General features: G+C 38.0%; 1 protein-coding gene, 2 long non-coding RNA genes and 1 other non-coding gene across 7 annotated transcripts; 2 read left to right on the top strand and 2 right to left on the bottom strand.

Annotated features, from left to right (window-relative positions):
• Positions 1-9,634: 9,634 nt before the first annotated feature.
• LOC119863914 (zinc finger protein 300) lies at positions 9,635-20,669 on the top strand. Of its 2 annotated transcripts, none has more exons than XM_038535004.1 (6): positions 9,635-9,792; positions 10,509-10,635; positions 11,328-11,566; positions 16,704-16,830; positions 17,069-17,191; positions 18,341-20,669. In XM_038535004.1, exons 3-6 carry the CDS (start codon positions 11,555-11,557, stop codon positions 19,897-19,899), a joined length of 1,821 nt encoding a protein of 606 aa, XP_038390932.1. In that variant the 5' UTR covers positions 9,635-9,792; positions 10,509-10,635; positions 11,328-11,554; the 3' UTR covers positions 19,900-20,669. The 2 variants fall into 2 exon arrangements, with proteins under 2 accessions (XP_038390932.1, XP_038390933.1); XM_038535005.1 differs by having other exon boundaries at positions 11,523-11,566.
• Positions 10,414-53,265, bottom strand: LOC106558730. 3 transcript variants are annotated; one of them, XR_005358407.1, is made up of 5 exons: positions 52,979-53,265; positions 46,872-47,148; positions 29,962-30,045; positions 23,205-23,353; positions 10,414-10,617 (listed from the first exon to the last, which is right to left on the bottom strand). It is a non-coding gene; the product is annotated as an uncharacterized LOC106558730 (long non-coding RNA). The 3 variants fall into 3 exon arrangements; XR_005358405.1 differs by lacking the exon at positions 10,414-10,617 and adding an exon at positions 20,306-21,729 and having other exon boundaries at positions 52,979-53,247; XR_005358406.1 differs by lacking the exons at positions 10,414-10,617; positions 29,962-30,045 and adding an exon at positions 20,315-21,729 and having other exon boundaries at positions 52,979-53,134.
• LOC119871529 lies at positions 26,559-49,207 on the top strand. Its single transcript, XR_005358410.1, has 3 exons — positions 26,559-26,733; positions 44,876-44,907; positions 48,075-49,207. It is a non-coding gene; the product is annotated as an uncharacterized LOC119871529 (long non-coding RNA).
• LOC119871748 lies at positions 47,520-47,622 on the bottom strand. Its single transcript, XR_005358727.1, has one exon. It is a non-coding gene; the product is annotated as a U6 spliceosomal RNA (small nuclear RNA).
• Positions 53,266-71,543: the final 18,278 nt, after the last annotated feature.

Here is a 71,543-nt window from a genome sequence, read left to right on the forward strand (position 1 = left end):
CCTGGTAAGTGTTACCAAATAAAATTTAATAGAAAACTAAAAAATAAAATGGGCAGTAGAACACAATGACCTGTTAAAACAAAGGGGCACACAGAAACGAATCAGGCTTATGTGGTTAGTTAACATTTGACAAAGGAGTCAAGAATATACAATGGGGGAAAAGTCTTCTATGAATGGTTTTGGGAAACCTAGGCAGCAACATGTAGAAGAATGAAACAGGACCCCTCTCTTAAACTATACACAGAAATACACTCTAAGTGAACTAAAGACTTAAGTATGAGATCTGAAGCCATATAACTTCTAAAAGAAAACATAGGCAATAGTCTGTTAATCATCAGCCTCAGCAGTATTTTCCTAGATATATTCTCAGGCAAGGGAAACAAACAAAAATAAACTGTTAGGACTATAGCAGAATAAGCATTTGCACAGGAAAGGAAACCATCAGCAAAGCAAAAAGGAAACACGCTGAATAGAAGACATTTCAAACAATATATCTAGAAGGGTTACTATCCAAAACATATAAAGAATTTCCACAACTTAACACCAAAAATAATAACAACATAATCTGATTAAAATGGGAAGAGGACTTGAATAGACATTTTTCCAAAGAAGACATCCAGATGGCCAACAGACACATGGAAAGATGTTCACCATCACTAATCTTGAGGAAAATGCAAATCAAAACTACAATGAGGGATCACCTCACACCAGACAGAATGGGTAGTGTTAAAGACAAAAAAAAAAAAAAAAAAAAAGACAAAATCACAAGCAATGGTGAGGATGTTGAGAAAAAGGAAGCCTCATGCACTATTGGTGGGATTGTAAACTGGTTCAACCACTGTGGAAAACAGTATGGAGGTTCCTCATAAAATTAGCAACACCATGTGGTCTAGTAATTCTGTTACTGGGTATTTACTCAAAAACAGAAGCACTAATTAAGAAAATATATATACACCTTATCTCTATTGCAGCATTATTTATAATAAGATATGGAAAGATCTATTGATAAGCAAATGGATAAAGATATTACATATATGGAATGGAATATTATTCCACCATAAAAAATGAGGTCTTGCCATTTGTGACAGTATGGATGGACCTAGAGGATATTATGCTAAATGAAATAAGTCAGAGAAAGACAAATACCATATGGTTTTACCTATATGTGGAATCTAAAAGACAGAATAGACAAAATAGAAGCAGAATCATAAGTAGAACAAACTGGTGGTTGCCAGATATGAGTGGGTTGGAAGGATGGGTGAAATAGATGAAGATTAAGAGATACAAACTTCCAGTTATAAAGTTAGTCACAGGGATGAAAAGTACAGCATAAGGAATATAGTCAATAATATAATAACATAGTGAGATATGGTAACTACACTTATTGTGGTGAGCACAGTGTAATATGTAGAACTGTCAAATCACTACGTTGTATAACTGATACTAATATAACATTGTATGTCTACTGTATTTCAACCAAAAAATTATTTAAAAAATAAAATGGGGTTACCTGGGTGGCTCAATCAATTAAGCATCCAACTTGATTTTGGCTTAGGTTGTGATCTCAGGGTTGTGGGATCAAGCCCTGCATTGAGCTTCATGCTCAGCATATAGTCTGCTTGGGATTCTCTTTCTCCCTCTCACCACCCACCACACACACACATACTATCTCTCTAAATGAATAAATAAAATCCTTAAAATAAAATGAAGGAGCATACTCACATTTAATATGTAAATCAGTAATACAAGTAGATGCTATAAGCTTTATATAAACTATATATATATAGTTTATTCAAATGGCTAAACTGTTTAGTGGGTAAGGAGACAGTTATTTGTTTGAAAGGTATATTTTTTCCATGGTTTAATGGAAATAGAAAAGCTGCTTGTCCAAATAAAAGCTATCTCCATTATATACTTGGTTTTCCTCTTTTTAAAAAAATGATTTTAAAAAATTATTTATGAGGGAGGGGCAGAGGGAGAGACAGAATATCAAGCAGAATCCTCACACTGAGTGTGGAGCACAATGCAGAGCTCCATCCCACAATGCTGAGATCATGACCTGAGCCAAAATCAAGAGTTGGACACTTAACCAAATGAACATTGCAGGCACCCCTAGTTTTGCTCTTTTTTTTTAAAGAAAATGCCACTAAAATGTATAAAGTAGTTCAAACATGATGGCAATATCAAAATTAATGTCCCTTTACATGGCATTAAGTCACAGGTTAAGTCTGCAAATGATGTCATAGCATTACTTTGGCTGTGTAAAATCCTGGCTACACACAGGATTTTAGACAGTAGTCAGATTTAGGTAAGTGAAGTGTGAAGAGTTACCTTATGTGACTTTAACGGAGGTTGAACACTATGAAGTGAAAACTGAAAATAAAAGTAAACGCACTTTAAAGTAGAAAAATGTAGAGACAGAGCTCCACTTATAGGTCTTTTAAAGCCTTTATTCACATTGTTAGCAAATTTTGTTTTTAACACAATTATGGAATAGCCTACTTTGCATTAACAAATATGTGAAATAAGAAAATAGTCAAGCATGACATTTGGTGGTCTTAAAGTCAAAACACACTTGGTTTTATATATATATATGTGTGTATATATATATATATGTATATATATGCATATATGCTATATATACATACATAGCATCATTCAGGATCTACTAAAATGTGAAGATTACAGCATCCAACATCTTATAGTACAATAATAAAAACAAACTGACCAATGAAGGAAAAAATAGGGGTTGAAACAGTCTAATCTCAGTAGACTTTAAAACATTTGCACAAGAGGGGATCCCTGGATGGCTCAGCGGTTTAGTGCCTGCCTTCGGCCCAGGGCGTAGTCCTGGAGTCCTGGGATCAAGTCCCACATCAGGCTCCCTGCATGGAGCCTGCTTCTCCCTCTGCCTGTGTCTCTGCCTCTTTCTCTGTGTGGGTCTCTGCCTCTCTCTCTCTCTGTGTCTCTCATGAATAAATAAATAAAATCTTTAAAAAAAAAACATTTGCACAAGAAATAAACACATATTGCACAAACAGTGAAAGCAAATATTCCACCAAGAAATTTGGTGAGAGGGGCACCCAGGTGGCTCAGTGGTTGAGCACCTGCCTTTGGCTAAGGTCATGATCCCGGAGTCTTGGGATTGAGTCCCACATCAGGCTCCTTGCAGAGAGCCTGCTTCTCCCTCTGCTTATGTCTCTGCCTCTCTGTGTGTCTCTCATGAATATTTTTTTTAAAAGAAATTTAAGTGAGAGACAACACAGCATTAGTCTAATACATAACAATGATCTCAGAAGTACAAGTGTTTCTATAATTGAAAAATCTGTGAAAACATGGAAGAGTCTGGCAAATGGAGAGTTAGAAAGGAAAAACAGACATATAGATATAAAGCAAAAAAAAAAAAAAAGTAAATATTGAACAACCCAAAACTGGCTCATCAAAAATGTTGAATATTTGTCTTCTGCGAGAGCTCAAAGTTTTGTTTTAAATTTTTATTTATTTATTTATTTATTTATTTATTTATTTATTTATGTATGTATGTATGTATGTATGTATGTATGTATGTATGTATTTATTCATGAGAGACACACAGAGAGAGGCAGAGACACAGGCAGAGGGAGAAGCAGGGTCCATGCATGGAGCCTGACATGGGACTCAATTCTTGGTCTCCAGGATCACGCCTCAGGCTGAAGATGGCGTTAAACCGCTGAGCCACCTGGGCTGCCCTCAAAGTTTTTATTGACATGAAAATGTTTACAATTAAGGCTTCTGGTTAAATATTTGAGGAATATCTGTCCTTGAGCACTTTCTTTTTTTTTTTTTTTTTTTTTGAGCATTTTCTTTATATCCTAGACTTGTAACGAAGTTTGCTTTAATCACTGAGAAAACTTGTTTAAAGCAAACTTCTCAGCAGCTAAATTAATATGAAACAATGGTCTCAATATAAGAAAAGAAAAAATGAAACTGAAAACCTAGATAAGTGGGCATTTGGCAGGATACCTGAAAATGATAGTCTCCAAAGACTGTTCCCAGGTTTCAAGTAACTGTTGATTATGAGCCACTGGGTTGCTAATATGTGCAATTCCATTACTTGCTGCTTCTCTTTTTAATTTGGAAAGTTTGCTTATCACTGACCAGTGCCCTATTTTCATCCTTTAGCTTTTATTTGTCTTCTTTTAGTACTGGTAGCATTTGAGCTCTACTTCTACTTCAGGTATTCATTCTTTCTAAAGCTTGCTTTTCTTTCTTTCTTTCTTTCTTTCTTTCTTTCTTTCTTTCTTTCTTTCTTTCTTTCTTTCTTTCTTTCCTTCCTTCCTTCCTTCCTTCCTTCCTTCCTTCCTTCCTTCCTTCCTTCCTTCCTTCCCTCTTTCCTTTTCTTTTCTTTTCTTTTCTTTTTTTCTATTTCCAATAGTGACCTCACAGCAAACCTTTTTGTCTCTGGGTGGCCTTTTCCCCCTACAATTTAAGATCTGTCAGTTCCATATTTGTTTCATGTAGCTATGTTTTAAGCTTTTTATTTTCAGCTAGAATTTTATTATAAGGGTTCTTAAAGTTTGAAATCATCCTTTTTTAGCCTGCTACTCTAAGGTTTTCTTTCTTTTAAGAAACTGTATGATCCAAAGCACCCTAGTAAGGCATCATACTGATCACCTAGCTGATGAAGGATGGGTTTCTTATCTAGCAATGGAATCTTGTTTTTTTTCTTATTGGATCCCTCTTTTCTATGATTGTTGCTTTTGTTCATTTTCATTGCTATCTCATTTCCAGTATGAAACTTCTGGAATCTCTGGAGTTCTCTTTTTGGTGCAGCTTTCTCCTCTTTAGTCCTCTTCTCTGTGATTCTAGCTTCCTTGGTCTGCCTGTACTCTCGGTTCTGTCTCCTCAACTCTGGGTGTCTGTTGGACTTTGCCTGTGCTTCCCTTCCCTGTGTTGTGTCCTGGAAATTTTCTCAAGGCAGTAAGCTGAGCAATCAAAGGAGTTACCTCATTTGTTTCCCATCTTTAAGGATCACTGTCCTTAAATGCCTGATGTCCAATGTCTTGAAAACTACTGTTTCATACATTTCTGTTTTTTCCCATTATTTCAGGTGAACGTGTAATCCAATCCTTGTAACTTCATTTTGATCAGAAGTATACATTTGGGATTGTTTTATAAAATTGAATTTTGTTTCATAATGTAATTTTTTTGAGGTTCTACAGTCAAAGCAATGGAACACGTGCATTTAAAGAAAATTAGGTACCATCTCTGTCTCCTCTTATTTCCTTCTTCCCTGTGGTAGGAAGTGTCTATAATGGGCAGTGATTCCCACCTCCTGGTATTCATGGTCTTTGTACAAATACCCTCAGTATAAGTAAATAGCTTTGAACCAATGGAATATGGCAACATTGAGTATTACTTCTGTGATTAGGTTATAAAAACTGTGACTTCATCTTGCTCATACTTTCTCTTGCCTCATTAAATATATAGAATTCACAAGCTGGAGAGTCCTGCATGGCAAGGTAGCTCCCATCCAACAACCAGCAAGGATGTGAATGCCCTTCATTCAACAATCCTTCCAACAGTGAATTCTGCCAATAATCGTGTAATTGAGCTTGGACGTAGATCTTTTTTCATTTGAACCTTCAGATAAGACCCCAGTCTAGGCCAATACCTTGATTATAGGTTTGTGGGAGACCCTGAAGCAGAGGACCCAGATAATCCATGTCCAGATTCCTGACACACAGAGACAATAAAGTGTGTTGTTTTAAGCCACTAAGTTTTGGGTTAAGTTGCTACATTTCAGTGGGTAGCTAACAGCACTCTTTATAGATCATATTTTGATGATTTATTCTTCCATTATTTACTTTTTATTTTTAGGCAAATTATATACAATTGATCTTCATTATTCACAGATTCCACATCTGTGGTGCTTTTGTAGTCATTAGCAGACATGCACAGAATAGTGAAAAATTTGAGTTATGCACACATCTCCATGTGAGGTTGAACTGAAGGGATGTTCTTCCTGTTGTTCCAGCTTTCAAGAGGATGGAGACAGAAGGGGTAGTGTAATGTAGTGTAAGAAACTCCAGCTCTGGGGCCACTCTGGTGGAATCTGAATCCAACTCTGGCACCTCTTAGTGGAGTGACCTAAGGTAAATCGCCAGGATGAGTTGATTTTAAGATTATAATCTTAATTATACAAGTTGTAAAATTCACAAAGTTGCAATTTAAGATTATAATCCCTGTAATACATCTGTATTGTGTATGTCTTATGTATATGTGTGTTTATAAGTATATATATTTGTATATTTCCTCTAGGAGCAGTGGTTCAGTATTCACTAATTCTGTCTGGCAACCTTATATAGAACATAACTATCATGAAGAATGAGATTCAACTCTATATGTATTCATTCATTTTCACATTTTATAAAACTAAGTGGTAATAAACCATTTTCATTTTTCCTTATAACATTATATCCTGAATTTCACTCCATAAAAGTACATAGAGATTTTTCTGGATCTCTTACTGATAAACAGTACTGTACTATGTGTATGCCATAATTTATAAAACCAGGCCTTTGTTAGTAGGTGTTTGTTTTTGTTTTTTGCCAAGGCATCTTTGAAATATGTTCTTGGAAGTGGACTTTCTGAATCAAAGGGTAAAAGTTATGTAGTGTTGTGGTTTTGTTTTATTTTTTAAGATTTTATCTATTTATTTATGAGAGACAGAGAGCGAGAGAGAGAGAGAGGCAGAGACACAGGCAGAGGGAGAAGCAGGCTCCATGCAGGGAGCCTGATGTGGGACTTGATCCCGGGTCTCTAGGATCACGGCCCAGGCCGAAGGTGGCACCAAACCGCTGAGCCACCCAGGTATCCCCAGTGTTGTGGTTTTAGAGATATATCCATATGCTCTTTGACATCCTCTCCTTAAGAGGTGGAGCTCAATTCCCATACCATTGTTGGTGGGCAGGCCTTAGTCAATCACTTTTAGCAAACAGAATACAGAAGTAATGAGCTATCACTTCCAATTTAAGTTATAAAAAGACTGTAGCTTCTGTTTTGTGTGCCTTTGCTGGCTTTCTCTCTCTCCCCCTTGACTCACTTGGTCTTGGTAGAGCCAGCTGTCACATTGAGGCAGACATGAGGAGAGGGAAGTCCACTACCATGTCAGGATAATCAAGTAGCCTATAGAAAGGCCCACATGGTAAGAAACTGAACTTGGAAATTGATATTCTGAGACTTATCAGCCATTTGACTGAATTTGAAAGCATGTCCTCCTCCATTTGAGCTTTGAAATAACTGCAGCCCTGACCACCAGCTTGACTACAACCCCATGAGACTAAGCCTGAACCATCCAGCTAAGCCATTCCCAAACTGACTCACAGAAATGTGACAACAAACATTTATAGTTTCAAACTGCTAAGTTTCAGATAATTACATAGCAATAGATAATTAATACATGCATTTTTGCTAGCTATTGTTAAACCACCCATTTAGGGGCTGTATCATTTTTCTGTGCTACCAGTAATACACAAAAATTCCTAATTCCCATGGCCTTACCAATACCATATGTTTCCAAAATTAGAATATTTTTTTAACAAGCTGATAAAAATAGTATCTTACAGCAGCTTTAATTTTTATTTCATTATGAAGGAGGTCTCCTCCAGCTTCCTGTTTAATGAGACACTACATTAGGGACAGTTTCTCCTTACTCTTTGGATCAAGAGCTGTGGTTTTTACAATTCTTACAAGGCTCTCCATGGTTTCCCCTTTTCCCATATCTATAACTTCTACTGGCATTACTCCTGGAGGATTCTGAATTAATCATTACTGTTCCTTTAGTGCCTAACACAGTGGCTACATTGTCTTAAGCCCAAGGCATGCAATAAATATTAATGAAACTGGGAGTTTAAATTGAAGTGAATGTGGGCACCCCGAGTAGCTCAGTGGTTTAGCGCCGCCTTCAGCCCAGGGCCTGATCCTGGAGACCTGGATCGAGTTCCACGTTGCGCTCCCTGCATGGAGCCTGCTTCTCCCTCTGCCTGTGTCTCTGCCTCTCTCTCTCTCTTTGTGTGTGTCTCTCATGAATAAATAAAGTCTTAAAAATTGAAAAAAAAAATAAATTGAAGTGAATGATCCAATTGCACCCTTCTTACCCTCTTCCTTGTCTTGACCAAAAATTAGGCTTCTCTCTTCCCACAGGCCCCTAAGTTTTGGCTTGTCCCTAAGTTTAAACACAGACTAAAGCAATATGTATATGCAGAACATCCTCCCCTAACAGCTTTTTCTCAGAATCTGAGGACCCCAGAAACATTTTTAAATGCCCTGCTTTGGCCACATGCACACTCCCATCTCAACAAAGTTCCTACTAACCCTTCTCAACCCTATGTGTGTGTGTGTGTTGTTTTTTTTTAAGGCCGGAGTGGGGAGCAGGGCCGCTTTGATTTTTGAGATGCCTTCAGATTTCTGAGAATGAAGTGTTCTCCCTATTGTAATCATCTTTCTGAATAAAACCTCTCTTCATCTAAGTCCAGGTTTGTTTTTACTTGACAAGAGAAATGGAAACGCTCGATGTAAAACCGCTACTTAATTACATGAGCCAAAAACCATGACTTCTTTGAAAACCATGATTCAAAATAGGATGTATTTAAGCACATGAAACATGTTAACGTGAATTTATATATAATGCATATAGATACTTATAGATAATTATAGATATATACTGTATATATACTGTATTTTATATGTATATAAATATATATATATATGCCTGACATAAGACCTAAAGGTTACGGTAAGTACTTCGCTGGTTTATTATTTTTTCAACTCATGTTTTCCTGAAATCTAACCGCGTCGCTGGCTTCCTCTCTATTGTTTTTGGTTTCCTGTTTCTCAGTCTCCCTCTGAGCTCCTCCGCTGTGCCTAAGCGCCCGCTCGTCTGCCCTTCAGGCTCCCATCGCTGTCCACACTGGCCTCTCCTTTGCCGCATTATCGCGGCCCCTGCTTCCTCCGGGTTCTCCACGGCACCGCTCTGTGCCTCAGTCTCCCTCCTGTCTCTCAGTTTTCCTTTCTTCTTCAGTCGGCCCCTGCAACTTAACTCCTGCAAGGAGTTTCCCCTGGAGAATTCCTCATGCTAGTTTTTAGTTTGAAGCTCACTTCTACAGGGCATCCCCTGCCTCGGCACGCCCCGCCCCCGTGACCCCTTCCACCTCTTTGGCCCCTCTTTCCCACAGCGGCATCTCCGCGAAGGGGACGGTACTATTCCACTTTTCACCCCTCTCAGCAAGTAGGACCTCCAGGTGCAGGGCTGTGCCATTTACGAACATGTTTAAGTAGCGTCGTCAAGGACAGTATCTTAACATTCCAAACTCTTTCCCTTTCGCCAAATGCAGTCTCTTAATAGAGGTCGTTGTCACTCACACTTCTTCCCCAATCCTCCTATAAAATAGCTTCCGGCAAAAGGTCGCACCTCATTGGTTCGTGTATTCCCCCTTTCCATCATCTCGGGCCCCCGCGGTGGCCCTGCCAGAAACAACCCGAATTCCTCCGCGTGTACGGAACTGACCAGACTCTCAAGATGGCGCCTCACACGGCGAAACTCGGGGCCTGGGGGCCGCCATCTTGCCTCCTGAACAAAGCCGCCGACGACGCGGAGTGGGCAAAGCCGCCCCGTACCGCACGGCGCAGGCTCGGGAGCCCCGCGCTGTTCTCTTCCACACCGGAAGCGGGAGAGTTCGCCAGTATGGCTGTGACAGCCGTCCCGGGGAAAGCGGTGATGGGCGTTTCGGAGACCTGATAACGGAGCCGCAGGTCAGAAGGCGGGGACGTGCCTCCAGTCCGTGGGATTGGTAACGGGGGGGGGGGGGGGGGGTGTCTGTGGGCGTCAGTGCTTGGAGGCGTGTGAAGTCACGGGGCGGGAGGTATGTGGGGTTAGGGTTGGGTTTATTTGGGAGTCAGGGTTGGAGTGAGGTATGGGATTAGTAATTGGGGAATGATGTGTCAGTGATGGGGTTGTCTGTGGGATCAGAAATGGCGTGTAGGGGAACTAGCCGGGGCCAGTGATTTAGGGGACTCTGGAGAATCAGTGATTGGGGACTAGACCGGGACATCCATGTGATGCTCAGTGATGTGACGGTCATGGGGCAGTTCTGTTGAATGTGTCATTGGAAGGCCTGAGGATTCAGAAATTTGGAGAGAGCAATAATGGGATGAGGGAGTCATGATGATCAGCCTCAGTTTACTGGGAAAGACTTTTACATACATTAAAATTTCCACAGGTTTATGCGACTATCGAATTCTTAAAGGTCAGACCCCTTTTCAGTCCACCATTGCACCCTTAGCCTGCCCTCCCTCCCCCCGCAACAATGATGGACCAAACAAATAAAAAAGGATGGATTATTACTAAAAGTATGATTTTCGGCCTTTTTCTAAGCTTATTGCAATCATTTTATATTTTATTCAGGAAACACTGAACACCTGCTGGGTACTCAGACATAAGCATCACTATTTTGATTGTTTCCTTTCAGATCAGTTTTGACAACGCCTGGAATACTCCACATAAAACAGTTTCCCTGTCATGGGAGCTTTCAGTTCCTCTGAATCACTTCAGTCTTGTCTGTATGATTCCTCCTGGGACTGAGAAAAATTGACCAGGTATATACCTTTCTGCATTGTATCATATTCTCTTGTATGAGTGGTTCCAAGCTATCACCATTTTTTTTTTTGCTATCACCATTTTTATATGCAGATGACTACTCTTTTGAAAATCTGCCATAATAGTTGTTTTTTTTTTTTTTTAAGATTTTATTTATTTATTCATGGGAGACACAGAGAGAGAGACAGAGAGAGAGAGGCAGAGACACAGGCAGAGGGAGAAGCAGGCTCCATGCAGGGAGCCTGTTGTGAGACTTGATCCCCGGACTCCAGGATCATGCCCCAATCCGAAGGCAGGCACTCAACTGCTGAGCCACCCAGAAATAATAGTTTAAACAGAAAATATCTTAAATTTTAAGATTTTGGTCCATGAATATTGGTTGGCAGGGGAATTTGCTGAGTGAAGGGAAATATAAAAGACCTCTTGGGAGATTATTGGAATCAACTGCAGGTTCTTTCTGGGGGGATAAGGGAATACATTTCTCAGTTTTGGTCATGGGCATTCTTGCCAGGGAAGTCCATCTGCCGTTAATGATTATATAGATCTATTAATGTTTATTGCCTTGTGAAAATTTTCTACGAATAGAATTACTGGTTCATAGGGGAACTATAAGCTGTTAGTAAGTCAATATGAAACATATCTTCTCATCTTTACAATTAAATGACCTTGACCAAGTTCTGTATCATTATAGTGTAGTCACAAGAGGACTTCCTTCACCTAATGCTTCCTGACCCTTCTGCAAGGACCAAACAGCCTTATCCCATTGGTCATCGTATTATCCACCTGACTTCTAGTGGTGAACGTTTCTAAAGTGATGAATATGGAAGCTGCAGACAGAGTCTGGTCTATGAAAATGTCCTTCTGATCACCAGTTTTGCTTTTTCAGACATCTGCCCTTTTAGAAGAGAGCAGAAAATCATGAAGTCCCAGGTGAGTTGCTTGTATTTTTAATTTTTAAAATTTCCTCCTTTATTTTCTGTTCAATCAAATGGGAAAGAACAGATAGATAAAATTTGGATTAGGAAAAATGTAGCCAAACTAAAAATCAAGACCTAGAAAGAGTTTCTAGGTAACATGTGGATAACCTGGCCTGAAAACTTTTTAAAAATGGACATGGTAATTTCTTTGATCTTCTTGTAGACTTCATGAGTTACATGATTTGCAATCCTCTAAAGAGAAAACATAAATTTCTCATGGGAAGAAATTATTTTTTGCCATGTGAGACTAAAATTTCCATTTTGGGTCTTTCAAAAGACCAAAATGTAATGGAGTATATAGTGTTTTCATCAGCAGCCCTGTGGAAAAAGCAATAATAGGTTGCATATAGCTATGTCATAGAATGATCTCTTTTAGAGGGAAGGTATCATAGTGTCATAGCCAAATGCCTTGAACTTGATCCTTCAGAGCTGGGCTCACCAGACTACTACCTGTTGGTCAAATCCAGTTCTCTGTTTTTATGAATAGTTTTACTGGCAGCACAGCCATACTGTTTGTTCATGTATCATCTATGGCTGTTTTCCTGCAACAATGGCAGGGTTGGGTAAGTACAACAGAGACCAAATGGCCTGCAATGTTTAATATACAAACTTTATGGAAAATGTTTGTTAGATTTCTGGTTTAGAGAACCTAATTGATTACAGAGGCTTCCTATTGTCCAGTTCTATCTACTGGTAAAATCCAGATAACACAGGATTGGTACATTTTAAATGTTCTTCCAGAATATGTTTTCCTCCAAAAGGGCAATTCTTAAATTATAATTATCTGGCAAAGCTTGGTAGAGCACGGGCCCCTGATGCTCCTTACCCTTTGCTGTGGTTTCTGATTATGTAGGATCACTGTACAACTCAAGGCCAGTTCCTTCTCTGCACTTCCATTTTTAGCAGTCTGTGATACTTTTTCTCCCTGCCAACATTGGCTATATACACAGTATATAACTTTAAACTGTATAAATAATAAAAAATTTAAAACTGAGAGACCTTTTTTTTTTTTACTGAGAGACCTTTTAACTTCAGCTCTCCTCCTCCTGAGATTATCAGTGTTTACCATTTGTTTGTAATACTCCAAACCTTTTCAATATGAATATAACTGTGATTAAATGTGTATGTGTGAAAATACAAATGTATAAGAGTGCCTCTCTTTTTTAAAAATTTTATTTATTCATGAGAGAGACAGAGACAGAGGCAGAGACACAAGCAGAGGGAGAAGCAGGCTCCATGCAGGGAGCCCGACGTGGGACTCAATCCCAGGTCTCCAGGATCAGGCCCTGGGCTGAAGGCGGCGCTAAACTGCTGAGCCACCTGGGCTGCCCAACAGTGTCTCTTTATTATGTTTTTCTTTGGAAAAATAATGTTATAGTAAACATTCCGTGCTGCAACTTTTAAAATTTTACTGTCCCATGTTAAGATTTTTGAATGTCTTTCCCATGCCAGTACTTAGATTTCTTTATTATCTTAGCAGATGCACTGGGATTGTTTTCTTTTCCTTTCTTTTTTTTTAATATTTTATTTAAATTGGGACTGTTTTCTTAAATTTAAAATGGAGGTTAGAATCCTCACAGGGTTGTTGTGAGAATTAAGTGAATAAAAACCATGCCTGGAACTGTATCTGGGGATAGTTTGTTCTGTATTGTTAGTTGTTATTGTTAGTATTACTATTATATCATCATCACTGTTACTGTCCAATCTAGAATTCTCGTGTATATTTTACAGTACAGCTTATTAAGTGAGTTCTATAGAGAAAAGATGGAGTTGTTTTCTTCTGGATATCAGTAGCTGTAGAGTTGTGGCCACCAGCCACATGTGGTTAACTAAACATTTGAAATTGGCTAGTGTGAATTGAAATGTGCCATATATGTAAAATACATACTGAGTTTAGAAGATATAGTTCCAAAAAGCTCACTAATAATTTTTAAGGATTGGTTACACTTTGAAACAATATTTGGATGTATTGGGATACATATATATATTTGAAATAATTTTTTGAATGTGGCTACTGGAAAGTTTAAAATTACTTATCAGGTCAGTCTTAAATTTCTGTTAGAGCAGCTCTAGAGAACTTTTATTAGCTTTTATTATGGACTTTTTATTAGCTTAATAAATCTAACTACCAGGACTAATTAACTGATTATATGCCTCTTCCTTTAGGAAGAGGGATTTATATCTTTTGCATATTGTCCAGGAGTGAAGTCATTTGTACACATATCTGTTCTCCTCCACCTCTTCCATTCTCCCAGTCACCCAAGTCATAAGAGTGTTTGTAGATGATAAAAGTAAAATTTCCCAATGCTTATGTACTATACTTTTCTCAAAGTTAACAAAATTTATACGTATATAGTATATTGAAGCATTTGAGTATAATTAAAAAAGCAAAATCAGAATGTTAGAATTACACCTATTAAACTTCCTGTCAGAATGGATTTTCTCTACATTCTACATTTATTTTCTTTCTCATGTCGCTGTTATTCAGAAGAATACAACTGAGTAATACACAAAACTGTTTTTAACTAAACGTGAACTTTATAATCGTCATTCATTTGTTTTTACCAAATGTTTGTTGAGTACCTAATGTGTATCATATGCACTGGCTGGCTGTGGAGTATCTCAAGAAGATTTAGGTATGGTTTTATTTCTGGGAGGAATGCAGAGAAAAATTAGGTAAATGGATTTGTAAACCAGCATTGACAGATAAAAGCTCTGTAATAGACATGGGAACAAGGAACTGTTAAAGCAGAAACAGGAGAACAACCAGCTTTTTAAGAAAGTAAAAAATAGGCTCAAAAGATTATTGAACTTTGAATCATGAGGGAAGTAGGATAAGGATGGGAAGCAACAGTTACAAAAGTAGAAAGGGCAGAGTAGTTTTAGGAAGGCTGAGAATTTGAGGGAAACTAAGATTTAGGGTGTTTCATGGGGAGTTTGACTAAAGATGTTATTAAAAGAATAAGATACAGGGGCACCTGGATGGCTCAATGGTTGAGCGTCTGCCTTTGGCTCATGTGATAATCTCGGGGTTTTGGGATCAAGTCCTGCATCAGGCTCCCTATGGGAACCCTTCTTCTCCCTCTGCCTATGTCTCTGTCTCTGTCTCTGTCTCTCTGTGTCTCTCATGAGTAAATAAATAAAATCTTTAAAAAAATAAAACAGTAAGATACAAAAGATCTTGTTCACAGTATCCAGGAAGTAGTGTGGAGTGCAGTGGTCAAGAACTCAAGCTATTGATTCAGAATTCCTGCTTTTAAATCTGCGAGTTAATCATATATTCAGTGTATAACCTCTGGCAAGTAGTTACTTAACCACTGTAATCCTCATTTTTCTCATATGTAAAATGAGAAAATTAATAAGGCTGTCTAAAGGACAAACTAAATGTCTGGCAGTTTGATGGTGTGAATATGGGACTTGGCATGGGGTGAGAGGCATCTTGAAATCGAGATGACTGAGATGAGGCTGATTGTGTATGCAAGGATGGAACCAAAGGATGCTTTTAAGCAGGAAAATGTCATTTGAAACAGTGTTTATTTTTTTTAATCTCAAAGAAATATTTGATAATAATGAAAGATTAGGGGGAAAACCTGAAAAACATTTTAAAATAATACAGATAGGGATCCCTGGGTGGCTCAGCAGTTTAGCGCCTGCCTTCAGCCCAGGGTGTGATCCTGGAATCCTGGGATCGAGTACCATGGAGTGTGCTTCTCCCTCTGCCTGTGTCTCTGCCTCTTTCTCTGTGTCTCTCATGAATAAGTAAATAAAATCTTAAAAAATAAAATAAAATAAATAAAATAAAATAAAATAGATAACTGAGATTCCTCTATTGGGTGATAACTATTGTGAACATAATTAAAATAGTCACTTTTCCCTCCAGAAATACCTTATGCCTCTACACTTACCCAAGTCTTATTTTAATGTCACATCAATAATCTTTTTTTTTTCTTGGGTGTTTCCTGATATTTCTCGTTACATCTGTTTTCAGTATTGCTATTGTAATTGGTGTACTTCGTTATATTATTAGGTCTAGCATATATATATGAGACTGTTCATTGAGGAGAAGCTATGATTATTTTCTTATAAATTGAGGGGATTAAATTATGATCTTTAAGAACTCTGACATTCTGTGTTTCTCCATATGTGTGTTTTCTCTTTTTAATGTTTTCTTTTTAAAAGGCTTTTTCTGCTCTATAATTATTACTAAAAGTTTTCCCATGTTTTGTTTTGTTACTTTAATGCTCTTGGCTATCTTTTTAGAGTTTAAATTTTTGCTCCATCCAGAAGGTATGTTTTCTATTATCTAAGACATAGGTTACAGTCTATTCATTTGCTACTTTACTGTAGCAAAGTACCACAAACTGAGTAGATCAAACAGCAGAAATTTATTGTCTCATAGTTCTGGAGGCTAGAAGTCAAAACTCAAGGTGTCAGCAGCTTTGATATTCTTTCTGAAGGCTATAAGGGAACAGTCTATTCCAGGCCTCTCTCCTTGGCATGTACATGACCATCTTTTCCCCTATCACTTCATATCATGTTTCTTCTAGATATGTCTGTCTCTCTGCAAATTTCTCCTTTAGATACAGACATCGGTCATATTGGATTAGGGTCCACCCTAATGATGTCAGAGAATTAATTATATCTGAAATGACTCTGTTTCTAAATAAGGTCACATTCTGAGAAACTGGTAGTTAGAACTTTAACATACAGATTTTAAGGGGATACAATTCTACCTTTAACATAGGGATTCAACATTATTCTTCTGTTGATTATCAAGTTGTTTCAGTATTATTCTTTGATAATCTGTCTTCCTTTCAGTTATTGAATGCTGCCCTTATCATTTATTAAATTACCATTTGTATCAAATTGGCATTTTGATCTATCTCTTCTGTTCTCCTTTTTTTTTTTTTTTCTCTTCTCTTCTGTTCTCCTGATCTGTGACTGGCTCTTCTTGTAAAGACAAGATTTTGTATTGTTTTTCCCAAATACTGTGATACAAAACTAGGCATAGGCATAGTTTTGTATACTGCAGTAGAGATGATGAAAATGAAAATGATCACTTCAGATTGAACAGGAATATACTGTTACAGGGCTTAGTATCATTCAAGGATGTGGCTGTGGATTTTACCCAAGAGGAGTGGCAGCAACTGGACCCTGCTCAGAAGACCCTGTACAAGGATGTGATGCTGGAGAACTTCAGCCACCTAGTCTCAATGGGTAAGGATGGCTTTCCTACATAACTCAGACTTGTCCATCCAAGAGCCTTTTCTCATAAGGTGCTGTGGTTTGTAGTTACTGACATATATAATGACTTTTATGATCTTTAGACCCTCCCAAATGGAGGTCATTTTTTTTTAAGGGCCACCTGGACTGCTTCATTGTAGCTCTCTTGAAACTACACCTTCACTTTTCCTTCAGTGTAGTCAATCCCAGTTCTTCTATTTCCATTTAATAGGATATCCAGTTTCCAAACCAGATGTCATCTCTAAGTTGGAACAAGGAGAAGATCCATGGATCATAAAAAGAGACATACCAAATTGGATGTATCCAGATGAAAATCAGGCAGATGGAAGACAAGGGAAGTGAAATATCAGTTTTTGTTTTCTTGATTGATTGATGCCTGAAGTTTATGTTCTGTCCTTATTGAAATCTCTTATTCTTTGTTCCTGTACTGAGAATTTAGTAGGCATTCAGCAAATAATTGTGAGCCTTTATAAAGGAGAGCTATTTCTTATTTATCCTCTTTCTCTCTCTGCATATATGTATATCTCTAACACCTTTTATGAAAGGCAATAGAAAGGCAAAGTCCTCCCAAGAACATAGGTTGCACTTTAGATGGTAAGACCTCCAGGTACATGGCTATATAAATTATATGTCAAATACAGCTACTGTTTTTAAAAGTTCAGAAAAAATGAGAGTCTAAAGATGTAACAATTTGAGAAGGCATTTTCCAGAGCATATAGCTGTAGCTGCTTTGAGAGATATATAAAGTGTTGATGATGCTGAAGGAGGAGGGTAAAGGCCAACAGGTGGAAAGAGACTATATGAACAAAACTTTGAAGTTAGAGGATTAAGGCTTTTCTGGGAGAATTTAGAGTATATGAACAAAACTTTAAAGTTAGAGAATTAAGGCTTTTCTGGGAGAATTTTGCTAGTTTTACTTGGTACATATAGAAGGTATTTATGGCAAGTAGTGGAATATAAGCTTGGGTTCTTTGTGTGAATCTGATACTGAATCCATAGCAGGATCTTGGATTTTTCTGTTGTTTGTGTTAGTTTTTAATTAGGAAAGTAGACTGAGGAGAGTTAAAAGTATTTTGACTACAGAGGAACCTTGTTTCTGTGGATAGTGGTGGCAGGATAATAATAGTGAAAAAAAAAATATATATATATATAGCAAATGGTTTATAAGATAAATAAATTCAAAAGCTGATAAAGGTTTCAGAAAGCAGAGGAAGTGAAAAGATTCTAGAATAATAATCCAAAATTAGAGTGATAATCAAATACTTTTCTATCTTCTTCAGGTCTAATTTTTCCATGAACTTTTCTCTTTAACATCCTTTCCCATCATTCATCTGATCATACTGTATGCTGTACTGTCTTATGAGATGGCCAGCCCCATCCCTATGGTCTGAGCTTATCAACTACATTGGATTATTTGTTCTGTTCTTTTGCATTCTGTTAATTGTTCTTTACAATCGTTTTATTTTATCTTTCTTTCTTTTAGACAGGAAAAGTAACCTTGACAACCCCAAATCATGTATTTTGGGGTCTGTTTCCTTCCGTAATAATATCCTGAAAGGAGTCACAAAAGATAGTTCATTGTACTCCATCTTAAAAGTCTGTCAAGATGATGGTCAGCTGCAGAGATGTCAGGAGAATCAAGACAAGCTTCTCAGGCAAGTAACAGTCATCAGCAACAAAACAGTGACTATGGAGTCAGGCCATAAATATAATGCATTGGGAAAAATATTTCATGAATGCATAGATCAAGATACTTTAAAGCAAAAATCCCATAACTATGATATATTTAAAAAGAACTTGAAATATAATATTGACCTACGTATTTGTAATAAGAGCAGTTCAAGAAAAAACCTTGATGAAAGTTTTGGATGTGGAAAATCATCTAGCCATGGTGTTTCCTATTCTCATCTTGAGAAAATTCACAATGGAGTAATGCCCAATAATAATAATCAGTGTGGAAACATTTTTAGTAGTAAACAATCCCTTATTCAATATCAGAATATTGAAACTAAGGAGAAAACCTGTGTATGTATTACATGTGGAAAAGCCTTTGCTAAGAAATCACAGCTCATTGTACATCAACGAATTCATACTGGAAAGAAACCATATGATTGTGGTGCATGTGGGAAAGCCTTCAGTGAGAAGTTTCATCTCATTGTACATCAGAGAACTCATACTGGGGAGAAACCTTATGAATGTTCTGAATGTGGAAAAGCTTTCTCTCAGAAATCATCCCTCATTATACATCAGAGAGTTCACACTGGAGAAAAACCATATGAATGTAGTGACTGTGGGAAAGCCTTCTCCCAGAAATCACCCCTCATTATACATCAGAGAATTCACACTGGAGAGAAACCTTATGAATGTAGAGAGTGTGGGAAGGCCTTTTCCCAGAAGTCACAGCTGATTATACATCATAGAGCTCATACTGGAGAGAAGCCATATGAATGTACTGAATGTGGGAAAGCCTTCTGTGAGAAGTCCCACCTCATTATACATAAAAGAATTCACACTGGGGAGAAACCTTACAAATGTGCTCAGTGTGAGGAAGCCTTCAGCAGGAAGACAGAACTCATTACACATCAGTTAATTCATACGGGGGAGAAACCTTATGAATGTACTGAATGTGGGAAGACCTTCTCCCGGAAGTCACAGCTCATCATACATCAGAGAACGCATACTGGAGAGAAACCCTATAAATGCAGTGAATGTGGAAAGGCCTTCTGTCAGAAATCACACCTCATTGGACATCAGAGAATTCACACAGGAGAAAAACCTTATATATGCAGTGAATGTGGAAAAGCCTTCTCTCAGAAGTCCCACCTCCCAGGGCATCAGCGCATTCATACAGGAGAGAAACCATATGTATGTGCTGAATGTGGAAAGGCTTTTTCCCAGAAGTCAGATCTTGTTTTACATCAGAGAATTCATACTGGGGAAAGACCCTATCGGTGTGCTGTATGTGGGAAAGCATTCATTCAGAAGTCACAGCTCACTGTACACCAGAGGATTCATAACAGTGGTAAAATCATAATGAACTGAACACAATAAAGCCTTCTCAGTATGAGTTCAAGCCTTAATGAATACTAGGAACCTGACTGATTTGATATTTATGGGACATCTTTAATAGATAAAATTATGCAAGAGAATTCATGTCTATAGTGTGGTGATACCTAGCTCAGCAAAGATGATGGAAAGTAATCGTAAATGAAGAACATTTTCAACATGGTGTGTAAAGCTTTTTATGGTCAGTGGAACAAATTATGTATATAGAATATTGTCAAGTTATATATTCTTTATTATACCATATAACAATAACCAGATATTGTGAAATTGCTAATAATAGCTTGGCATAATTTTGGCCATACAGGAATTCCCAATAAAGGACATGAAAAAAGCGTGAGTAAAAAAAAAAAAAAAAAAAAAAAAAAAAAATTAAGAAACTACATTATAAGGAAGGGGCTTAGCATAACCCCTAAAGATACATGTAAAATTCTTGTACAAAGATGGAAAGATAGGTGGATCAGATTCAATACAGGTGATGTTTATGCATTTTCCCATCTCAAGCATATACATTGCATTTAAGTTGATCTGTCTCTCTGGAAGGATCCTGGACCTTTAAATTGGTGCACCTTGACCAGGTCTCCCGTTTATTCTTCCTCACTAAGAGTTTGGTATTGTGGAAATGCTTTGGTACTGAGGCAGATGGTCTTGTGTTTTAATCCTGGCTCAGCTACTCACAGATTGTGTGACTTCAAGCAAGCCTACTTCATCCATTTGAATATTTTATCATTAAAAAAATACAATGTAGAGCATGTTTTCAGTTATTATTCGTTCTTTTTATCTTTCCTCTCTATCCTCCTCCAACTGGATGCTAAGACTAATATGCAAAAAGCTACATCTAAATTTGCTTTGCATTCCAGACGCTCTGCTTTTGATATCCCATTCCCATGACAGTTCTCTTTACTGTCTTTGACTCTGGTGGCCTTGATTCTTGGTGTGTTAAAGTGACATTATGGTTTTATTATTTTTTACGTACATTTATATAAACCATAGTGATTACACGTAAAGACCCTGACTAATGTCTCTTCAGGACTTCCATTGTGCAACCCCAACTGTTTTCCCTGGGAACAAATGACACTTGTAGAGCAAAACTCTTGGGATGAGAAATTATGCCTGCCACAGATTTGAGAACTTGATATCTCTAAAATATCTCCTGGTCTCTTTCCTGTGGTTCTGCCTGTTCCTCCATGAACAGCTTTAGATGAGGACCCTTGCTGGAGTTGCCTACAGAAGAGCATACTTGGCAAGAATGAGGGTGTCTGTACATATATTTATGTTCACATAGTTCTTCATGTAGTTCCCACTGGATCCTTCACATTTCTTGCCCACCTGATTCTCTTCCTGAATGGCTGAACTATTTTGAAAAGATGGGGACCTTTAGGGTGAGAACCTCTGCAGAGGAGAGGGCATGCCTAACAGTAATGTAGCCAATTTCTAGTCTGTGTGGACAAATTTTTGGTTTCATTATGAACAGTGAACTGAGAACACTACCATCAGATATTAATTGACCATTCAGACCTGAGAAAGAAGGTCTAGCAGTACATATTTTGGGTTGAGCTACTGTAAGGTTTGGTCATGGAAGATGTCCTAACTGATCCTTATGAGAAGGACCCCCCCAAAAAAAAAATTTTTTTTTAAATTTTTACTTTTATTGGTGAACACAAATTTAGTGAAAAGTGAGTTCTATATAGTGACAGCTATGGAAGTAATGTAGATATAACAAAGATTCATAATTCCTACTTTACAGGCTTCCCATTTGGTTTTCCTCTGTCACAAACCTCCAGGCAACCTTGTTGATCTGATGAACATCTATAAGAATCACAATTTATACTTACTACCTACTGATTTAATGCTTCACCCCTTTTTTTAAACATTTTATTAGAGGAGTTAATCAGTGCAATGAAGCAAGAATAGGAAATAGGCATAAGGATTAGAAAGGAAAACATGGACATTGTGGGTGTTGCAATTGTGTATAAAAAAGCAAAAATGTACTGATTAAGTATTAGAAGTAAAGAAGTTTAGTTGTTTTATAGTTTTAATATTGAAAAATAAGCTGATTCTACATACCACCAGCAGAGTGAAAATTTTAAAAATACCATTTAATTGGCATCAAAAGTATGAAACACCTGAAATCATGTAGTGTAGGACCACTATATAGAAGATTATAAAACATTACTGAATTAGGCTTAAAGATGGATTCATTAAATTTTTTGGCTGAAAGACAATATTAAAGATGCCTATTTTGGGGATGCCTGCATGGCTCAGTGATTGAGCATCTGCCTTTAGCTCAGGGCATGATCCCATGTCCTGGGATCAAGTCCCACATTCGGCTCCCCACAGGGAACCTGCTTCTCCCTCTGCCTATGTCTCTGCCTCTCTATGTTTTATATAAAATCTTAATTTAAAAAAGGATACCTATTTTCCATTAAAGTGATTTATATATAGTTGGGGAGATGAGGAAAGAAATTGAAATCCAGAGGAATAAGCCCACGCATAAATATAGAGTTAGTTTATTTTATTATTAAGAAACAACAAGGGGATCCCTGGCTGGCTCGTCTGTTTGGCTCCTGCCTTCCGCCCGGGTCATGATCCTGGAGTCCCGGGATCAAGTCCCGCATCAGGCTCCTTGCATGGAGCCTACTTCTCCCTCTGCCTATGTCTCTGCCTCTCTCTCTGTCTCTCATGAATAAATAAATAAAACATTTAAAAAAGAAAAGGAACAACAAAATACCACATAGCATGCAGGTAACCAGCAACTGGCTATAAATTTCTGTGAGGATTTTTAGTTCTATTATATGGAATTGGAATTAGAGCTACAGTTGTTATGAATCATCCTACTGTTAGTAAATGGCAGAAACTCTATTTTTATCAGTAGTTAACTGAGCTTGCTCTGATGTTCTGTTACACTTAATTCTGTATCAGGCTTATTATGATAGTCTATTCTTCATAATTTTCACAGTACCTCTTCCTGTGGTTGCCATGGCACTGGATATAGCACATACGATGATTCATATCCTTTAGCATTCCTCAATAAAGATCAATTTCCCACATTATTCAATGCATTTCATGTCAAAATCCCATAAGCGTTCTTTTTTTGGAAATTTTAAAATTTAGTTATAAAATTACATATGGAGATGCTAAAAGGCAAAAATAGCCAAGATACTTTTGAAGAGCAAATTTGGATCATTTACCAGACTAAGACTTCCCATAAACTAGTAAAGACAATGTGGCATTGCATTTGGTAGTCAAATAGACCAATGGTAAGAGAATCCAGAAACAATTACCTGTAGATTCTCGAGTTAGGACAAAGGTGGCAATGTAGGTTGTAGGAGAAAAGTGATACTTCAATAAATGTCTCTGGCTCAGTTGTCCACAGGTAAAACAAAAAATGAAAACTTCAATTACTGCATACTGTTCACAGTTCCACCTAAATCTGTAATAGAAGAAAATGTGTTGCATAAGTACAGATCAGGCAAGAAGAAAGCCTGGAAATACCTAAGCATCCAACTCAATAGATTAGAATAAAAACATTGTGAACTAAAAACCAAGAAAGTAAAAACAGAAGTGATAAAAAAGAAGATGAAAATAGAGGAGAAACAACAAAATAGGAACAACAGAACATTTTTTATGAAAAAGATCATTAATCCCATGGCAATACAAAGAAAAAGAAGGCATAAATATCTATAATAAGCAGTGAAAGGAAACAGCATCATTTCAGAATCTACAGATAATTTAAGAATCTTAAAAATATTTCAGTACAACTAAATAAGTAAAAAATAATGCCAATTCCACAATATCTATTCCAGTAAAGAGAAGATCAAGGATCTCTGATATATTTTATGAGGCTAACATGACTATGATGCTAAAGTGAGACAGAGACATAAGAAAAAAGTAATTGGTGATCAATATTTCTCCTGAACATAGACCATAGCCATCCTTAACAGAATATTTGCAAATCAAATTTAGCAATATTTTAAAAGGAAAGTCCATCCTGGCCACGTAGAGTTTAAGAATGCAAGGTTGGTCCAATATATGAAATCAATTGGTGTACTTCATCATATCCATAGCCTGAAAAAAAATAATAACCATACGATCATTTCAATAGATGCAGGAAAATCATTTGACAGAAATTCCACATCTATTTAGAATAAAAACTCAGCAAGCTAGAAATAAAGGCCAGCTTCCTCATATTGTTACAAGGCATCTGTAAAAAAAAATCTAGTCATCATATTTAATGATGAAAGACTAAATGCTTGACCCCAAGCATTTTTTTTTTTTTTTGGCTAAAAGTCTAAGATGTATGCTTTGTTCTTCCTTTTTTTTTTTTTTTTTTCTTTTTGCTTTGTTCTTCCTAATGACCATTGTGCTGGTGACCTTAGCCACTGCAGTAGGGAATACAAAAAGGGAAGGTTGTGTGTGGAGTGGGAGGAGGCAGGGATGGGAAGTGCATACATTTGGGAAAAGAAGAAATAAAATTGTCTCTATTTGCAGACAACATGGTCTTCTACATAGAAGATCTCAAAAACTATAAAAAACCTAATAGACTTAATAAATGGCCTTTCCTGGGAATTTAAGAAACAAGCAAAGGAGGAAAAAAAAGGCAAACAAAGAAACAGACTCTTAACTGTTAGGGAACAAACTGATGATTACCAAAGGGGAAGAGGAAGAATGGGTTAAATAGGTGGTGGAGATTAAGGAGGGCACTTGTGAGAGCACTGAGTAATGTATGGAAGTGTTTAATCACTATATTGTAAACCCAAAACTAATATTACATTGTATGTTAACTAACTGGAATTAATAAAAACTTTTTAAAAAGTGGCTCTTGCAAGAGATATAAATAAATGAAGAGGTACACTGTGTTTATGGATGGAAAGATTAGGTGTTAAGATATTAATTCCCCTCAAATTGTTATGTATATTATCTAATCACCCACAAAAAATTTCCAGCAGGCTTTTTGTAGAAACTGACAAGCTGATTCAAAAATTTATATGGAAATGCAAACAGGATAGTTATCCAATAAGGAAGTATAGTCATGTATAGTCTATGAAAACTCAAATTCTCTTCTCATTACTCATAAAATTCTCTTTTTATGTCTTTGCAGATGAATCATTGGCATACTTACCCACATTGATTCATAAGTTCATATTTGAGAGGTTATCTTTGTTTTCTCATTACCAGCTCTATATCATATTGACCCACAAGGCACAGCCAACATCAACATAATTTCTATTTGTGTAGTTATAACTAAGAATTTCATCTTCCATTTGTGCCAGTGAAAGACTTGATGTTTAAGTCCTTATCTGCAGTAGCCCCAGAAGAACCCATACAATCATCTTAATGAACCTTAATGAAGTTCATTAAGATGATTGAGGTCCATTTATATTGTGATTGGGGATTCTACATTCTAATGGCTCATGCTTTAAATGGTTTAGGGAGGTTTTGATACATTCCTGCCACAGGGAAATAATGTATTTCTGAGTTGAGACTGAAAGATCACAGAATTCTCCAGGAATTTATTCAGTTACTGTCCAGCACTTACTCGTGCAAATCTGGATTTGTGAGAGATCTCAGGTAATCTTCAAGATGATTACCTGGAATCTTCTCCAATTTCCTGTACTTCTCTCACACCACCAGCAATTTCATAATTTTGTTGGTAATAGACTGCACGCCTGTCATGACTTACCTCTTCACTGCATTGATGCGTGCCATGTCACCACACGCTTTTGGAATCTTTTCACCAGACTAAATAAGACAGCATCTTTATACAAAGACTGATGCCAATATTTTAAAGCTGGAAAGCTGTTTTGAAGCACACATTTTTCTATCATCAAAACAAAAGAACTGTTTTAAACTGCTCTCCTATATACCTAAAAGAAAATCAAAATATCCAACAAAATATCCAAAAATCAAATAACTAAACAAAAGAGCTACTTGGCTTTCATTCATCAGAAATTATAACTCAAACCCAGGTATTCTGATTTCAGAGTCTACACTTACAACCACTGTATTGTGCTGCCTCCTCCTGCTTTGCTCTCCCTTCTAAACTATTCTTTGAGCTAGTTCATGATTTGTGATGATTGCACAAAGGCAACATTTAGTCTTCTATTTAACCAAACTTCATTTTTGAAAAAAAAAAAACTGCACTAAAAAAAATGTTTTTAAATCACTATTTTAAACAATTCAAATTTTATCTTAATCCTTAAGTTTGGATGTTCAAAAGGACCTATCCTACATCCTGGCAATGAGAGCTGGTTGGAAACACATAAACATGGAAATCAGGCTGGATTTTTTTTAAAGATTTTATTTATTTATTCATGAGAGACACAGAGAGAGAGGCAGAGACACAGGCAGAGGGGAAGCAGGATCCATGCAGGGAGCCTGATGTAGGACTCGATTCTGGGACTCCAGGATTAGGCCCTGGGCTAAAGGCAAGTGCCAAACTGCTGAGCCACCCAGGGATCCCCAGGCTGGATTTTTAAATAAGCTAAGAGAATCAGTGCATAAAGAACATTAAGGAGGCCATTGATGCTACATATTCAGTGAACCCCCTAAGCTTGGGCTTCTAAGACTAGACCATCTAGAGGTATAGTTCCTTGGGAGGTATGTCTTTATTAATGATACTCTTTTTGTTGCAGGTAGTGCCAAAAAATTACCAGCAGACTCTGGCTATGGATTTTGTTGAGATGACCAAAAGGAAGCCTGATCTAATGTCTCATATTGCTTTGGGGTTCGTTATCTAAGGATATCCTTGGTGAGCTCCTGGATATGGCTCTCTGAAGAAGGTCACACCATCCATAATTATACCTGGGAAAGGTAAGCCAACCCAGTCATTGGAGGGACCATATGGCCATATGATGGCAAAATATGATAATGAATATATTGTAAAGCTCTCATACTATACACGAAGTGGTATATTACTTGCAGGTAGATTAGAACAAACTAAAAGTATATCATAGAAGTGTTAAATAAATCACTAAAAAATTATACCTAATAATTCAAAAAAAGGATAAAAAGAAATCATAACAAATATACAGTTAATGCAACAGAAGCAAAAAAAGAAAAAGATAAAACAAAAGAATAGGAAGGGCAAATAGAAAACAAAATTAAGGTGATAGGCTTAATCTAACAATATAAATGATCACATTAAATATAAATGATCTAAATACTAATTAAAAGAATAGGTTGTCTTATTGGACAAAAAGGCACAGCCCAACTTTATGCTGTCTACAGGAAAAACACTTTAAATATAAAGATACAAATAGGTAAAAAGAACCAAAAAAGGTATACCAGGCTAACACAAATTAAAAATTAAACTGAAGGAACTATGTTAATATTAGATAAAATATACTTCAGAACTAAGAATAATTACAAGGAATAAAGAAAAACATTTTATAATAGTAAAGGGTCAGTTTATTAAGAGGATGTAATCCTAAAAGTTTATACACCCAATAGCTGAACTTCAAAATGCATGAAGCAAAAACTGATAGAATTTCAAGGAAAACTAGACAAATTCACAATTGTAGTTGGAAATTTCTGCCCTCTTTCAATAATTAATTGAACAAGGACTGTACTGTACTGAGTACAGCACATAAGCAATCAAAAGGATACAGTAGATAGACTTGAACATCATCACTACCAATCAACTTGACCTGTTTAGCATTGTAGAACATTCCACCCAATAGACAACAGAATACATTCTTTTTAAGTGTATGCAAAACATTTACCAAGGAAGGTCATATTCAGAGTTGTCATAAAACAACTCTTAATTTAAAAGTTGAAGTATGTTTCTGACCACAACAACATTAATTTAGATATCAATAAAAAAGTATCTGGACAATCCCCCAATAAATACATTCTTCTAAATAATCCACTGGTTGAAAAAAAATCAAAAGGTAAATAAAGTATTATGAACTTAATGAAAATGAAAATGTATCTTAATTTGTGGGATGCCCCTAACGCAGTACTTAGAGGGAAATATAAAGCACTAAATATGTTTATTAGTAAAGATGAAAGGTCATAAATCAATGACTTACTTTCCATCTTCAGAAACTAGAAAAAGGAAAAAATGAAACCAATGGTAAACAGAAGAAAGGAAATAATTGTTCAGAGAAGAAATCAAATGAAAAAAAAATAGAGAAAATACCATTGACCCTTGAACATCATGGGGGTTAGGGGTGCCAACCCCCCATACAATTGAGAATCTGCATATAACTTGACTCCCTAAAAACTTAACTACTGATAGCCTACTGTTGACTTACCGATAACACAAATAGTCAATTAATACATATTTTAACACATATTTTGTATATGTATTATATACTGTATTTTTCTAATAAGTAGATTATGGGAAAAATATTAAGAAAATCATAAGGAACAGAAAATATCATTATAGTGCCATCTGCATTTATTGAAAAAAAAAAAAAGCGCGTATAAGGAGACCCATGCAGTTCAAATCCATATTGTTAAAGAATCACCCATGGGGGCACCTGCGTGGCTCAGTCAGTTAAGTCTACCTTTGTTACAGGTCATGATCTAAGGGTCCTGGGATCAAGTCCTGCATCAGGCTCACTGCTCAGTGAGGAGCCTGCTTTTTCCTTTCCCTCTCCCACTCCCCCTGTTTGTGCGTACTCTCTCTGTGTCAAATAAATAAAATCTTTAAAAGAAAAAAGATCACCCGTAAAGGAAAGCAAAAGCTGGCTTTTTCAGAAGATTGATGTGAGTCACAGTCTCATCAGGATAAAAGAAAGAAGACAAGTCAGAATCAGAAATGAGAGAAATGACATAACTACAGATTTTGCAGACATCTAAATAATAATTAAATATTATGAACATCTCAATGCCAGGAAACTTGATAACTTCTATGAAATGGACAATTGCCATGAAAGATCAAAATACAAAAATCAACTGCACATCTACATGCTAACAACAATCAGAAACTGAAATTAAAAGAACAGCACTAATATTAAAATATGAAATATAGATAATGTCTAATAAAATACATGGAAAACCTATACACCAAACACTGTAGAACATTGCTGAGAGAAAGAAAAAGAACCAAAATACATGGAAAAATGTATCTGGTTGGTTGGGCAGAAAATTCAAGATACCGGTTCTCCCCAAATTGGTCTATACATTTGACATAATCTCTGTCAACTTCTTAGTAGGCATTTTTTGTTTGTTTTTATTGAATTTGACAGGCTGATTCCAAAATTCATGGAAATATGAGAAAACCAAAATAGCCAAAAAAATATTTAAAAGGAAATATAAATTTGGAGAGCTTACTACACAATTTCAATACTTCCTGTAAAGTTAACCATGGTACTAGTTTAAAGTTAGTAAGATATATATGACCCCATTTATACGAGTCCTGAAATAGCCTAAATTTATCTATAGTATAAGAAATCAGAATTGTACACCTGAAACTTACATAGTACTGTATGTTAACTATACCAGAATTAAAAAAAAAAAAAGACACAATAGTGGTTGCCTCAGTGAGTGGATTAACTGGGAAAGAAACATGGAGGAAATTTTTCATCTGATGAAAATGTTCTATATGCTAATGTGTATATGCATTTCTTAAAACTCATCAAACAACACGCTTAATTTTTTGCACTTCACTATGTTGCTTATACCACAATGAAACAAACAAGACAACAAAATATCACATTGTAATTTTATTTTAAATGTAGCATTAGAAATGAAAAGTATTTCAGTCAGTAAGAGAACAGAATATGAAGGTGCAACCTACTTTGTATTTTTTAGTAGTAGTTAATAGTGTACTGAGGTTCTGGTCTCTTGCAAAAGGATCTTCATATTATTAATTACAGTTACGAATCAATGACAGTATTTAAAAACCTGCTTTAATATCTGTTTTTGTTGGATATTCCCATATTCCTCCTTTTTAGCATTTCCACTTACATAGGTAAACTTACAATCTCCTTTCCATTGGTTTCTATCAGAGGTTTCTTGGATTATATAAGATTACAAAACAAACAAACAAAAAAGGCTATGGTTGTGTTCTCTCCAGAATTTCAGACCTACCTGAGTTGGCTAGACTGGACCAGCACTCTCCACAGTGAAACCCACAAGATTGAAACCCATGACCAGTGGGTCTAAGTGTCTGTTCTGGGTGGAAGAAGAGGAAAATGATGAGGAGGACAAGAAACTCTTATTATTCTCAACACAAGTAATTTTATGCTGGAAACCATCTGTGACCAACCATCTGTGACCACCAACTGACATCTAGGAAGAGTGCTTCTATCTTCAACCAGGCCTTCGAGGAAGGGGAATCTAATGATGGGTTTGACACAGAGGAGTATCTACCTTGCAAGCTGAGCAGGTTGAAAATGAATGTGGCTTCTCTGGGTGCAATTCACAAATGTTATAACTGGAGAATTCAGGGGCAGGGCTCCAGATGCAGTAGTCTGGAGGCCAGAGATGATGCCACTTGATAAAGGTGGGCAGGTTTGCCTATTCCCGGCATCACTCAGGAGGCAGCAAGGGGCTCCCTGGGGGCAAGAGGGGCAGTGGGGCCAGAACAGACCCAATAGCAGCAGCAGAGGGGCAAGGCCAGTCAAAAAAGAACACTGCCACCAGTATGTAGACCATGGGCCTTTGTGCAGCCCTGCAACTCAACTTAGGGAGAACCTCAAACTCATGAGCCTTTCTCTTGGCCCCCAGCTTTATGGGAGCACCAAATACATTACTGATCCCAGAGAATGGCTTGTCATTTTCCAGTGTGAAAGTACACGAGAAATACGCAGGAAAATGTACATCAGCCCCCCACAGAAAGTGGAGGCAGGCCCTTGGAGTGGATGGCATAAAGTTTTTCTCCTTCTGCTTCCACTGACAATGAATGAAGAACAAGATCTTGAAAAATAACATGCTTCAGCCATGTCTGTGTACAAAGGCCATCTCTTCCCACCAACAAAGGGGCTGCAGCCATGTCATTCGACTGTGGTCAAGCCTGACCACTGGTTCAGTTGGTAGTCAGAGAGGGGAAGAACAGCTCATTTCACTCTTCCCTTTTTGTTTAACAGTTTTGAAGTGGGCATTGTGAAGTTATTACTGTCGATATGACAACACAGTCATTGTGCATGCTGCTAGACATTCTTACCAGGTCAAAGTCTGTTGCATAATTGGTCACATTTATGATTTTAATGTGCTGATCACATTAAGGATCAAGTTTAAATGTATATTTGGAACCTAATGAAATGGAGCAATTGGAAATATGATGTTCTGCACTTAACCTGGAGAGAGAAAATGTTTGTTTCCTTGTGAAATTTCTACATTCCTGACCTTCCTGTGACACCTTAACGACATGCTCTCAGGCACACTTACTGGTATGTGAGACACTCACAAATAGATCAGGGTGTGTGTGTGTTGTTTGGTGAGGTTAGGTGTGTTATGATAATTAGTGATGACGAAAACATTCCTATTCCTTCCTACCAGCTGGGTTATTTTTCCCTCTCTCTGCTGATTTTTTTCCTTTCCTACTCATTCCCCAGCCTTTCCCCATTCTTGCCCTTATTTTTCTGTAGGTGCTGTATGACTGACCTATGAGCCACCCCATCACTGAAGGCTGTGGGATCCCTTTGCCTTGGAATGATATCAAGTCAAGCATGAAAAAGTAGGGCCTCCTTTCCCTAGATATCCACCCAGCAGGGAGAATTCATTTTTGAGTTCAAAGCCTGTTTTGAGACCAGTGAGTCCCCCAGACTCAGCAGATCCATAAACAGCACTTACTTTGTTCCTTGGGGCTGTCATATCCATCCTATGGTCCACCTCGGCATAACCCCCAAACATCTGTCACGTTCAAGCTCACCCAGTTCTGTATACACTGGACAAGGGGGTCAGTTTCTCTAACATTCAAAATGCCACTGTTTTCTGGAAAAGTGATTCTTGGGGCACCTCGTGGTCAGTTAGGCGTCTGCCTTCAGATCAGGTCATGATCCCGGGGTCCTGGGATCCAGCCGCATGTTGGGCTCCCTGCTCAGCGGGGAGCCTGGTTCTCCCTCTCCCTCTGCCTGACACTCTACTTGTGCCTTCTCTCTCTCTGCCAAAAAAAAAAAAAAAAATCTTAAAAAAGTCATTCTCACACACTTTCCGAGTGGGGCTGTCTTCTGCTGGTTGGGACATGATGGGAGAAGGTGACCCAGAACATGCATCAGTTTTTATCTCTCACTTTGAATCCAGCTATCATCCACTGGCTGGAGAGTGAACTGGTGCTACTTAAAGATGATATGGAGGTTTCTTTCCCAAGCCTGATAAAAATAGATGCTCTCAGGTTTGCTAAGGCTTTAACCCTGCTCTGGCTTCCTCCTATCTCCCACTCATTAAAGCACAGTTGGTGGTTCTGTGTTTCTATTGCTTTAGAGCTTGTATGGGGAGAGGAAAGGGAAGTGGTGGCCTGCTGTATATTTTCTTTAAGGGCCTGCTATGCGGGGAGCAGTGCTCATTGTCCCAGCCCCCATCAGGAATGTAAGAGGGACTTGGGGATAGGTAGAAGTGATTGTCTATCAAAGTAGTCAGGGTCATAGAGAATTCTTGCTCTTCAAAACTCAGAACCCCAAGGTTACCAAACTCCAATTCCATATTTATGATATGTGAAGTTTCTTGTCTCTTGCTATAATCATGGAGGCTCAGTAGGAAATTCTGGCCCTATGATGCCTGTGTAAGCTCAACCATTCTAACCCACAGTGGTATAAGGTTCCAAATAATGGGATCAAGCCCCATGTCAGGATCCACGCTCAGCAGGGGATCTGCTTGAAGATTCTTACTCTCTCCCTTTGCTGCTCCCTCCACTTGCACTCTCTCTCTCTCTAATAAATAAATAAATCTAAAAAAAATCCACTTGGTGTCAAGAAGTGGTCCTCAGCCCTTTCATTTTCTCAGGGATGTAGGGAGCATTGTAATCACTGGAAATATACTTTTGAACTAAACTTGGGCCTTCAGTTCCACCTTAGATGGACTTCCTTTCCTTGCATTAATTCTGCATATAATTCTGGGTTTTTTTTCCCCCCTTAAGATCTGGCCAATGATTGACTTGTTCTGAGTCTCAATATCTCTCTTACCCAGAGAAGCAGCTCTGATTTCTTCTTCTTTTTTTTTTTTTAAGATTTTATTTATTTATTCATGAGAAACACACACAGAGAGAGGCAGAGACACAGGCAGGGGGAGAAGCAGGCTCCGTGCAGGAAGCCCGATGTGGGACTGATCGGGTCTCCAGGATCACGCCCTGGACTGAAGGCGGTGCTAAACCACTGAGCCACCGGGGCTGCCTGCAGCTCTGATTTCTAGTAGATATGGACTCTGCATAGAAGCTGCAGTGTTTTGGTTTTGTTCCATGGATCTTTTTGTCTCTTCTGTCCAGTGGATGAAGCCACTGGAACACACACTTATTCCTATTTTCTGAGTACTCTTTGGTGGATCCTATGGTGGGTAGTAGGATGAGTTGTTCCTAGGAGTCTAACTGGCTGTCCTGAGCAGAGGAAGGACTCCCTGGAGTGGATGGTCTCCCATCCTACTTCCCTATTTGATCTTCTCAAGCCAAAGATCTCCTAGCATTCTCAGGGTCTTTTAAGTTGGTGAAAGATTCTTGTCTTGTTTCCTCTCTTACTCAGCCTGAGCCCATCAGCCTATTAACAAAATTTTAGGGAGATGACCTCATGGCCATCTGGCCTCTTTATCCACAGGTAAGCATGTAGGAAAGGAGCTATTCAGGCCAGGGATTGAATCTTTCTTCTCTTTGATGTGCTTGAGGGTTTCCTCCAAGGGGCTTTTTGTAGCCTCAAAGGAATTAGTTTTTGAAATATGAATGGCTGAAGAGGGGAAAGGTGTATTCATAAGTGTGGAATCAAGGTCAGGAGTAAGGTTTAAAGACAAAGAGGGTCTAGCTGGGAAATAGGGTCTAGTATCTGAGTGTTCTCTAGAGGAAGAAAGGAAAAAGAAGAGGTGGTGTGGAAGAAGGTGGTATGAACAATGTTGCATTCAATGTTAAATGGAGCTCTGATGAAGGGCCCCCAGTGTTGATGATGAAAACAAGGGAAGAGAAAGGGTGGTCCAATCCAGTGAGAAACAGGAGGCCAGAGTGAGTGACAACTCAGTGAATCCCAAACTCTTTATCATATCTAGGTAGAGTCTATAACTTTGGATAGAAACCCTAGTCTCTGGGCATCTGGATGGCTCAGCGGTTGAGCATCTGCCTTTGGCTTAAGTCGTGATCCTGGGGTCCTGGGATCAAGTCTCGCATCAGCCTCCCTGTGGGGAGCTTGCTTCTCCCTCTGCCTGTGTCTCAGCCTCTCTGTGTGTTTCTCATGAATAAATAAATAAAATCTTTCTTTAAAAGTAGAAAGAGGGCAGCCCGGGATGCTTGAGGCATCCCTCAAGCATATTCTTTTTTTTAAAAGAAAATGTATTTATTTGAGAGAGAGAAAGGAGCAGCAGGGAGAGGCAGAGCGAGAGAGAGAAAATCTCCAGCAGACTCCCTTAGCGGTTTAGCGCCACCTTCAGCCCAGGGCCTGATTCTGGAGACCTGGGATCGAGTCCCACGTTGTGCTCCCTGCATGGAGCCTGCTTCTCCCTCTGCCTGTGTCTCTGCCTCTGTGTGTGTGTGTGTGTGTCTCTCATGAATAAATAAAATCTTTAAAAAAATATATAGAAAGAAAAGAAACCCTAGTCTCCACTATACTACTTGCCCACCCAGTCTCTTCTCCTAGACAGATGATGGGCTAATCTCTCCTGACAATTCCCCATCCTGTTATCTTTCCATTCCAATAATTGATTCAGAATAGTGGGAGTAGGAAAAGAAAAAAAAAATAGGAATCAAGGTGATCTCACTTGTGGGCTCAGCCTAGAGTTTCCTTACTGGACTAATGTCCCTGTTTTGTTTTGTTTTTTCAAATGTTTCCTTCAGACATAAATATACATACCACTAAATTCAATAATGAGACAGAAAGGTGCTGCCAACTGTGTACAAAAAATGAAAGATGGAACCAATGCTTAAGGGCTCACTGAAATGCAGAAGCAACCAAAGCTCTCCCTCACTTAAAGCGTACTACTCCCTCAGGCTGCTGAAAACAGACAGTAGAACTCCAGCCTAGAGTTTTAGGCCTGGATCACAGAACTATGGAACAGTGACAAAGTGTTCTGGAATGTGAGGGGGCCATAAATGGGGAAGGTGAACCTGATCCCTATGCCCCAAGATCCAATCCAGCAGATCCTATCACCCTTCATGGCCACTAGATCCCTCCTGATTCTTTCCATTTTCTACCTACAATGTATAATTTTATTTTCTACCGAGATTTTGGCATATCATGTATATGTATATATACACCTTAGTGCAAGTTTGTCTTTACTCTCCTCTGTAACTCAGATATTAGCTGTTTCTGTTTCCTCCTTGGACATGCAGGCTTAGACTCTACCAATTCTACAGACTTTTTTTTTTTTTTTTTTTTTTTTTTTTTACTAATTTCCAGGCTCTATTTTTAAGAAGTAAAATGCACAGACAGAAACTGCAAATATCCTCAGCAGGCAGTATGATGAATTTTCACATACTAAATGTATTGTGAAACTAGCACCTGTGTTAAAAGGCAGATTTTTTTTAGGACTGAAAACCTTCCCTGGTGCTCCCTTCCAGCCACTACTTATGATCACTTCTGTTGTGCACCGAGGGTAACTCTCCTCATGCATTCTAGCAGAACCACTTACTTTTGCCAGGCACACTTTCATGCCTTTCATGTATCTTTACTCATCTAATCCTTAGAATAATCCTATGATTTCAATGCTATTGTTCTCATAATATATATGAAGAAATTAGGGAACATCGGATTTAAGTTATTTGCCAAGATTACACAGATAGTAAATAGCAGAGCCAGGATCCAATCTTGGAACTCTGGCTACAAAGTCGCATTTCTTTTTACCACCAAGTTGTTGTGTAACCTGTTGTGGCAGGCTGGATAAACAGTCCAAATCAATGCAGTTGAGTGTATTGAAGAATTACCGCTTACCTCCATTTAGAACTTAGCACATGATTTTAAGCATACTTTTTTAAAGATTTTTATTTATTTATTCATGAGAGACACAGAGAGGCAGAGACATAGGCAGAGGGAGAAGCAGGCTCCCTGCAAGGAGCCTGATGCAGGACTCAATCCCGGACCCCGGGATCACGCCCTGAGCTAAAGGCAGATGCTCAACCACTAAGCCACCCAGGCATCCCTCAAGCATATTCTTTTTTTAAAAAGAAAATTTATTTATTTGAGAGAGAGAAAGGAGCAGCAGGGAGAGGCAGAGGGAGAGAGAGAAAATCTCCAGCAGACTCCTCAGTGCAGGGCTTCATGACCCTGAGATCATGACCTGACCTGAAATGAAGAGTGAGTAGAGTGTTTAATTGACTGAGCCACCCAGGTACCCCTCAAACATACTCTTTTTTTAAAAGATTTTATTTATTTATTCATGAAAGACAGAGAGAGAGAGAGAGAGAGGCAGAGACACAGGCAGAGGAAGAAGCATGTTCCATGCAGGGAGCCTGAAATGGGACTTGATCCCAGATCTCCAGGATCAGGCCCTCGGCTGAAGGCAGCAAAAACCACTGAGCCACCTGGGCTGCCATACTCTTTTAATTGACATAGTTTCACTTGTAGCTCAAAACACTGTGGGAAGCATGAGACTCTGAGAAAGGGACTTGCCCAAGGGTCACAACTGTTAAGAAGCAGACAGATTTTAGCCCTCAGTAGATTAAGATACATTATTTTCTTCTCCATTTCTCAGAGGACAGGAGGAAAGTGAGGCCAGGAGAGGTTAAATGAGTGACAATGCCCCATCTCCAACTTGTCCAGCTCAGGACTCTGCATGTGGTTGTTGCTAAACTTGTATAAGTCCTAGTTAGTCCTTGTATCTGTACTGAATATTTAGATATTCAGACACTTTGGGGTAATATGGGTTCTTGACAGCATTTATGCAGGCAATAGGGGATTTTTCTCATAGTCCAGGCAGTGCTGTAGAAAGATGAAAGGAAATTGAGGGATATAAAGAAGGCAGAGGATGAGCAGAGCACAGCATCTCTGTGAATTGGGGATCCAGTAGGGGTGACTTGTGGACACTTGACCTGTCTTTACAGCCACAAAACCTTTGGAAAGGAATGAACAGCACCTACTTAAGGCTGCGGGCACAAGGGTTTCCATCAGTACACCTGGGTTGGTATCATTGCTCTGCAAGTCACTAGTTGTACACCCTGGAATGGATCATTCCATCACTCAGGGTTCTACTTTCTTCATTTGTAAAATAGTGTTGGTAGTATGACTGTTCACCAAAATGACAGTTGGTTAAATAAGGTAATCTATTATAAAAGATGCCATCAATACATTTTGTTTCTCTTCCCTATATCCTGTCTTTGTTTTTTTTTTTAAGGATTTTTTTTTTTGGTGTTCAATTTACCCACATACAGAATAACCCCCAGTGCCCGTCACCCAATCACTCCCACCCCCCGCCCTCCTCCCCTTCTACCACCCCTAGTTCGTTTCCCAGAGTTAGCAGTCTTTACGTTATGTCTCCCTTTCTGATATTTCCCACACATTTCTTCCCCCTTCCCTTATATTCCCTTTCACTATTATTTATATTCCCCAAATGAATGAGAACATATAATGTTTGTCCTTCACCGACTGACTTACTTCACTCAGCATAATACCCTCCAGTTCCATCCACGTTGAAGCAAATGGTGGGTATTTGTCATTTCTAATAGCTGAGTAATATTCCATTGTATTTATGTAAACCACATCTTCTTTATCCACTCATCTTTCGATGGACACCGAGGCTCCTTCCACAGTTTGGCTATTGTGGCCATTGCTGCTATAAACATCGGGGTGCAGGTGTCCCGGCGTTTCATTGCATCTGTATCTTTGGGGTAAATCCCCAACAGTGCAATTGCTGGGTCGTAGGGCAGGTCTATTTTTAACTCTTTGAGGAACCTCCACACAGTTTTCCAGAGTGGCTGCACCAGTTCACATTCCCACCAACAGTGTAAGAGGGTTCCCTTTTCTCCGTATCCTCTCCAACATTTGTGGTTTCCTGCCTTGTTAATTTGCCCCATTCTCACTGGTGTGAGGTGGTATCTCATTGTGGTTTTGATTTGTATTTCCCTGATGGCAAGTGATGCAGAGCATTTTCTCATATGCATGTTGGCCATGTCTATGTCTTCCTCTGTGAGATTTCTGTTCATGTCTTTTGCCCATTTCATGATTGGATATATCCTGTCTTTGTTGAACTCTCTTCCCTTGATACTGATTTAGGGTAAGTATCATTGAGATCTTACTCACTTGCAAAAGAGAAATGAAGTGAAAAATAATTTTTTAAAAGACCGCTTTATTGAGATATGATTGACATACAAAAACTGTATACATTTAATGTATACAACTTAGTAAGTTTGGAGATAATAAGGCTTTCTTTAATGATCTTTTTTTTTTAAAGATTACTTATTAGAGGAAGAGTGTGTGTGAGTGGGGGAGGGGAGACACAGAGGGAGAGAATCTTCAAGCAGACCTCCTTCCCCACCCACCACTGAGTGTGAAGCCCAATGTGGGGCTCAATCTCACAGCCCAAGAGTTCATCACCTGAGTCAAACCAAGAATGGGACACTCAACCCACTGAGCCACCTAGGGACCCCATCATTAATGTCTTCTTAGTATCGAGTGGTTTCATTAATCTTATATGACTGGCAACAAGGCCAAATGTAGATATATTGAGTGGAGAGAAAAGAACATTGGATACACAAGAGAACATTGTGGAAGAGAAAAAAAAGATGTGTAATGTACTGCTGAACAAGGAAAAGAATGATAGGAAACTTGTCAATGGAAATAATGCCAGCCAAGAGACACTGGAGTAACTTCTTCACAGAAATTTGAAAAGAAAAGGAAGGAAGAAAGGAAGGAAAGAAAGAAGGAAGAAAAGGGAGGAACAAAGGAAGGAAGGGAGAGAAAGGAAGAAAAGGAAGAAAGGGGAGAAAGGAAAGAAAGATAGTGTTCATCTAGAATTCTTGGTTCAGCAAAAAATATATTTAAGAAACAAAGTGAGATGAAGATGTCTTCAGACCTACAAAGGCTGAAAAAATTTATTCACCAACAGATGTGCACCATAAGAAAGTTGAAGAAAGTCCTACAATCACAAGGAAAATACAGCAGATTGAAATCTGGATCTATTTGAAGAATGAAAAGCATATAAATATAACACTTTTCCCCCTTTATTTAAAATCTCAAAAGATAATTGCCTAAGGCAAAAATAATAACATATAATGAGGGTATTTTAGTATATGTGTAAGTAATATGCATAACAAGAATAGTACAAAGGCAAGGAAGAGGTAAATGGAATTATATTATTGCATGACTCTTAATCTGTATCTAAAATGGTATTACCTGAACATAGTTTGAAACAAGTTAAAGATGTATGCTATAAATGTTTGGCTAAGCATACATCAAGAAATAAAACAGAATTATAAAACCTACTAAATTATTCCAAAATAAGACACCCTCCCCCCAAAAGGCCAAAAAATATACAGCCGGGTTGGTAGATTTAAATACAGACAAAACATTATTAACAGTCCAAATGACTGAATTAAGAGCCAGAGATTTTCAAATTGAAAGTAAAAGCAATACTCAACGATATGTTGCCCATAATAAAGTCATTATAAAGATTAAAAAGAACAAAATGACTAAAAATAACACAATGAAAAAATATACATTGCAAAAACAAACTAAAAGAATGAAAAGCTATGTTACTATCAGGCATATTAGATTTCAGAGCATAGAATACAACCACAGGTAAAAAGGCTCATTTCATAATGATCATGGGGCCAATTTATCAAGAAATACTCCTAGGAGCCTATGGGAGAAGAGCCCTCTGAATTTTCTGATTCCTGATTCAAATCTCCCTTGAGATGGGAATTGGAAGTTCCAATTGTTGATGAATTTGCATGTCACATGTGGCTCAGCCCTGTTTGAGTGCAGCGTATGGACTCCTGTAGGAAGGTAGACAGGGCCTCAACTCAGCAGAGAATACATAGCTGGGCCATAGGCCAGGCAGGGAACGGTGGCTAAGAGTACCTGCAGCTTTCCACATATCTGTCACCTGTGAATTTCACACAAAAGACCAGTTCCCAGAAGAAATAATCCTCTGGAAATGAATGAAGAAAACTATTAGTGAGGAATATTATTCTTCAGTTTATGATTGTTTAGAGAGAGGATATTACACTGAAGAAGAACAATTTTATATTCTGGTCATTATTACGTTTTATAAAAATGTATTTCTCCAAAGTGACTCAAATGAGTACACTTAAGATTTTTGCGCTTCACTGTGTGTTAATTATATGTCAGTGGAAGAAATAAGAAACAAAAATCATAAATAGACCAAAGCAAAAAATTAAGTGTAATACCAGTAATGGAAATTATTCCAGTGACAAAGGATAATAGGCTCAACTATTTATTTCAAATTTCTAAAAGACAATTCAAAGTGTTTCCCCAAAGATGCTTACCTCTTAGAAAATGATATAAGAATGTGATTGATGATTATTCATATTAACAATTACACTTAAAAGCAACAGAATTATTTGGAGATAATAGCTTATGGGGTTATAATATCTTGCTTTAATATCTTTATGCAGATATTTCTATTTTTTCCTGTGTACAATTTTGACTTATGTTTCCAAATGTATAGTCCCCTCTTCATTATTAGAGGTTCTTTGAATTATATTATCATTGCCAAAAAAGACAGTGGCTTTTCCCCTGTCTTCATAATTTCAGCTTCTGATCCAACTTTAAAGTCATTCTTTATTAATGATATCCTCATTCAAGATAAGATCACTACAGTCATGGGAATAAAAGGTACAGCACTGAGAATGTAATCAGTGGTACAGTAACAGTGATGTATGGGGACAGAGGGGCGCTATACTTGTGGTGAAGATAGCATAATGTATAGAGATGTTGAATAGCTCTGTTGTATACCTGAGACCGATGTAACATTGGGTGTCAACCATACTAAAAAAAAAAAATCAAGCAGCAGTTTTTTTATTTTATTTTATTTATTCATGAGAGACCTAGAGAAAGAGAAGCAGAGACATAGGCAGAGGGAGAAGCAGGCTCTCTGTGGGGGGCCCGATGCAGAACTTGATTCCAGGACCCTGGGATCATGATCTGAACCAAAGGCAGATGCTCAACCATTGAGGCACCCAGGTGCCCCCTAAGGGGTGTCTTAATTCATTTTTAAATTAGGATATGCTGATGCCTGGACTAAACAACTGTGCTGGTTTTTCTTTCTATTCTTCCTAAATTTGGTCACTCTCATACCTTTTAGGTGTGTGGCTTGCTATTTTTAAGTCATATTCTTTTCTTTGCCATGCCACATACCAGTATGAGGCAAATATCTGCTGCAGGATTTTTCAGTCAGAAAAATGAAAATGGCTTTGTCTTCTCCATAAGATAAAATCATGGAAACGCAGAATCATAACCAGAGAATCATGGTACTGAGCACACAAGGGAGCTCACATAATGTAATTTCTTATCTTGAAGTTAAAAAGATACCCTTTTCTGATAATGGAGAATATTTTGCCTTATATATGCACCCTTAGTTTAAAAATGTAGAGTAGTGTACATTTTTACCATTTCACATAGATGATAAACATGCTAATATATCTTGGTTGCTTATATTTAAATTGAAATAATTGTTATATATTCTGGTGAATTTTTCCTCTTTACTACTAGTAACCTTCCCTCCCTGTCAATGAAGTCTATTTTGTCCAGTGTAAATAGAGTGATATAACAGTTTTCTCTTGATTAGTGTTTGAATGATATACATTTCTTCATTCCTATACTTTCAATATTTCTGTATCTTAAAATGTATGTCTAATAGAAGCATGCAGTTTCTTTAAAAATTCACTCTATCGGGATCCCTGGGTGGCGCAGCGGTTTGGCGCCTGCCTTTGGCCTAGGGCGCGATCCTGGAGACGCAGGATCAAATCCCACGTCGCGCTCCCGGTGCATGGAGCCTGCTTCTCCCTCTGCCTGTGTCTCTGCCTCTCTCTCTCTCTCTGTGTGACTATCATAAATAAATGAAAATTAAAAAAAAAAAAAACATTTAAAAAAATTCACTCTATCAATCTTTGCCTTTTTGCATAATATGTAGTCTATTAACAATTACATTTTGATATATATTTGGGCGTACATGTAACATCTTTTACAATATGTTGTCCATTTCTCCTGTTTTTTTATATGCATTTTTATACATTGTAATTTTTATATATATTTGAATAGGTTGAATTTTTTAAATATTTTATTTTTTCCTTTCTCTTAGCTTGTTAGTTATGCAATCCTCTGCTAATCCTTTCCTGGTTACCCTAGACAAAAGAATATGTAATTTATATTTATTCAGCTCTAATATATTCCAAAACACCTACTAGTCAAATGCAGGTACTTAGAACAATTTACTCCCTTTTCAATTTATGTTCTCATGTTTCTGTATATTTACATGTGTATTATTTTATGTGTTTATATGCATTGCAGACACAGAGACAGAGAGACAGTGTGCAGCTGTATTCCTCCTATTCCTTATAGTTCTGGTCCTGGGATTTTTGTGAAGCACAGGATACTCCATACCCAGAATCAATCATTGGTCTCTCATCTACATTTTCCTCACCTCCCAGGCCCTCTGTTTCCTCTGTTCCTTGTTTATCATCAGGTGTTCCACCATACTCACCTGCCTCCTCTAGCAAACAACCATTGAAATTGTATTTATAATAATGGTCTCCACTCTTTTTTTTTTTTTTTTAGAGGGGGCTTGGGGCAGAGGGAGAGGGAGAAAGAGGATTTTTTTTATAAGATTTTATTTATTTATTCATGACAAACACAGATAGAGAGGCAGAGCCAGAGCCAGAGGGAGAAGCAGGCTCCCTACAAGGAGCCTGATGTGGGACTCGACCCCAGAACCTTGGGATCACGACCTGAGCCAAAGGCAGACAGACGCACAACCACTGAGCCACCCAGGTGCCCCAAGAGAGAGAATCTTAAGAGGGCTCCATGCCCAGCACAGAGCTGGATGCAGGGCTCAATCTCATAACCCTCAGATCATGACCTGAGCCAAAATCAAGAGTTGGATTCTCAACCAACTGAGCCATCCAGGGACCCCAGTGGTTTCCAATCTTGAATAGATAGGCCATTATTGGATATAGCCAGTGTATAGAATCAGAATTTGGATGGAAAAGGACAGATCTATGAGCAGGCCCAACTTTGTGATTGGAGAAAAAGCAGACTGGCAGATATTGTAAGTTGTTGTCTGCCATTTGCTCATTCTGAGGACCAGAGGCCTCAGCTTAGCCCCCAGGGTATACGTGGTGGTGTAAAAAGACAGGACCTTCAGATGAGGAGACTGAAGTGTGAAAATATTTGAAAGGGTTAACTAGTAATGAGGTAAGAGTAATGAGTAAGATTCAGAAGTTAGGAAGGAGGCTGGTATTTGTGAAAGGAAAAATAATAAATATAAGGCTTTGGGGAAAGAGTTACAAGAGCTGGAGAGAAGGAAATCCACATGGAAGGACAAGTTGGGAGGCAAATGGGATTCAGGCTGATGAATATCGGGAATATTGTTGGTCTTGGGGGGCAGGGCAGTGAAGGTGGCAGACCACACAATGATTCTTAAAGCCCATATCACTTTTACTCACATTCCGTTGGCTTAAATCAAGTCATATGTTCAGGTCTGAAATGTATGGTGCAAACATCCCCTCAGTGAGGGGCCTGGTGTGGCAGGCAGACTCTAAGATAGACTCTAATTATACCCACATCTGGATATTCACCCCTGGCATAATTCCTTTGTATGTGGACAAGACCTGTGACTTATCTCTAACCTACACACTATGGCAAAGGTGAGGGAGTGCCACTTCTGTTATTATGTGATGAAAGATGAAAATGTCTTACTAGTGAATGTCCTTCCTTGCTAATTTTGATGAAGCGTTCTGTCCATGTTGAGAGCAGTGATATGGAGAGAGCGCCACATGACAGGGTGGCTTAAACTGACAACCAACAAGAAAAAAAAAAAATCCATGGAACAAGGAATTCTGTCAATTAGCTACATGAGCTTGGAAGCATATCCTTTTCCAGGTGAACATTCAAATGAGAGCCCAGCCCTGACTGACAACTCCTTTATAGGCTGTGAGAGACACTGAAGCAAAAGACACAATTAAATTGTTCCTGGAACTGGGTGACAGGCACTGAGGGGGGCACTTGATGGGATGAGCACTGGGTGTTATGCTATATGTTGGCAAATTGAACTCCAATAAAAAAATAAAAAAAATAAATTAAAAAAAATAAATTGTGCCTGGAACCCTGATTTACCAAGTCTATAAAATAATACACAAATATTAAGTTACTAGTTTGTGGTAATTTGCTATGCAGCAATAGTTAACTAATATGCCCATATTTGAGGGGCTTGATAGGAAAGGATAGAAAGATAATTCAATATGCTACAGTAGTCCACTTTTCTAGTCATATATATCCACCCCCTTATACTTAGCATGCAAAATATCCTCACCCCCTCCCAAAAGGAGACAAAAATTTCTATCATTTCATGCCGGGGTTCAAAGTCCAGGATCTCATGTTAGTTTCTATGTAGGTTTCAGATGTACTCTTCTCTTACTTCAGAGTCTTGTGAACTAAAAAATCACAATTTATCTGTCTCCATACCTAAGAGTCAATGAACGAACAGAGACGGGATAATCACAATGAACATTACCATTTGGAAAGGGAAAGATGGGAGACTGTGGTAATGTCTTACATTGATGGTTACTAATGGACAATTCCTCCTGGTGTTCCTCTTACTTAGTCCCCTCGTCTTGATTTAATTGTTTAAAAACTAACTTTTTTATGTACTAGGATACCAAAAACTTCATTTGACTTGCTTTATTGCAGTATTTGTTTTATTGCAGTGGTCTGGAACTAAACCTGCAGTATCTCTGAGGTATGCTTGTACTGCTTTTGGCCTGTAACTCCACTTTTTATTTTCTATAGGATTTAAAAGACAAATGCATAGAAAATAATAAATCTACATTAATAGGTTCATAATATATAAAGTTTCATTTATAGCATCAATTAAAAAGGAGAGGTAGAGTTGTAAAGAAGTAGAATTTTTGGATATGACTGAAAGTAAATTGGTATCAATTAAAAATAGACTGTTATAACTTTAGGATGTTATATGTAATCCCCATGGTAATCACAAAAAGTATTTTTTAAAAGATTTTACTTATTTATTCACGATAGACATAGAGCGAGAGAGAGGCAGAGACATAGGCAGAGGGAGAAGCAGGCTCCATGCCAGGAGCCTGACGCGGGACACGATCCCGGGACTCCAGGATCGCGCCCTGGGCCAAAGGCAGGTGCCAAACCGCTGAGCCACCCAGGGATCCCACAAAAAGTATTTATAAAATATATACCAAAAGGAAATAAGAAGGGAATAAAAATATGTGAGTAGAAAAAATTAACTAAATACAAAGAAAAGTAGTCATGAAGGAAGTGAGGGACAAAAACTATAAGACAAAAAAACCAATGACAAGATGGCAGAAGTAAGTCCTATCTTATCAGCAAAGACTTTAAATGTCAATGGATTAAAATCCACAATCAAAAGGTAGAAATTGACAAAATGGATTAAAAATGATCCAACTAGGGGCACCTGGGTGGTTCAATTGGTTAGGTGGCTGACTTCAGCTCAGGTCATGATCCCAGGGTCTAGGGATCTAGCCCTGAATTGGGCTCTCTGCTTGGTGGAGAGCCTGCTTCTCCCTCTCCTCCTCCCCTCCCCTCTTCTCATGCTCTCTCTCTCACTTGCTTTCTATCACAAATAAATAAAATCTTTAAAAAATAAAGATAAATAAAAATTAAAATAAATGATCCAACTATATACTATCTACAGAGACTCACTTTAGATCTAAGGATACCATAATGTGTAAATGAAAGGATGGGAAAAAGATATCCATGCAAATAGTAGCTAAAAGAGAACAGGGTGTCTATACTAATATCAGATAAAATAGACTTTAAGTTAAAAACTGTTATAAGAGACAAGAAGGACATTATATAATGATAAAAGGATCAATTCACCAAGAAGATAAAACAACTATACATATATAAACATAGCTCTAAACTGTATGAAGTAAATATTTTTAGAATTGGAGACAGAAATAGACAGATCTATAACAACAGTGGGAAACTTCAATACCTCATTTTCAATAATGTACGAAACAACCAGACAAGATATCAATAAGGAAACAGAGGACTTGAACACCACCAAAGTACCAAATACACCTTACAGTCACATACAAACCATTCTTCCCAACAACAGAAAATATTTTTCTTAAGTGCACATGAGCATTCTTCAGGATAGACAATATGTTATTAGACCACAAAACAATCATTAATAAATTTTAAGAGACTAAAATCACACAAAGTACCTTTCCAATCGCAATGGAATGTAAATAAAAAATTAATAGCAGAAAGAAAACCAAAATATTCACACGTATGTGGAAATTAAACACCACACTTTTAAGCAACTAACAGGTCAAAGAAATTGCAAGAGATATTAGAAAATATTTTGAGACAAATGAAAACAAGACACATGCTAAAACTTATAGAATATGATAAAAGCAGTATTAAAGAGACAATTTATAGCTGTAAATGCTTATGTTAAAAAGATTTCAGTTCAACATCTTATATACCTTAAAGAATTAGAAAAAGAACAATGTAAACTCAAAGCTAGCAGAAAGAAGAAAATAATAAAGATCAGAGAAGAGAATGATAATATTTGGTTAGGTTGCCTAAAATGTATAGTACAGGAATTCAGAATCATTTTCCTTTCTGTTAGAAATTCAACAATATGCATTCAGTTTTAAAACACTTCTTCAGGCAATGAGACATAATTATAGACAAACTAACCTGAAACAGAAATAGTTGTCCCCTTTTTCTGGTTGAGCCTGGAGTTGAGGATGGAACAGAGCACAATCTTTTTGAGTTCAGTTTCCAGGACTGAAGATTTATTGGAGAATAGACTTTTCCCATGTGTTCTGTCATTTTCAGAATGTGGCTTTTAATTATGTGCTTAGAGGTTTCCAGATTGCCTTAGGCTCCAGATAACACCTTGCAGCTTTACATACCAGATGGACCGCTTTGGCATTACTGGTCTTGATGAGAACATGTGAGGAACTTTCTATTCCTGTGAAATGAGAAGGGAACAAGCAGCTCAACTAAGAAATCAAGTGTTTTGGTTCTAGTTTGAGCATTTTGAATATGATGAACCAAACAGGAGGACTGTAATCTCCTCTACAACTTGGAAAGAAAACAATGATTTTATGAATAATTTTATCAAAATTAATGATTACTCCAAGCAATCAAATTAGCTGAAAAAAACAAGAACATGAAAATTTAAAAACTTGAAATAATTGAAAATTTTAAGAAAATAATAATGAGAAGCTGAGCATAAGCATAGCAATTTCAGAAACACTAAAATCTGGTTAAATGGCATAGCTCTGATTAAAAGTCCTTTACAGTCTATCCACAGAGCTCAAATTGTCAAAGCAGGGCCCTAGAAATTATGCACTTTACTTAATAGTGTGTCATCCTTGTGCAGAGGCCATGCTAATCTTCTCTGTATTGTTCCAATTTTAGTATATGTGCTGCCAAAGTGAACATTGTACTTTACTTAATAGCAAATTTTACTAATGATTAGTGAAGGATACAAGCAAAATGCAAGCATAAAGAAAGCAACATCTATCTCTGGAAGGGTCCAAACTATCTTCTGTACCTCCAAAAAAAAAGATTTTTGCACTGGGATGTATTTGGTTTTCATGCGAAGAGATGAGTGTTCACTGTGTGTGTTGTACATGTGTTGCATAGGTTGCCCGAAGAAACTACTTAAGTTCAGAGCTTCTTAGTTTTGACATTCTATCAGTTACACAGAGAACCTACATGACTAACTTCTGTTCTCTAAATTATGCTCCCTCATCCATAAGCAATACAAAAATTCTACTGATGAGAACTTCTTTGGTTATCTTCCTACTTGTAAATTCCATCAGTGTTTACATGGAGGAGAGAGTTAGAGCTGTTGTTAATTCTTTTTTTTTTTTTTTTTTTTTTTTGCAGGGACCTGCATGAATTACAGTATAGAGAGCGGCAGGGAGTATTGAGAGTGAATTAGCATATGCCAGATCATCCTGTGCTCCCCAGACACCATACTGTGCATTGTGAAACATGGCTTCTCTCTCTCTCTCTCTCTCTCTCTCTTTTAAGATTTTATTTATTTATTCATGAGAGATACAGAGAAAGAGGCAGAGACAGGGAGAAGCAGGCTCCCTGCGGGAAGCTCTATGAGGAACTTGATCCCAGAATCCTGGGATCCGACCTGAGCTGAAGGCAGATGCTCAACCTCTGAGCCACCCAGGCATCCCAAATATGGCTTCTCTTAAGGTACCTGGTGGAAGACAATGACACATTTCTGAGCATGCATGAAAGGGACATTAGCTTCCATGGGAATATTTCTGACCCTCACCTCTCTTAGCCATCCTCTGGGCCCATAATTCTTCATAGTCTAGAACTTCTTTTTATATACTTTCCAGCTTTCCATCTCTGTCTACAGTGAGGATAGATGGGGCATGGAATGCAAAGCAGGGAGCAAGACTAAATGCAGCAGGCATGATAGATGGAATGAATATATTTAGAGTAAATTAGAAATAGAAATGGTACATTGATCAGTTTGTTTCTGATGAAGTTCAAGAATGTTTCAATATATGCAGCACAATAGACTTCAGAGAGGCAGAAAAGCATGAACAATAGACGTGAGTTAGAGGAAGGATCCACCAGAGATACACAGATGTTCCAATGGCTCTTGAGATTCAAATTTTGAAACTTGGATTTTGTATATTATCTTCTCAAAAGAACAAAACAATAAGCTCATACTAAATTTTATATTATAAAGTTGGTGATTAATATCAGCCTAGAAAAGTTGAAATATTCAATAATTAGACTTAATACTTGAGGCTACTGGACAGCCCTAGGAGGAAAAATAAATTTCCACTTATATTGCATACTTTACTGTAGAATAACTTCAAATGGATCAAAGCTCTAAGTGTTAAGATTAAATTAAAATGTATTTAAGAAGATTAAGGGTTATTTAAAATTTTTTGTGTGAGAAAGGCACTTAAAAGTCTGATGAAGGGGATCCCTGGGTGGTGCAGTGGTTTAGCGCCTGCCTTTGGCTCAGGACGTGATCCTGGAGACCCGGGATTGAGTTCTGCGTCAGGCTCCCAGTGCGTGGAGCCTGCTTCTCCCTCTGCCTGTGTCTCTGCCTCTTCTCTCTCTCTCTCTATGTGACTATCGTAAATAAATAAATTAAAAAAAAAAGTCTGATGAAAAATGTACCCACAATAAAATATAAGTAAGTATCAAAAATTTACAATTAATAATGTTAAAAAATAACCCATAAAACAATAAAAATGGCAACTTAGGTCAAGTGAAAGCTGTATTTCCCTACCATTAAGGAGCTCTTACATATTGATAAAAAGATAAGCATATATGGAACTATTACTTTCCCTCTGTTTCACCAGCAGTTACCCAGACTCTATGAATGGCAATGCCATCACTCCAGTTAGATTGGGCCAAAAACCAAAAAGTAATTATGAGCCTTCTTTTTCTCTTCTGTTTATTTCAGGGAATTCTATTTACCCAACACTCAAAATCTGAACAGCATATGTACATACTATTCTCAGTGTCTGTGTGGTGTTCTAACAGAGCCTGGGAAAGATGGAGTCAAAACTCTTGGTACTTGCTGAATCCAGTATAACTGGAAAGAGTATCAACTTGATATTTCCAGAAAACATTTCCATATTACCATATGTCAAGCTTCTTTTCCAGTAGCTAGAGTTAGAAAACGTTATTTTTTAAGATTTATTTTTTAGAGGGAGCACATGCACACACATGAGCATGGCAGAGGAGTAGAGGGAGAGGGAAAGACAGTCCTAAGCAGACTCCACGCTAAGGAGGGGTGCAGAGCCCCAGGCCTGGCCTCATCTCAGGACCACGAGACCATGACCTGAGCCAAAACCAAGAGTCGGAGACTCAACTGACTGTGCCATTCAGGTGCCCCCATTTTGGGGTTTTGAATCCATGTTTACACAGCTCTAAACATTCAGCTGAACTGGAGTAAAACCTAGTAATTATAATGAACACTAAACCTTGAACACTAAACTATATGTCTGATGAATAACCTCAACTTCACAATAAATAGAAAACAAAAATTACTCCATATTATGATTAATTTGGTTCTTTTTTATGAACTAGATATTTTATCATGGAGCCCATGATACTTGGCTTAATTTTACATGGGGATCTAACTTACGTATCAGATATCCTGTGATATTGTTCCGATTTTGAATTTAGAGTCTAAGGGGATTCAGCATTAGAAAGAAAAATATTTGGGATAAAGAGAATAATTCAATTAGAATGAATCATCTATATCTATATATATAGTATACATAATTATAGTGAGTTTGTCAGCATTTTAGATAAATGCATTTTAAATTTCTATCCTATGTAAATTGTTTAAAAATAACATGAAGCAACTAATATCCAAAAAATTAACTCAAATGTAGAAGGGTTGTCAAGTAGGTCACCTATACTATTATTTAAATTTTTCCTGCCAGTCTTTAACCTTTAGCCACATGGTTTAAGGGAAGATTTTGAGAGCTTCGACGTTTCTTTGTTTTTCAAAACATTCAGCCCAATGTCTTAATTATGGCAATGTCAACTTAAGAACTTATCTGGATTTTTTTCTACAGACTCTGTCACTTGAATCAGATGCCAAAAAAATATTGCTGCCAATGTCGTAAGAGCTACCACACTCAGGCCAGAAACAGTAGGCCTAATTCATGGACCTTTCTGGTCAGTAAGGGGTGTAGGTACCATGAACACAAAGAAGTCATACTACATACGAAGTAACCGGTCATAACTACTGGGTGACTTAGTCCTTATCCAATTGCTGCTAGCTTATCATAGACTCTACCTCCTTTCTCCCAATCTCAACTGATGTTCACTGACTCTTACATTATCATCTCTAAACTCCCAGGCCTGCCCTTCCTCCAACAATCGTGTTTTCAGCTGACGGCAATCCTAGGTCATACATTCTCTATCCCTACAAAATATATATTAAATAACACTTAAAGTTGAAGAGCTGCAGTTACTTAAACCTCTATTTTCCCATGCACAGAATCAAGAAATTTTTTATTCATTTGGCAGATATTTACTGGATACCTACTCTGTAACAGGCATTGTTCTAAACTTTAGGGACATTTCCAGGAAGAGCAATGAGGCCAGAGTACCTGGAGCTGTGAAATCAAAACTAGGGTGTAGTTGGTACTCCTGTTACTTTTCCTTCAAATAATACAAACCACTATTTGTGTTCTTTCAAATACAGATGAAATACAACTGCAGTGCCCTCTGAGCATCATGCTAAATATTAAAATATTCTTAAAGGTATTATAATTTTTTAAATGTATCAACATATAAACTAACTGAAAGAATATTAAAGCAAATTGTATATGGCCTGCAAATGAAAAATCCTAATCATAAAGCAAAAATAATTGAGTAAATAGGAGTGTGTGTGACCTATTGTATTATGTTAGGGCCCACTGCAAAATGAATATATGGGGACACTTGTTCAAAAATTCAAAAGAAAGGACTACTAAGAATACTAAAATATTAAGATTTTACCTCTAAAAATATTTTGTTACTTATAAAATATAATAGAGGTAATAGTGATATATAAGAATATAAATTTTTAAATTGTGAAAAAATATTATTTTGGTGTCAAAATTTATATAAAATAATGAACAAAGTACTATATTATTGTAGTATCTTGATTTAGATATTTTTGGCTTGCCTTTATGCTAATTTATTATGTCTTCAAAATTTATGCCTTTAGTAACTTTATTTTCAAATTGATATAATTGAAAGTAAAGTGAGTTGCTCTTGGCAAAACCAAGATTGCAACTAATTTTTCATAATTTTCAATTTTGAGAAGACTATTTCCACTGATGCAACCATTCCTGGAACTGTTAAGAGTATTTTTATAGACTGTAACAACACTGGGAAATATTTCTGATAAATTATCTTGAAGTATAAATTACAGTACATTTACAATTGATGAGTTTCACAACACTTTTTCTGAAATGATTTAGATTTTCATACAGCTGAGTTTCCTGTCTGAATTTAACTTTAAAGGTTATGCAAAAAAAAAATAAAATAAAATAAAAAAATAAATAAATAAAGGTTATGCAATGGCAATTTAATGTTTCCTATAACATTTCCTGTAACTTGTGGAGGTCATGCAAGGAACCAAAAGTGCCTTCATGAAATAACACACACCACCTGTTTATGCATTGTCTATATGTTCAATTAAAAGGAAAAAATAATTTTCAAATTGTCTTGTTAATAATTGGTTTATGCAAAGCTTTATGTACAAAAATGGAGTTTTTTTCTGTTGAATTAGGTGACCTTGAAATGTAATTTGTATTTCTAAGCCTGTGGGTATTTACATTGACCCAGCAATTTTCAAATTTTTGGAGACTCTGAACTCTTTGAAGAATTCTAATAGCTTCTTGATATGCTTTATTGCAATGTCCATGGATATGCTGTTATTTTATAAGAATTTGCTGACAAAGATTACTGCCTGGGCATCTACAGTACCTGTTCTGGTACTTAGGCAAGAGAGTTAATAATTACAGTCACTAGAGGGGTGGGATCCAGGACTGGTTAGCAAGGCAGCCTCCCACCCAGGTCCCTGTGCTGTCCCATGTGGAGCCCCTCTTCTCTCTTGGGGCTGTACCCACTGTTATCACCACTATTGCTCTTGCTCTCCCATGTTAGTGATCCATTTGCACATACAGACACAGCTATGAGGCCAATTGCTCAGGGCCTGTGTCACCTGCCTTGCTTACTGGTTTCAATCAGCAACAATTATCACTGCTTATAGTCTGTGGGATAGGTAGGCTTACCTGGGTAGTTCTTCTCTAAATGGTATGAACTGTGGCTGCAGTCATTCAGCTGATTTGGAATGTCCAAGATGGCTTGCTGGAGGTTCAACTGGTTTGGAATGTCCAAGATGGTTCATTCACTGGAGGTTCAACTAGCTTGGAATGTCCAAGATGGTGGCAGTTGGGCCTTTGTGGAAGGTGGGGATCTCATGTGGGGCTATCATCTGGAGCACTTTGATTTTCCTCCATCTGGCCTCTCCAGGTGGCTCACTTTAGGCTTCCTTAAAAGTATTGTGGTTTCAGGATAATCACTCTCTTTTCTAGGGTGGCTGGATTCTCAGAGTACAGAATTGGAAGCTCTCAAGCCTTTTTTAAGGCTTAGGATAGGAATTAGCACAAACTTATTTCTGCAGTATTTTACTATTAAAACAAGTCACAAGGCCAGCTTAAATTCAACATCCATCCTTCCCTCCCGCCCTCTGTCTTTCCTCCTCTCATCTACTCTGATCTATAGCCATCTCCAGTATCACAGCCTGGGTCTGTATAAAAAAGCTAACTTCATATCCAGTTGGATACACATCACATACAATTTATGACCTAACCATCTATTCCTCATGAACAGTGTCACCATTTTGACTTGCATTAACAATCTCATAACCTAAGACATGGTCAAAATAAATTTCTCCATGGAATTTGCTGGGACCACTTCCTAGAATTCACAGAGTATGCTCCATTTTCTTTGGTAATCCTAGTGGCAGACATATAGTAACTATTCATACTTTTGTACCAAATATTTTTCTATCACTTCCTTCTCTCTGTCTTCTGAAGTCCATAGTCTTTACTAAAACTATTTTCATCACAGTTGACCTTGGTTTGAAGATCAGGACTTTGTCTTCTTATTCTTCATCAATCTGTGTAATGTGCTTTTTAAAATTTTAACTAAAGGAAAATTACAGACCTTTTGGTACAATGAGTTCCAACCATGTTGACCCTAGGGTCATAAATCATCCAGGTTTGTCTGGGACTAGACCATTTTAGTAATGAAATTTATGTGTCTCAGGGAACCCCTTTTCATGATACAAAAACTCTCAGTTTTCTGTAATGGGTGCAGAAGGTTGGAGGAAAATTCTAAAACCAGCATAGCAGCCCTCAAAAATAGGTCTGAAAGAACTCATTTTAATATCAAATGAACTCAGCATAGATTATCTACCTTCTTTAGTTACTGCCACTGTTTTACCCCTGAGCCCTGATATTAGTAATCACAATTTATAGTTCATAGTAATAAATCACCCATTGCTGCATCAGTCTGAGTGATACAACTTAAGTGTGCAAATTAATTGCACATGTACTCATGACCATTGCCCATATACCTTTGACTTTCTTGTAGATTAACTATGATGCACTGCATCAAGATAGTGGTAAATTTATTTGTGAAAAAAATTCTGGCTGAAACCCACAGTATAATAATCATGAATAAAACTATACAAGTATCGCCATAATCAAATTGCTTAAATCCAGTGATAAAGGGAAAATACAAAAAGCAAAAGAAAAAAAGACATATTCTTCTGTAATAAGAATTACAGCAGACTTGTCAGAAGGAAACACAATAGAAGAGAGTAACTTTTTCTTTATTTTTATTTATTTATGATAGGCACACAGTGAGAGAGAGAGAGAGAGGCAGAGACATAGGCAGAGGGAGAAGCAGGCTCCATGCACCGGGAGCCCGACGTGGGATTCAATCCCGGGTCTCCAGGATCGCGCCGTGGGCCAAAGGCAGGCGCCAAACCGCTGCGCCACCCAGGGATCCCTGAGAGTAACTTTTTTAAAGCATTAAATTTTTTAAACTGTCAATCTACAATTTACTCATCAGAAGTAAATTTTAGAAGCAAAAGTAAAATACTTATTCACCTTATTCACCTATTACTATCACCTACCAAAGGTGAAGGAATTCATTACTAATAGAGCTGCACCACAAATGTTCAAGGAAGTCCTGTAATCACAGAAAGCTATAACAGATGGTAATCTGGAAAATGATAAAAATAGGGACAAATGTAAGATTTTTATCCCTTAATATTTAAATATCTTCAGATGATTGCTTAAAGCAAATATAAGAATATATTTGTGGGTTTTATAACCTATGTAGAGGTAAAATGGGTGACAAGACAGGTACCAAAGCAAGGATGGGGTAAATGGAAGTGTATTATATTTTTGTATGGCTCTTAAATTGGCATTAGTATAATATAATAATAACTGTGGTATGTTAAAGATATGTATTATAAATGTTTAGCCAAGAACCCATCAGGATCTAAAATAAAATCATAAACATAATGAAAGAAAGTATAATCAGAAGGAAAAGAATACAAACAGATAAGCAAATAGAAAAGAAAGAGAAAGGTGTTAAACACAAACATATCAATAGCAGCATTAAATATAAATGGCCCAAAACACCCAATTAAATGTCAGAGATTGTCAGATTGGATTTAAAAAAAAAAAAGACACAACTATATGCTGCCAATAAGACATTCAATAAAACATAAACATTGCTGAAAAGTAAAAAGATGACAAATAATATACTTATGCTAACAGCAATCCAAAGTAAGTGGAAGTGGTTATGTTAATATCAACCAATTAGAAATCAGAGTATAGAATATTACCAAAGTAAAAGGCCATTTAGTAATGATTAAGGGTCAATTTATCAGGAAGATAAAGAAATCCTAGTTATTTGTGCACCAAATAACCGAGTTTAAAAATACTTGAACCCTGGGACGCCTGCGTGACTCAGTGGTTGAGCTCAGGTTATGATCCTGGAGTCCTGGGATTGAGTCCCACATTGGGCTCTCTGCATGAAGCCTGCTTCTCCCTCTACCTATGTCTCTGCTTCTCTCTCTCTCTCCCTCTGTGTCTCTCATGAATAAATAAATAAAATTTTTAAAATACTTGAAGTCAAAAAACTGATGGATCTACAAGAAGAAATTGACAAATTTACAATATATTCAGAAATTTCAATAACAATATCTCAGTAATTGGTAGAACATGTAGAAGGAAAATCAGTGAGGATACAGTAGACTTAAAGATGACTCTCAACCAACTTCACCTCACTGCCACAGGACACAAAAATAACAAAATACACAAAACAACAAAATGCAAATTTTTCTCAAGGTCACACAGACCATTTACACAGATAGACCACATCCTGTGTCATAAAATTACATTTCAGCAAAATACAAGGAATGTACCTTACTTGAGTCCTTATTAGCATTACCTATTGTGAAAAAAAATCATGAGTGTGGGATCCTAGATGTAATCCTGGAATAGAAAAAGGACATTTGTGGGAAAGCTGATGAAATTCCAGTGACATACTTAATTTAGGTAGTAATGTTGTTATCATTGTGAATTTCCTGGTTCTAATCATTGCACTATGGTGTATAAGTTATTAACAGTAGGGGAGGCTGGGCGAGGAATATATGGAACCTCTCTACTAGTTTTGCAACTTTACTATAGGTCTGAAATAAGGTTTTAAGAAATGTATACCAATTTTTGCCTATTAAATAGCTTTTGCCAGTTGTTGGCAAAAATATAGGTTATATAGCCAAAATGACATAGGTTGCAAACCTAGCTTTACCATTTACTGCCTTGTGTGACCTTGTATAAGTTATTTAAGTCCTCTGAACCTCTATTTTCTTAATCTGTAAAACTGAGATGAAGCCTTAATTATAAAATCGCTGGAAGAATTAGGTATGTAGGTAAAGTGCCAAGTATAATGCCTGGCATGGAGTAGGTAAGCTGGAAGACTAAGTTTTTCTTCCCAAACAAACCATTCAATTCATGGCATGATTGAGTTGACCTATGTCATGTCCTTATCCTTATGGAGACCATAGTCCAGAGAGGAAAACATTTAGATCATTTCTATTTTACTCAATTCTTTTCCTATGGCACTTGCAAATCTATATGCATTATCTATGATTTAGCATATGTGATTTCCATGAGCAGGGGAAGAGAAAAAGAGAAAAGTTTGCAATCCACTCAACCACACTCCAAGCTCTTTGAGGGTCTGTGTTTCTTACTTCTCTTGATTCACCACCCAGACCTGAGCACAGGACCTTTTGCGATTGTATCAAAGTCAATAGAAAGTAAAAAGGGGAGAGAAACCTGACCATCCACCCAGAATCCTTTGTGGGGAGGCTGAGGTTTATGGTTTGTTTGTTTGTTTGTTTTTCATGGAAGGGGGAGCTGTGTCCTCTACCCCTGAGCTGCTCTGGCCTTTTTCTTTCTTCTTCACCCCTAGAAGTTTCATGGCAGGCTAAGGACCAGCAGAAAGATGATAATTGGGGTTGATTTGTCCTCTCCAGCCTATGGTGTGGGAATGCTTTCTAGTGGGAGTTCTGTCATTTTCCTTTCTCTCCCTCTAGGCTTCAGCATTGGTTTGGGAGACCTTTTAGCTTCCATCCTATTTAATCATGTAGCCTTCCTTCTGCAAGCTTGAGATGAGGGATCCCACTAGTGGGACTCTAGTTGTTTCTGACAAAGGCTTGCTGGTCGCCTGTGCTCTACAATCACCACACTCATGCTGTCCTCTGGGGAGAGACTGGCAGCTCCTGTTGACAAGCTAGAATTGCCCTCTTAGAACACTGTTACAATATTAAGACCTTACTTCCTAGGTGGGGACGTGTTGGAAGCACCTGCTCTGGCCACGTAGGCTCTGCTGCCTCCTGGATCCATGAAGCCTGCTCCTGCCAGCACAAAATTGATCTGTCTTAAATCAGGACATGGTGGATTCCATGTCCACAGCACCTGCCATGGCTCTTGTTGTCACTGCTATCCCTGCTCTGCTGCTGCCCCTTTGCCAGGCACGCTAAGCATTACCGGAAGAGGAGACCTTAAATATCTCAGGAATGATGTGAAGTCTGACTCTGACCTGGTCTTGATACTCTTCCCCATGGATCTTCATGACCTGTGCTGAGGGAGAGGAGGAACAAACAGAGAAGAAAATGAATGATTCCAGTAACGCCTGCTCCCCCTCTTCCTGTAGATGAATAAATTAAGGGCTTATGATTAGAAGAACCTCTGAAGTCATCAAGTCCAGTCTCATGGTTTAATGCAGGAATCCCCTGGCTAGTACCAGTTTTGCTTGAACAGTTCCAGTGTCTGAGAGAGCACTACCCCGATTCACCAGTGAACATCCACATACACCTTCATTTTAAACATTTTTATTCATATATCTGCAGAATAGATTCCTAGAAGTGAGACTGCTCACCAAGGATTATGTACATTTGAGATTTTGATAGTTACTGACAACTTGCGCACGTGTACATAGCCTGTTTGCACTCTTTGATGTCTACAAAAATCAGTGCATGACTATCAGGCAGACTTTTGACTCTGTTAGTTAAGAATGTCCCACAATAGAGAGTCTGAGTGGCTTAGTCAGTTAAGTGTCTGCCTTTGACTCAGGTCAAAGGCTAAGGTCCCTCAGCAGGAGGTCTGCTTCTCCGCTCCTTCTGCTGTTCCCCCTGCTTGTGCTCATTCTCTCTCTCTCTTTCTCTTTCTCTCTCTTTCTCGTAAATGAAATCTTTAAAAAAAGAATATCCCACAATAGATCAGACTGCCCGGATTGGGATTGTAAGTGTTCGACAATAGATTGGATGGTCAGTATGCTTTAGAAGGTGTTGCAACATCGGATGTAAGAATAAGAGGTAATACCTAAGGGATCTTGGAAATTCACCTTTATGAAACACTTCAGATAAGCACTAGGAATCTTGTGACAAGGCCTCCAGATGGTGGTTTGTTTGGCACTGAGCCCTTCCAAATGCAGTTCATTTTTCAAGTGAGCCTCAAAGCACCAACTACTTTTGCGAGAACCAAGACACCTTGGCCTGGGGTCTTCTTGTCCTTTGCCCCAAAGACAGCTATGTCTAGTGTCCCAACTGAGATGGCCTTAGTCCTGCTAGAACTCTCCCCTGATGGGACTTAGGGGGTGAATGACATTTTCCCAATTACCAAAAAAGATCTCTGGCTTTAGGTAAAGGGTAATAGAGCTGAAGCTAAGAGCAGCTAGTGGCCAGCTTCAGATAGAGATGTTGTTTTTCCATGATGGTGGATTGATATCTTTATTAGGTTCAGAGAATTAACAGACACATATAGATAGGGCTTCTATTAATAGATTAACAGAGACAAAAAGGAAGGGAGCAGGCTGTTAGCCCCTTGGCCCAGCCAGATTCCACTCCTTCTGTTAGGAAAGTTACCGAGTCCTGCCCATTCTACCTTAACTCATATCCACCTCCTTTCTTGACAGCCCCAGCACGAATTCACATTAATAAAGTCCATCACTGACCTCATCACACCTCGGTGCAAACACCCTTAATGGCCCCCTGCTACCCTCCCCCATAAAAGGATGGACAGATCCCTCCCTCCTCACTGGGGCACACAAGGCTTCCCCCATCCCCCGGTGCCCTCCACCCACCCACCCACCCTCTCCCCTCACACCCCCAGTCTGGTCTTAACTCCCTTAATCCTTTACATACTTAATCAAAGGCCACCTCCACCAAGCGTTTGGGAACCTCCAGTCCTGTCAGCTCTCTCCTTCCTTTGAATCTGTGCTGTCTTTGGAAGCCCTGCCTAGGAGGCCCCTATCAGCTCAGGTGTCATGTTGGAGTGCATTATTTGTACCATTGTCTTGTTACTGCTGTATGTGTCTTAGAGGAAGGGATGAAAACTCCTGGACTCCCCTAGCCAGCTCTAAGGTCTTTATAGGCTTGTGATGTTTGAAGACGGTCACGTGTTAACATAGATTTGCTGCTTAAGACTGTCTTTTATCAAGATAGCTGGAAAGACATGATTTCTTGTCCCATTTTCCTTAGTACTTTCATAAGGGTCTATAAGGGTCTACAGATAAAAGCTGCTCAGAGGGATGAAAAAGTGAACTGCAATAGGCCTGGGGCAGGGAAGGGTGGGGGAAATTTAAGTCTGAGGTCTATGAGACAGTCTGGAGTCACCAAGTCTGTCCCATAATGTTATGCAGGCTGTTCACTGCACAAGGGCACCTGGCTGGGAGGTGAGGTAAGTAAGATTCTACAATCCAGCCTTCATTCCTTTCACCAAGCCATGCAATCATCCTGGTGTTGGCTTGCCTCTGCCTGCAAGAATGGATACCTGTCAACTAGCCAGATGTGTCTGCCCAGAGGGTCCCTTAGTCTATAAGGGCTCTATATATGGATTGACTGTGCCTACCAGCTCTGGTGCTTATAGACCCTTACAAATGTACTAAGGAAATTGGGACAAGAGACCATGTGGTTGTTGGATTCAGTTCCCTAAGGGCTGTTGGACTATGGGCCTCTGTCCCTTGCTGGCTGTTGGCTGGTTGCCACCCTCATTTACTGGCCACATGAGCCTCTCCAACATGTCAACTCTCTTCATCAAAGCCAGAGAGAGAGGGAGTTTTCCAGCAAGATAAAAGTCATGGAAGTGATAGCCTCTCATCATTGCTTCTAATGTTTAGAAGCAAGTTACTCAAAAGGATGGGATTATGTAATCTGTGAATAGCAGGAGGTAGTGATCATGGGGAGCCACATTAGAGCCTGTCTACCGCTGAAACTCAGAACCACAGAGCCATAGAACTTAAGCTGGGGAACAGAGTTCATGTATTAGAATGCCTTGCCTTTACTTCAAGACATAAAGAATCTCTTCCTGATCAGGGGATATATTTTATCTCCAATATATCCAGATATATCCAATATATCCAGATATATTTTATCTACAATATTCATTTAGAAATGAAAAAAGGGTATTGTTACACAACAGAGAAGCATGCCACTGTGTATTGGTTGCTGATATTCAGACTGAAATAGTATTATATATTCCTGGTGAATTAAGCTTCTTATAATTCTAAAGATTCTATGTCTAGTAATTTTTTATTCTATAAAGTCTACTTCGACTAATTTCATCATAGCTATCCAAATTTTCCTTTTGTTAGGTATTATATGGTGCTCCATCTACCCCCAACCTTTTAATTTCAACCTTTAGTTGGCTTTGTAATTAAGTTGTGTCTCATATAAAGAAAATGCATGTAGTTCAGTATTTTATCCAGTCTAACACTCTCGACTTCTTTTTTTTTTTTTTTTTAAGAGAGAGAGAGAAAGAGAGAAAGCCTAAACAAGAGGGCAGGGCAGAGGGAGAGGCAGAGAGCAGACATCTTAAGCAGGCTCCATACCCAGCGTGGAGCCCAACTTGGGACTCAATTTTATGACCCTAAGATCAGACCTATAAGATCATGATCTGAGCCAAAATCAAAAGTCAGACACTTAATCAACCGAGCCACCCAGGTACCCCTAATATTCTTGACTTCTAATTAGAATATCTGTTCGCACTCAGTGGAATCAATGGTGTATTTTGGTTTAGCTCTATTTTTTAATACTTGTTTTCTATTTCACTTAGCTGTTGTGTAGTTTTAATTTTTAACACCAAACCATAATATAGTATTGTGGATAAAAGCACTGGTTCTGGAGTCAGGCTGTGTGGGAGCATTCCCCAGTTCCACCACTTACTAGGAGTGACCTAGGCATGTTTCTGAACCTCATAAGTTTCATTTCCTTAACTGTAAAATGGGAAGATAATAGCAATCATAACAATTTAATTGGGCTGTTGTGAGAAATAGTTTTTAAAAATTGTAGGTAAAACACAGTAGTACTATTTTATACAGTATGCTTTGTATCCATCTTAACCACTATTTTATTAACAATAAACATGGAATGCCTAGGTGGCTCAGTGGTTGAGCATCTGACTTTAGCTCAGGGTGTGATCCCAGAATCCGGGGATTGAGTACCACATTGGGCCCCCTGCATGGAGCCTGCTTCTCCCCCTGCCTGTGTCTCTGCATCTCTGTGTGTGTGTGTGTGTGTGTGTGTGTCTCATGAATAAATAAAATCTTTAACAAAAAAACAATAAACATGATTTCTAAAGCAAATTTATTTCCATGTCTGACCAAAAAGGTAGGAGCTGTATCTGCTACTCCTTGCCACCTTTGAAATAAATTTTTTCTGATAATTTAAATTCACATTTGTATGTGTTTTTGACAAGACAAAATTAGTTAACTATTAACATTTTTTTAAACTTAAATTTTTAACCAAATTCTTGTCTCTTACATTATTTTCTTGGATTCTGTAGCATGGGTGATTGATTCCCTGTTCCCTCTTGGCCCTCGTGAGTTTAACAGTAACCACAATATATATTTTCCCTGGAAGTTTTCCACATCAAGAGCCTGGATCTCTCTCTTCTGCCTGAGAGCTTTCTCAGGGAGCTTGCTCAGCTACTCAGAGGAGCATCCCATAAGTGCAGGGAATGACAGTCAGTGGATAAATGGCCTAACACCCCTGTCCTCTGCTAGTTTGATTCTGAAGCATTTTTCTCCCAATCTGAGGCATTTTTCTCCCTAATGAGTTTGTCCAGTTTTGCACAGCAACCCACTCACTAGTGCACTTCTTCTGCCGTCGTCTCACTGGCCCACTTTTCTCATGTGTGTTTCCTGGACTCTTTTTCCAAATAAATAAGTGCACCCAAAGTTCTTCTCAAGTGCCCTTTCTATACATACTGAGATTATCATATGCTTTTTCTCCTTTGTGTTACAGTGTGGTGGTTTTCAATAATTTGTTTTCAAATGTTAATCAACGTTGCATCCTGAAAATAAAGTTAACCCAGTTGTGGTATACCATTGGATAGAAAGATGGATGGATAGATAGATAGATAGATAGATAGATAGATAGATCATGTATACTATACATTTCATTTCCTATTTCCTATGAGGTTTGGACATCAAAGTTATGCAGCCCTTACACAATGGGGTGGGAAGTATACCATCTTTTTCTATTCTCTGGAAAAATTTGTGAGAATTTTTAGTTCTTTCTTCAATGTGTAGAAGAATTCTTCATGAAAGTCATTCTGGACCTGTAACTTTCCTTATGAGATAGCTTTTAATTTTTATTAAATTAATAAATAGATGTGCTCAGATTTTTCTGTTCTTTATGGATCATTTTTGGCAAGTTGTGTTTTCTATGTATTAATAGATTTCATCTAAGTTGTCAAATATAGTGTCATAAAGTAGTTCTTGGGGATCCCTGTGTGGCTCAGCGGTTTAGCTCCTGCCTTTGGCCCAGGGCGTGGTCCTGGAGACCCAGGATTGAGTCCCACGTCGGGCTCCCTACATGGAGCCTGCTTCTCCCTCTGCCTGTGTCTCTGCCTCTCTCTCTCTCTGTGTCTCTCATGAATAAATAAATAAAATCTTAAAGAAAATAAAGTAGTTCTTAATTTCTATATATGAACTTTATAGTATCTATGAAATACTTTTTCTGTTTTCTTACCTTTCTAAAGATTTATTCCCATTTTTAAATTTCTTATTTCATATCAGTAGTATTTTGAACATGAAAAGAGATTAATATTAGCTGATTGTGCCCTGTTTAATCATAAATTCAATTTAAAAAATACTCTGGGGATCCCTGGGTGGCTCAGCGGTTTGGCGCCTGCCTTTGGCTCAGGATGTGATCCTGGAGTCCCGGGATCGAGTCCCGCCTCGGACTCCTGGCATGGAGCCTGCTTCTCCCTCTGCCTGTGTCTCTGCCTCTCTCTCTCTCTCGAATAAATTTAAAAAAAAAAAAACTTTAAAAAAAATAAAAAATTCTCTGGGCAGAAAAAAATTGAGAATTTTCTTAAAGATATTGTCTTTCATGAAGGATATAAAATGACCTGGGATGGTTTTTGAAGTGAAGTTTTCTGAAGCTCTCATTCCATACTTCCCCCTCCCCTCCATCTTGCATGGGAGAGAGTCACATGCAGACTCTTTTTTAGATCCAGGCTTATATCTGGCTTAATTTTCCTCCTATTACATTCACCAAACCTCCCTGATATGTCCAGGTTGAACCCCTCCACTACCAGCAAAAACCGTCCTAGTTTACCGGGAACTACTCCAGCCTTACATTACTTCAATGGGGACAAAAATCACAACTCAGAGTTGTAGTAGAGGTTAGACATAATGCATCAGAAGTAATAAGCACAGTACTTGATTCACAGTTGTACCATACGCGGTAGCTACCAACATTGCTTTCTATGCTTGACCCACCAATGTGCACAGTAGGATAGCAGCCCATAATGAGATGGGCAACTTTTTATTCACCTATGTAAATCTCTCACTGTGGTCAATAACTGGCACATAATAGATCCAAAATAGGTATTTTTTTGTTTGCGAGTCTCAGTTGAAGTCCTGATCTTCCAATACAAATCTTGTCCCTTAGATTCCTGGAAACACTACAAATTTTTACGGTTTGATAAAGGTAATAGTTACTTCCTGACGAGGCACAAATGTATTACCAGTTCTAAGTACAGCACCTGACACATAGGTAGCTAATATTTTTTAGTGATTGCATGTAGAGGAGAGGTAGAAGAGAACAAAACTCCCCTATGGGATCTGAACTATTTTCACAAAGATGTTATGCTAACACTATGCCTGGCCTATAAGGATGTTCAATGTTTGTAAAATAAGGTATTACTTTTTATTTTATAAAGAGCACATACACATCAATAAGTAAAGATGAGCAGGCTAAAAGACAGGCAGAAAAGAAAAATCAAATTTACAAAATGCATATTTGAATATTCAAAATTACTATTCAAAAACTACAAAATTACAGAAGAGGATATTCTAACGCACATACAAATAAACTCAAATAGGAAAAGAAATAGCTTGGGGGATCCCTGGGTGGCTCAGTGGTTTAGCGCCTGCCTTCAGCCCACGGCGTGATCCTGGAGTCCCAGGATGGAGTCCCATATAGGGCTCCTTGCATGGAGCCTGCTTCTCCCTCTGCCTGTGTCTCTGCCTTTCTCTCTCTCTCTCTCTCTCTCTCTGTCTCTCATGAATAAATAAAATCTTTAAAAAAAAAAAAAAAGAAATGGCTTAAGGATTTTATGCAGAACTGGTGAGGGTTCAGAAAATAAGATGCCATTATTAAATACTGGTAGAATGGCACTTTGGTACCACGTTTCTGGGAAGGACAACTGGGAAATGCATATCAAAAGCTTTAAAATTAAACAATGGTCCTGACACGACATCTCCTTTCTTAGGAAATTATTGCAAAGAAATTACCAGATAAATTTATGGGGATGTAGATAACAAAAAGTTGTTATTTATATAAATAAATATAAATGCATTGGAGAAAAAATGTTGTCAACAGGTTAAGGAAGCTATATCTTAATTACTGATAGGTATTAGTGGTTTTATTTCAAAACCCAGTCAGTAAAAGGAAATAATTGTTGTGATCACCAGATGGCAATGTGGTTCTTTTTTTTCAAATATTTTCCCATTTGCTCCAGGTTTGCACTGTAGAAGTTCACAACTTTCTTAGCAAATTCATTCAGGTTTCTATTATCAGAGTCCTGGAGTCAAAACTGAGAGTCTTAAGGACTCCTCATATCCTTTCCATGCCTGACTAGAGTATTATGCACCTGGGCATATTAAAACACCTCCTACCAAAGCTGCCCTTGGAGATGTTAGGGAACTCTGTACGGGTGCCTGGTTGGCCTGGTCAGTGGAGCATATGCCTCTTGATCTTGAGCTTTTGAGCTTGTGACCCCCACATTGGGTATAGAAATTACTTAAAAACAAAATCTTTATTTAAAAAAAAGTTCTTTAAACAAAAATTTACTCCCAGTACCCTAGCTCACTGCTCTCTGGTGCCACATAGAGCATGTCTCCTCTCTCCACAGAACTCAAAAATAGGTAAAGATAACTAGCACTCTTTTCCATATTTAATCTTACAATCTTCTCCAGGTGGAAAAATTCCCCAGTTTTCTCTTCTTGTGCTTTGTTTTGGTTCTCTCTATATTTTGCTGTCATTCCCACATTTTCCAAGCTACTATGTAGCTAGTACTTGGAGCCTGGGGCTTTGCAATCCAGATACCACCACTTCATAGTTACATGGACTTCGGCACGTTACTTAAACACTCTGAGTTTCAAATTTTTCAACAGCAAATGGGGGAAATAGTAGACTCTATGACCTCATAAGTGGTAATGAGGATTGAATAAGTATGAAAAGTAAATGGCACCACGCCTGGCACATAAGAGGTATTCCACTTGTGTAGGCTAGCTCTAAACTTCTGTTTTCTGTAAAATAATATTCTGCTTGTAAGTCATTGTGGGAATCTAATCAGAATGTCAGTAAACTGGCTCCCATGGTGCCTCATGCTTACTATACATTACATAGGTGAGCCACTGTGCAGGGGTGCCTAAGGCCTCAGTGTCTCCAGACTTCTGAACACATAAAGTAGGGAAAGAGTGGTAGTTTGGTGTTTTGTTTGTTTGTCTTTTGTGAGACTATTTTTTTAGAGTAGTTCTATATTCAAAGCAAAATCTAGGGGAAGGTTTCTCCCTGCTCCCACATATGCATAGCCTCCCCCATTTTCAACATTCCCTGCCAGTGGGATACATTTGTTTCACCTAATGAGCTGACATCGAATGATTACCTCTTCTACCCCACTCCCACCCTCAACTAGATATACTTTGGGTATAACCCAAAGCCACCAGGAGAGTTCATCCCACCAAAAAAGTTGAGCCAAAAGAAATTGGTCTTTGGTATCTCCAGGCTACAGTTTTTGGTGTTATGCACTTTTTCTACTTCATAGCCATCGGAGACTGCCTTCCATTTTCAGGGAGTTGTTACCTTATATTCTCTCCCCAGTTCCCTATCTAAGCCCACACTTAGATCTTCCAATCAATTCATTTACAGTCCTTTCATATGTAATAATTTTTAGGGTAATTGTCACGAGAGAGATTCCTAATCTTTTATAACGTTATCCCTTCAACACAAGATTTATTTAACTGACTTGGTAAAATAAAACAACTTTCCCACATTTTTAAAGATTTTTTAGGGGGGGGGGAGAGAGAGAAAGTGAGAGACCACAAGTGGGGGGAGAGGCAGAAGGAGAGGGTGAGAGAGAATCTTAGGCAGGCTACATGCTCAGCACGCAGCCCTATGGGGCTATATCTCACAACCGTGAGATCATGACCTGAGCCGAAATAGAGTCGGATGCTCAACTGACTGAGCCACCCAGGTGTCCCAACAACTTCCCCACATTTTAAGATTGTCCTGGTATAAATAATGCCAAAACACAAGACTTAAGTCCTACCTACTCATCTCACAGATCTTACATTATATTTCTCAAGTTCAATATCCCAGGTTGTCACTCTCTCCAGAAATGTTCTATATGCCACAGAAAGCTGAAGCTGAACCAATAAAGATAGCTCTTCATCCACTCTAGTTCTATTTTATTGGTGGCCAAAGGATCAGATTCCTCTAGAACCTTACTTGTCTCATTGGAGAACTCCCCAGTGGATATGGGACACAATCAAAACAGTAGAAGGGCTCCCCCTCTGGAGCAGTTTTTCTGAACCCAGGACCACAGCTCTGAGAACATTCAGAGATAGGAGTCTGAACAGAAATTGGAGAATTAGGTTTAGGAAGGATCTGAATATTAATTTCAGGTGGGGGGGAAAGAATGGAATAGAAAAAATGTGAAACTGTATACAATACAGTTTGAAAAAAGTTACCACATTCAACAAAGTGAAAAGGCAACCTATGGAATGGGGCAATATTTGCAAATCATGTATCTGATAAGGAGTTAATTTTCAAAATATAGAAGAATGAGCACTGAGTGGTATACTCTATGTTGGCAAATCGAACGCCAATAAATAAATTACAAAAAAACCCCACACAAAATATTTAAGGAACTCCTAGAACTCAAAGGCAGAAAGTTAGACAATTTGATTTAAAAATGGCAAAGGAACTGAAAATACATCTTTCCAAAGAAAATATACAAACAGCCAACAGATACATGAAAAGTTGCTCTGCATCATTCATCATCAGGGAAATGCAAATCAAAACCACAATGAAATACTACCTCACACCTGTCAGAATGGTTGTCATCAAAAGGACAAAAAAATAACAAGTGCTGGCATGGGGACAAAGGAAATCCTTGTTCACTGTTGGTGAGAATGCAAATTAGTGCAGCCACTGTGGAAAACAGTGTAAAGGTTCCTCAAGAAATTTAAAAACTATTTTAAAAATGAAAAACAGAACTACCAGTAATTCCACTTCTGAGCATTTATATGAAGGAAATGAAATCACTGTCTTATATCTGCAACTTTCGTATTCATGCAATATTATTCACAACAACCAAGACCTGGAAACAACCTAAGTGTTTCAATATATGAACGGATAAAGAAAATGAGATTATATACACACATGTGTACACACACACACACACACACACACACAGATACAATGGAATATTATTCAGTCATTAAAACAAAAAGAAAATCCTGCCATATTCAACAACACGGATGGACCCTAAGGGCATTATGCCAAGTGAAATAAGTCAGACAGAAAAAGGAAAATATGCTCTCACTTATATGTGGAGTCTAAAAAAGCCAAACTCATAGAAACAAAAAGTAGATTGGTGATTGCCAAGGGCTTGGGACTATGGGAAACTAGGAGACTTTGATCAAAGGGTACAAACTTCCAGTCATAAGAGAAATAAGCTCTGGAGATCTAATGTACAGCATGGTGATTATAGTTCACAATGCTGTGTTGTATACTTGAAAGTTGCTGAGAGTAGATCTTCAATGTTCTTGCTATAACAATAACAGCAAAAATGGTAAGTATGTAAGGTAAGGGAAGTGTTAACTAAACCTTATTGTGGTAATCATTTCTCCTTATATACATGCATCAAATCATCACATTGTGCCCCTAAACTTACACATTGTTATATGTCAATCATATCTCAATAAAGCTGATGGAAAAAAAAGTTAACATGTTCACAGAAATTAAGAATAAATTACAGACAGTGAATATTGTTGGTAAAAAGGGAACCTAAGACAGAGTGACCAAATGTTGAGTACATATATGGAAGGGTCTAAAAATCTAAATATTGTGCCAAAAGTAAATGCTCAATTACATCACAGTGAATTAGATTTAGTAATATAAAAGTTAGTATGGGAACATCTTGCTGGCTCAGTCAGTGGAGCATCCAACTCTTGATCTCAGGGTTGTAAATTCAAGCTGAATGTTGGGTATAGAGATTACTTAAAAAAATTAAAAACCTTAAAAAAAGTTAATACATATATTGTGATTTTTATAACAAACAGTAAAAGGGCACCTGGGTGGCTCAGTGTTTGAGCGTATGCCTTTGGCTCAGGTTGTGATCCGGGAGTCTTGGGATCAGAGTTCCTAATCGGGCTCCCTGCGGGCAGCCTGCTTCTCCATCTGCCTCTCTGTGTCTTTCATGAATAAATAAATAGAATCTTTAAAAAAAAAAAAAAAAGGTAAAGAGTTAACTTCTTGGCATGCATAGACATAGTTTCTGATGCCTGTTTATATTGGTCTTATGTTTTATAATATTATAAAGTGCCACATATCCCAAAATTTTAAACAACTTCAACACTTTTTTTCTTTTCATGCAAATGGTGTCCTTTGAAATAAAGTAATTTTACTCATGCAGATGGTGTGCAGATTTAGCTAATGAAGCTGAGTATTACTGGTGTTGTCTCTCACTCTTCTTGCTATGGCAATGTATATGAATTCTGACCTTTTTCTTATGAATCAGTAGCCACTCTATCACCTCATCACAAATGATAAATTTTTGACCTAATGATTCTTTCAGGATGAACTGCCCCACCTTTCTCAGTGCTTCAGTATCGGAAACATAGTCCAGAATTTCATATTTTGCTTCAGGGTTTTTTTCTTCATCTATATGATCACCCATATTCTTGTTAAATCAAGTGTTCCTCAGAAAAGTATGGGGCTGAGAGGGGAATCCTGGGATGCTGACATTGATCTGTGTTTTGACTTGATTTGTACCCAACTGAGTATTCTTATTTTAGTTAATTATACTACACATTTATTATATGCCTTTTCTGCATGGTTAACAGAAAAAGATTTTTAAAAGTAGCTAGATAAGGGGCACCTGGCTGGCTCAATTGGTTGAGTGTACAACTCTTGGTTTTGGCTCAGGGTGTGGCAAGATGGAACTGGCATATAGCATAGGGCTCCTGGCTCAGCTTGGGGTCTGCTTCTCCCTCTCCCTCCTTCTTTGCCCCTCCTCCTCTTGTGTGTGCTCTCTCTCTAAAATAAAAAAAAAATCTTTTTAAAATACTTATTTCATATTTCTAACAATTTTTATGAAAATTATCTTGTGTTTCATTTGTAGACCATTATATTATCCCTATATAAAGACAATTACAATTTTGATTTTCCTGATCTTTGCCTTTACTTCTCCAGTAGAACAGGCTTTGACTTCTAGTATAGATGTCAAATAGAAAAATAATGGTACAAATACTTTCCCTTATATATGTCTCATAATAAAAACTTTCATCATTCCCCTATTTTGAATAATGTTGATTCATCGTATTTTCTGTAGATATCATTTTCAGGTTAAGGAGGTTCTCTTCTATTTCCAATGATTCAAATTTATTTTTTGGTTTCTTGTTTAGAATGGATGCTGAATTTACCAAACACTCGTATTTGGCTCCATCAAGTTTACTTATTACACCCTTAACTACTCAGAGCAAGACTGACATGTGGCTTTATCCCAGTCTCTCTCTGAGCTGAACAGAACACTATAGCAATTCCTCTCAGCCACTACTTTCTGGGAATTCAGTTGTAGTTGAACCGGCTTGTATTTTAAGAACCAATTCTATGTCAGCATGACTGAGAGCCCCCACCTCCCTCCCACCTTCCCATCTGTGCCTGGACAGTCACCATCTGATCAAACCTAGTAAATACACTACAGTCAAGATCTTTGTATTCTATTATCCACAGTAATGAAACTTCAACTTCACAGAATTAGAAAAATTACTTTTGTGCTTATAAGAAATGACAGGCCTGGCTGAAATAATTTCTTCAGGTCTTTGACGGCCACCATTTTTGTTTGATTCAGGGGCTGATCAAGGATCCTGAGTATAGTATACCCTCCCCCAGAAAATACAGTATCCGAAAGCTCAGTACATTAAAGATTACTTTTCCTAGGTCATCATACAGGAGTCATTGACCCTCTGCTGAGAGCTGTTCCTGGGCTCTGGAAAGTGAAGGCATGCAGGTTGCTGAGCTTGGCTCACAGAATCAGAGAATACTGAACAACCAGCCACCTTCCTGGCTACTTGTCTGGACCTAAGTGACTGGACACATCCAGCAAGAACTTAAAGAGAAGTGAATCCTCCCACTTCCACATCCCAGGAAGAACAAGTAGTGGCTTGGACTTTAGTGTATAGAACAGAGAACCTCCAGAAGCCGCCGCTCCAAACGCACTGTGCTCAGGCCCAGAGACACTTCAGGGCAGGGGCTACCCTCAAACACCTCCCAGTGCTGGATTCAGGTACTTATAGATGCTCTCAAGATATCTCCCTGCCCTGGGCCTCCTTGGAAGTGGGGGTGGCAGGGAGCACCAAGCTGCAATGGGAGAGCTTTGGCAAAGGACCAAGGGGAATGAGATGGTTTGTATCTTCAGTTTGGAGTTTGAGGACTCTACGAGATAACAAGGTAGGGAGCAACATTTTTATTCT

Source organism: Canis lupus, chromosome 4 (assembly GCF_011100685.1).
Source record: "Canis lupus familiaris isolate Mischka breed German Shepherd chromosome 4, alternate assembly UU_Cfam_GSD_1.0, whole genome shotgun sequence".
In the NCBI taxonomy this organism is placed as follows: Eukaryota; Metazoa; Chordata; class Mammalia; order Carnivora; family Canidae; genus Canis; species Canis lupus.

What these genes read in the sequence shown, in the direction of transcription:
- LOC119863914 (XM_038535004.1), top strand. An exon ending in CAGCCACCTAGTCTCAATGG is followed by an intron (nt 16,831 to 17,068) that starts GTAAGGATGGCT and finishes TCCATTTAATAG; the next exon opens with GATATCCAGTTTCCAAACCA. An exon ending in TCAGGCAGATGGAAGACAAG is followed by an intron (nt 17,192 to 18,340) that starts GGAAGTGAAATA and finishes TCTTTCTTTTAG; the next exon opens with ACAGGAAAAGTAACCTTGAC.